At 41.5% G+C, this 72,089-nt stretch overlaps 1 protein-coding gene across 1 annotated transcript; it reads right to left on the bottom strand.

Moving 5' to 3' along the window:
* Positions 1 to 40,269: 40,269 nt before the first annotated feature.
* hspa9 (heat shock protein 9) lies at positions 40,270 to 55,053 on the bottom strand. The gene is made up of 17 exons (XM_028960246.1): positions 54,816 to 55,053; positions 54,468 to 54,523; positions 54,289 to 54,376; positions 54,020 to 54,201; positions 53,803 to 53,927; positions 53,643 to 53,716; positions 53,454 to 53,560; positions 53,085 to 53,247; positions 51,131 to 51,223; positions 50,815 to 51,024; positions 50,485 to 50,712; positions 49,443 to 49,547; positions 47,064 to 47,181; positions 46,883 to 46,977; positions 46,257 to 46,349; positions 42,196 to 42,336; positions 40,270 to 41,061 (listed from the first exon to the last, which is right to left on the bottom strand). The coding sequence occupies exons 1-17, from the start codon at positions 54,882 to 54,884 to the stop codon at positions 40,987 to 40,989; spliced, it is 2,022 nt and encodes a 673-aa protein (XP_028816079.1). The 5' UTR covers positions 54,885 to 55,053; the 3' UTR covers positions 40,270 to 40,986.
* Between the last annotated feature and the right edge of the window lie 17,036 nt (positions 55,054 to 72,089).

Below are 72,089 nucleotides of genomic sequence, written 5' to 3'. Positions count from 1 at the left end.
GCAGCAAACAATGGCATGGACAGGGCTGATTGCATTCAGGCATCTCCGGCATACTGACATCTTTTAGTCAACTGAAACTTGTATGTAAGTAAGTGATGTATGCATGTAAGTGACTAAGACTAATTAAAATTAAAATGACCGCTTGATGAAAAAAGACTATACTAAATTTAAAAGTAATACAGGCCACCAAAAACAACTATATGAGCAACGTAGTGCACCTCACGTTTTGGCGGGTGATAGTGATGGGTTAAATACAGAGAACAGATTTCTTTGTGTGCTGTGCTGTGTATCACAATGACACTATGTATGACAGAAACTTAACTGATAAGCTCAAAAAACAATTGTGTTGAGACATTCATTTCTGAAGCATATAAACAAGATAATAATCATAAAAGCTCTCAGAAATATTGACATATTGAATATTGATGTATTAAATTTGACTTCCCAAAATAAATGCCTTAAAAGCCACTAGTCAGGGGAATCAGATGGGACAGGTGAGCGAGCACTTGTTGGCGGTAACAAAAGCCAGCAAGGAGGCAGGTGAAACACAGGCAAGACAAGGGAGCTGCAAACAGGCAGGCAGGGAAAGCAACAAGGAGAAAAACAGGATCCGTCTTACTTTGAGTAGATGTTGAGGGACAGCCGAGTCTTTTTCAGGTGAAGGCAAAACATTATTGAGTGACCAGGTACTTCCATTTTGCTTATATATAGCATGTCACCCTGCTTCCGCATTGCTCCTGGTCATGTGAACTAAGTCCTTAAATCAATAGTTTAAAGGTTTAAAAATTACTGCAAACCCAAAGCTGTCAGTAATCTACCAGTCACTTTGTGTTGCGCACTTTCACATACAAAAAACTATATGTAACCAGGTGGGAAATTCCAATTTCTCCCTATTTAAATTATGTACGCATTTGGCCCATGGGTGGCGGAAGATCACTGGGTCACTGTGAAGTGAGGGCTCAGGTGGTATCTTCCGGGTTTCCACGAGTCGTTCCAGGGCGGTGCGGGCGCGCGAGCAGCAAAAGGGACACATGGCGAGATGTAATGAACTCGGCATTGTTGAGGAGTGAAAAATGTTCTTGTGTCCACGGAGCGCGATATTGCCGTGGTGTGTGGCATAAGCCATTTTGAGCCAACGTTGTAAGGGGAGTTTCTGAGGAACCTGAGACTCAGAGGCCACTGCCGTATTTTCTTTTGGGTACTGTTATTTTGGACATTGTTAACCTTTGTTTTGTTGGAATCACAAAACGAAAGGACATTGTATTTTATTTTATTTTTTTTATTTTTGTTATTTGTTCATTGTAATCAGGGGTAGATGTTCATTTATTTTCTGTTAGTGTGAGGAAACAAAAACCCAGCTGTTTCTCCATTCTGAACAGTCAGCAAATAAAAGAAACCCCACATTAAATTTACAGTTGTGTGGTGTCAATTGCTCGGCCCGCCACATATAGGTGAGAGAAAAAAAGAAAGGAAGAAACCTTGGGAAAGAGTGATACAGAGAGGCGATTGACACTGTGTCTGGGACTTTAACAGAAGTCCAGAGAAAACAGATGTGATTTCAGTTTAGATTTAAACACTGATACTGTGTCTGAATCCCGACCACTGACGGCAAGCCTTTCCACAGCTGCGGAGCTCTATATGAGAAGGATCTGCTCCCAGCTGTGACCTTTTGTACTTTGGGTACCAGTAGTGACCCCCGCAACCGTCAATTGCAGGGGGTGTGGCGGGTAAGGTGGAGCGAGACCATTTAGAGCTTTATAGGTCAAAAGTAGGATTTTGTAGTCAATCCTAAAGTTGATGGGTAGCCAGTGCAATGATTGTAAGACTGGGATGATGTGGTCAATTTTCTTAATTCTAGTTAGAACTCTGGCTGCAGCATTCTTAACTAGTTGGAGTTTACTCATGCACCTACTAGAGCATCCAGGTTGTAATGTGTTGCAGTAATCTAACTTTGATGTGATAATGGCATGGAGCAACGTGTCACGTCCGTACCAGCTCCGGCCCCCCAACACTCTCACCTTCCCCAGAATATTAGACTGTGTGTCCGTGTCTGCGTGTCATGTCGTGTAGCCGCGGGTGCCCTGGTAAGTCCCAATTCCCTTTTGTGCACTGGGCGGGTCTCGTATCACAGTCCTGGGTCGTGGGTTCCTCAACACGTTCCCTCTCCAGGCTCCTTCGGCAGGGCTAGTGATCCTCATGGGATAACGAGCGTCAGGTGCGGCTGGTTTAGTCTAATCCGCCTCATTATATAAAACCCGCGTGATCCAGAGTCTACAGAGCAATTCTCCAACGTGACTACCGGAATCTGATCCCCTTTGTGTCTGTGAATCGTGTTTGATTGTGTAATGCCCCAGACCCCTGTGGAGTGTCACAATCCTACCTGGCCATTTACGCAGGTGCGCTCGTGAGGAAGGACTCTGCCGACAAGCGCCGCACCAGCCCGAGGATCGAGTAGGAACCTGCCCCTTCCCTCGGTTCAGCGCAAGGCCAGGTGGTTTTGTTTATTGGACTTGAGTTTTTTTTTCCTGCCGTTTTTATTTTTCTCATGAATAAACTGTTTTCCCCCTGACACCTTGCCATCCGTCATTCTTCCCAAACAAGACCCCGGCGTGACAGAAGAATCTCTCTCTCTCTCTCTCATGATGGATGGCTTGTCAGTGCCGTTGCCCCCGGATCCCTCCCCCACCACCCTGGAGGAATTGGTGGCCGCGCATCACCACCAGTTGGGTAGGCTGACTCATTCCTTGGCAGAAGTGGTGGCACAGAGGGACCAGATTGCGGTGCTTACCACAGCAGTCCAGCAGCTACTGGCCCAGCCCCCCAGCGGAGTGGCTCCTCCCCTAGCTCCAGCTCCCCACCTTCCAGGAGAAGGCCCTCGGGTTCCAGAGCCTCCCCTGCGCCAGATCGCTAGTCTTCCTGAGCGATACTCCGGTGACCCTGCAGAGTGTAAGAACGTTTTACTGGGGTGTGAATTAAACTTTGCGGATGTCACCGGGCTCACAGACCAACAAAAGATTAGCACCATCCTGCAAAGACTATCCGGACTGGCTCTGGATTGGGGTGGGGCCCTCTGGAGAAAGGGGGGCCGTTTCTCATTCAAAATTACCGGCCCGGGAAGCTAAATGGGAGAGCGGACACACTCTCCCGGCAGTATTCTGCAGGCGAGGTCACAAAAGAACCTGCTCCTATTTCTGCCCCCTTCCATGATTGTTGCCCCGGTCATGTGGGATCTTGACGAGGAGATCATTCAGGAGACCCGGAACCACCCGGCTCCTCCTGGATGTCCTCCAGATTGAACATATGTACCAGAGCGCTTTCATGGGAGGGTGATAGAATGGGCCCATACGACACCAGCTACTGGGCAGCCGAGCATTCGCAGAACGGGAAAAGTGGTGGCCAGGAAGTATTGGTGGCCCTCGTTACTGAAAGATGTGCAGACCAGTGTCTCCTCCTGTACTGTTTGTGCCACCACAAAGAGTCATCGTAGCCTACCGGGAAATGAGTGCCTCTTCCCGTACCGGAAAGACCGTGGTCCCACATAGCAGTGGATTTCGTGACGGATCTGCCGGCTTCGAAAGGCTACACTAAAGTTCTGGTGGTCGTGGATCCATTCTCGAAGGGGTGTAAATTTATGCAATTTCGATCCCTCCTTTCTGCCCTCCAGGTGGCCGAGGCCCTTTTCCAACACCTCTTTTGGGTCTATGGCATCCCGGAGGACATCCTCTCTGACCGAGGCCCCCAATTCCCCTCCCGGGTGTGGAAGGCATTCTTTAGGAGGCTGGGGGTTGCGGTAAGCCTCACCTTGAGGTATCACCCACAGTCCAACAGGCAGGCAGAGAGGATGGTGCAGGAGTTAAGCATGTTTTTAAAGGCGTACTGCCAGTACAACCAACACGTGGGCAGAATACGCCCAGAACTCCCTGCGTCACTCCGCCACGGGCCTGACTCCTTTCCAGTGCCTGCTTGGGTGCCAGCCTCCTCTGTGTCCCTGGGATGGGGAACAGTCTGGGGTTGCTTGAGTGGATGAGTGGTTTCGGCGGGCTGAGCAGGTCTGGGAAGGAGCACATACTGCCTTGCGGTCAGCGGTTCATCGCTTCAAAGTCCAAGATGACCGTCGGCAGTGAACCGCACCTGTCAACAGAGAAGGTGACCGGCTCTGGCTCTCCACGAGGGACCTGTACCTCAAACTCTTCTGCACCAAACTCACCCCGCGATTTATCGGCCCCTTCCTTGTTGTGTCCCAAGTAAACCCAGTGACATTTAAAACGAAACTCCCCTCAGATCTTTGCATTCATCCGGTGTTCCGTTTCCCTACTTAGGCCAGTCACGAGGGGGCCCTTGCGCTTGGACGATGTGGACGTGACACCCCCAGCAGCAGTAGAGGTTTATGGTGCCCCTGCCTACAGGGTCCGGAGGCTCCTCAATTCTCGGGGGGGGAGTTTTGCAGTACTTGGTGGACTGGGAGGGTTACGGTCCGGAGGAACGGAGTTGGGTACCGGCCGGGGACGTGTTGGATCCGGGATTGGTGGAATCCCCCTTCCTCGGTTCAGCGCAAGGCGTGGTGGTTTTGTTTATTGGACTTTTGAGCTTTTTTCCCCTGCCGTTTTTTTTTTTTTTTCGTGAATAAACTGTTTTCCCCGACACTGTGCCATCCGCCATTCTTCCCAAACAAGACTCCGGCGTGACAGAATGTTTCTGCATTGTGCATTTAAATTATGTTTTTTATCTTTGCAATATTTCTAAAGTGAAAAAATGCTATCTTAGTGATATTATCTATATTTGAAGTGAATCAGAAACCTGCATCGATGAGGACACCTAGATCCTTTACTTCTGTACTTGGTGAAATATGAAGGTTATCCAGAGTTATGACAGCTTATGTCTGGCTGCTTGAGACCCAAGTACAAGAGCTTCTGTTTTATCAGGGTTTTACAGAAGAATGTTGGTGTCCACTGTCTAATATCCTTCATACAATCTCTATTCTGTTCAGCTGCAGCAGTCTTTGCTTTTGTTTCATGAGACTAAACTCAAACTGTTTGCACACATGAATATTGATTAAAAAGGGAGAGGCCTTCAGCCCTAGGACCCAGAGTTAAAATGGTGGTGGAAGCATCATGCAATGTGGCTGTTTTGCAACAACCAGAACTACTTTAAGAGATTGGTGTCAGTTGTGGCCCATAAAGGGTACACTTACTATTAATGGCCAAGGGTCTAATAATTTTGGATGTCTCATTTTTGCCAAATTTCAATTCTGTGTATCAATAAAATATCCTAATTAAACTTAGTACACATTGTTATTCAGAGAGTATTTGTTTCCAAAATAACACTTGTTTTAATGGTCATTTTCATGGTGAAATCAAGGGGTGTTGTCTAATTTCATAAGGCGGGCTAATCATTTTGGCCTCAGCTATACTTGGTACATGGCGTCACCTACCATGCTGTTTTGTGGCAGGGTGGTACAATTAATAACAAAAAGATTACTTCTTGTTTGTGTTTCATTCTGTAACATTTTTTTTTAATTCTATAAGCTAGTCATAGGCCTTAAGCTAGTCTATTAAATTCTATAAGCTAGTCATAGGCCTTAAGGTAAGGTGTTGTGCCAATAATGCAAACATGTAGTGGAATAATTTTATTTAAATATTTATGAAAGCAATTATTTCAGTTAACAAATCACAGAGAATGCTGGATATTTCATTACTCCCTTTATAAGGAAAATTTCATCAGCCAACATGCAATTCTCTCCACATTCAAAATACGCAAGCTATGTCCCAATTCAAGGGTTTATTTAGGCTCATATAAATGTGGTGAGTCCAATTTCAAAGGATCCACCTATTGTATCCTATCTGATTCTCAGTTCATGCTAATGACAGCTGGTCATGCAAGCCAGAACACCCCTTTTCTGTCACATGATTCCATCCATGTGACAGGGAGCAACACGGAAACGAGGTAACGTGAGTCCTATAAATTGGCAAGATGGCCACTGCCAGCTGCTCAGTCATTGATTGACACCTGTCAACTAGACTCGGCTCCTACCCTTCGTCTCAAAGTAAGACCATTCTTATCCTTCTCCTCTCAGCTCTTAACTAATTCCTCTCATCCTGCCCTGTCCTTAATTGGACTCGAAACGCAAACAACAACATCTGTGTGGTGTTGCGGCTCATGCTGGTTTGTGTTAGCATAGTAAATCGGAGGGAACTTACCTGCCTCCTTGCGTCACACCGCACCGGGGTTCCTCGTCTCCTCCTACATGGTTCCGTGGAACGTGACATCTTCGCAATGCTTCTGGGCATCAGGACATGACTCCTTCACTGGGCTCACAGCTCAAGTCAGCATTCTTATTTTACTCATCAGCAGGTCTTTCCCACAAAAGCAATGTGTGTCATAAAGGAGAAATGTATTCACTCATACCTACACACGCAAGCCCTTATCAACAAAGATAGAACAAACAGCACACTGATTTCCTTTATGAAGGGTTAGGATCATTTCACTCAGGTCTGCTGTGCTCAGGTGGCTGTTGCTGAAGCGCTTCTGTCTGCTGCTCCAAACCAGGACACGCTGCACCCCCAACTCCCAGAGCAGCATCTGATCAGCACAAAGCACTGTTAAACCATACAGGAAACCTTGTGCCAAATAAACCCTCATTGTGCACCTATTGCTAAATAAACTTGCCTTGCAAATCTCACAGCAAATATACAGCACAGCATTTATATATCACAGAGGAAACCTTGTACCAAATACACTCAAATTGTACACATTGAAACCTCACGCCAAATAAACTTTCTGTGCTTACCTTGTCACGTTAGAATTATGGAGCAGATTGAGAGAGCAGATGTAGCGATTTACAGGAACCCCAAATGCAGTAAGTCGCAAAAAGTGGGTGAGTATATCTGCATTTATTATATAACCATACCTCAGCTGAAGATGCACAACACCGGAGTATACATTCATGTGAGCACAATAGCGCATAGGAAAAACACAGGGGAAGGAGATGAAGCAAGATGAGAAGTGTAAAAATGGATTGGGCATAATTGCAAATTTATCAGCAGCTGAGTTGAGCATGTGTAACATGCTTCATTTCTTGAGCACCAGGCACCTGTTAAATGACAAGCATCATGCAATTTTGTGTTTGTACCCATCACGCGACTGGATTCACGTGACACACCTCACGCTAAATAAACTCATCATGCACACCTCACACCAAATATACTCTCCATGTAACCCTTGCACCAAATAAATTTGCCATGCACACCTCACGTCAAATACACTCTCCATGCAAACCTTTTTAAATAAGAGACTCCACAAGCACTGTATTAAACACATTCTGATGTTACCTGGCATGAAAGAGGCATGGGACAATAGAGGCTTAACCCTTGAGAAACAGGGAGAGAAAGGTCCTGAAAGCTTGGGGAGAAAAGCTATTCTGTACTGTTAATTATCCTGTTCATTCATCGGGGGCTTGTTTTCATTTTTTAATTAAACCTAAGACTAGACTCTATCTTAGTAAAAATGACCTTTTATTAATTAATGTAATAATTAATTCATTAATTAATGATGCCATACCATACTATAGTCACCACAGCCACCACCACCGTAACAACTAAAGCGTCAGGGATCTTCAAATAGATCAGTAGCATTATAATTGACATTAAAACCTACTTTGCACTGTCCAGTACCTCCAAACATGGACAGATGCTCTATACTACACTTTGGACTTTTCCACCACTACACCTGTTGGACTTTTTTTTTTTTCTTGGACAAATCAACCATTTTTTTTTCTCTCCTAGAGTTTTTATTGTGTGCAGAAGGGTCAGGTATGGCAGGTGTCAACTATAGGGCCTGTTAAAGCCCATTGAGACATACTAAATGTGATTGTGGGCTATATAAGAAATAAAAGCTGTATAATATTTTTTTTATAGATACATCAACATATAGCATAACCATATTCCAGCATATATTCCAACATATAGCATAACCATAAAACAATATCTGTGAAATTCTACTGAAACAGAAGTTTCTGTCACACCCATAAGCCAGTGAAATACCAGGTATTTGTATGATGAATGTGAACATATAGACAGATTGGATTACTGACAGATTGAAGACTTGTTTTGTTTTATTTATTGGGTTTGTAGGACCTTTAAACTCTTTTAAACTTTACTGTTCATTTTAATGATATATTTATTTATTTATTTTATTTTTTTGGAAACTTGAATTACGAACTTTTTAAGGACCTTGCTGTCCTGTGTGTACCTGTCATGGTTTTGCGAAGGTGATGCGATGTTGCATTTCCGGGAGGTGCTGGTATTTTCAGTATAATCTGGTATAATCAAAATCTTTAGCGCATATAATTTATATTCAAGATTCAAGAGAGGTTTATTGTCAGTACAACAGTATACACAGTATACCGTGTATTGAAATACTGTTTCACACAGACCCCCATAGTGCAATTGTAAAAATATGTATATACACACTAAACTAAAGTATACTGCTTAAATTCTGTACAGACTATAAAATAAAAGTAAAAGTTTTCTGTACACTGAACATAGAAAAAGAGGACAACATAATTTAAAATGCTTGTAAGTGCATATACCATTTTTACCACACTGTGTTTAGCAAAAAAGAATAAGCTTTACTGAAATAACTGATTCTGAAATCTGAATAATACCACAAAATAACATTATGAAAGTGACGTCATCTGTCTGACCAGACAACACAGGAAACAGCAATACTGCATAATGATAATAACACGATTAAACAAGAGGAAACATTTGGTCTTGTCTTGTTTCATCAACTAAAATGAAGGGACATTTTATTGTAGGTTTTATTAAAGGTAAACCATATTTAGCCTTGTTTTTATTAATCAACAATATTATATGATAATTTATATAGTTATCGTCACATGAATAGCATGTCATAAAGATTTGTTGGGGAAAATATTTTGTCAAAACATTTGTTGATTAAAAAACTATATTCTCAAGCAGACTAAAATTGTGAGCTAGCCCCACATTCTGGACTAGCCCCACAATGACAGTACAAATATAGGCTTTTTTTGTTGATATTTTCTATGTTGCTATGATCTTGACAGCAGAGATTTGCTGCTTAATCAAAGCTTCCCGCTGTTGTGCAGCTCATATTGCTCTGCCCTGCATACTGAAAAATCAAACACCAGATCATTTGCATACTAACAGTAATTGGATGTGTAGATGGGGGGAGGGAGTGGAGGATCTCTGCCAAGTGCTCTGTGAGCCTGTGCACAAACAGATCATGGAGTGCAAGAGAGAATAAGAGGCCAAACACATTTCTAGTCCATATTCAGTAATATTTTATTTCTCAAAGTCTTAAAGTTTGATTCAAGCAGGGTTTTTGTTAAAGGAGGCGTATTGCCAGCCCTGTACCAAGCACTGTGATATTCTGTATTTGTGTATTATCTATCACAGAAAGTGCTGGAATGAAGAGCTTGCGCTGCCCTCCTCCCCACTGAAATGTCACCTGGTCCAAGCACCCCATATGGGAGCAAAATACTCCTGCACTGATCAACACACCATGAAATGGGATTTGTAAATGCCTCGAAGAGAGCAATGACACTATTTTTTAGATGAGTAGAACCCCCTGAAGTCCTCACCAATGATTATCACCAAGTGCAGAACATTTGGGTACATATCTTGGCGTTAGTGGGGAGGCACCAGTCTTTCTCTCAATGTGTAATTAAATTCATCGGTTCTGCAGGTCCTTTTGCTAGTTGTGGATGGTGTTTGTAGAGTGGTGTTCAGGTCTTTGTGACACACAGAAAACTGGGAACTGTGTGGGCTTTTCCCCATCAATATGTGCTTTCGATCATGACCTGGAACCTGGCCAGGCACTCAGACACTCAGACAAGGCAGTGTGTGTGAGACAAAAGAAAAGAACCAATCAATTTCTGTGGGCTTCCTTGCAAATGTTTTATGAATAATGTTCTAATAATGAAATAAATTTAAAAAAAAGAAAGCTTTTGAAGCCCTGCCTACTCATTATATAAAAAAAGCTGGTGGGCTTTTAAAGCTGCACAAAATATTTCAGGTCACTATGTGGGTTTGTTTCTTATTTGGTTTGTAGTGTGGTTGGAAATGCTAATGGCTTTCAGCACAGAATGTGGGGTGGAAAGTGGGCGAACAGCAGGCTCTCTTTCTCAGAAATTCATCAGTCTAATCAGCAATACTTATTTCTGGCTCCAAAAATGTCATAGAACTCCCAACCCTCTAACCCATCATTTGTCAGTAAAGAAAAGGAAGGGGGAAAATTGTGACTGAACAGCAGAGAAAATTCTCTCCTGAGAGGAGTCGCTCGTTTGTGCAGAAAAAAAATATATTGAGGAGCTCATTAGGACGTGGAGGGGGCTTTAATCAAAGAGGGTTATTTATAGTGATATGCCTTCAATATTCTAATTCTTCCCAATTCTTACATGCCCGGGTACATGCCTGGCTATGCACAGAGTTGGTTAGGCCACCTCACCAGTCCCACAGAAACATGTCAGGTGCTGTTTTAAATGCCTCTGGCCAGCTATGCAGGGCTTGTTTTGCCCTCAGACACTAGTGGTTAGGGAGGTTCCTGTGAAACGAATGTTGAATTTGTTTTTCTGAATTGATGTGAATTTGGAATTAATTTTAATTCAAGTTTGCATATGGGCACAAATGTTTCTCATCCTGCAGCTTGTTGATGTTTGTAAGGTTGTAAATTGTGTTCACACGTTCAATCCCAAGTTCACAAGTTGATCCATCATAATATGCAAATATGATATATTTGCTGTTCAGGAATAACCTGCCAGTTGACTGAATGTTCCATGAGATCTAAGAGGTTTTGGGAAAAGATTTGAGAAGGAGGAAATGATTTACTACACTGGTTTATATAAAACCTTATCCAAATACATAATTCACTCATTTCATGTGGATAATGGCTCCTCATGCTGTGGTGACTACATCAGCCTCATGCTGCAGCATTTATCATTTATTAAAGTCATCACTCATTCTGACTGGATCCTGAATGACTCAAGGTTAAGTCATTCACACAGGGTTCGAGGCAATTCCCTGTACTGAGCAAAAGTATACTGCTCAAATAAATAAAGGGAACACTTAAACAACACAAGGTAACTTGAAGTCAATCACATTTCTGTGAAATCAAATGGAGTGGAAATGGAGTGCAGTTGGAAATTATAGGTTATTAGAAAGACATCCCTAATAAAGGAGTAGGTGACCACAGACCACTTCACAGTTCCTATGCTTTCTGGCTGATGTTTTGGTCCCTTTTGAATGCTGGCGGTGCTTTAAATGTAGTGTTAGCATGAGAGTCTATAACCCATACAAGTGGCTCAGGTAGTGCAGCTCATCCAGGATGGCACATCAATGCAAGCTCTGGCAAGAAAGTTTGCTGTGTCTGTCAGCAGAGTGCCCATAGCATGGAAACAGGCCAGTACATCAGGAGATGTGAAGGAGGCTGTACGAAGGAAATAACCCAGCAGCAAGACTGCTATCTACTGCTATAAACCAGAGGACCAGAAGTAGCCTGACTGCATTACGGACCAAGATGATATCCTCAGATACCTTTTGAGAATATAATCTGCTGCAGTTGGCCATGGGTGCTAGACCTCATGTGTCTAGACCTCATGTGGCTGGATATTGTCAACCGTTCCTGCAAGACAAAGGCATTGATGCTATAAACCGGTCTACTCATTCCCTGGACCTCAATCCAATTGAGCACATATCTCAATCCATCCACCAATGCCACATTGCACCACAGATTTTTAGGACTTGCCGGATGCTTTAGTCCAGGTCTGCAAGGAGATTCCTCAGGAGACCATCCATCACCTCATCAGGAGGATGCCCAAACGTTGTAGGGAAGTCATACAGGCACGTGAAGGCCACACACACTACTGAACTTCATTTTGACTTATATAACAGTTGGATCAGCCTGTAGTGTGTTTTTCCACTTTCATTTTGAGTGTGACTCCAAATCCAGACATTCATCGGTTGATACATTTGTTTTTCATCTATATTTTTTGTGTGGTTTTGTTGTCAGCACATTCAACTATGTAAAGAACAAAGTATTTAATACAAAGTTATTGATGTCTTATTTTTCTTCTGCCTTTATTTTTTGAGCAGTACAAATGGAGCATTTCCTGCAGCGTTCCTGGAGACCTAAGTTTCCCAAACCAGTTAACCACACGGATGATCTATTTTATTATTTGGTGAAACTCGCTAAACCTGTGTAATGGCTCAAACAGAGGTGATAGGTTTCAATTATTTTACACTTTGCCCAGCCAAGGGATTGTGCCAACAAGTGCAAGACATTAAAGAAGACATGACCTCCAGGCCAAGCATATGTTTATCTCTGCCCATTAAGGACTGCGCAGAAATATTCTACCATTCCAGATCCTGTGACCAAATGGGACAAGAGCATTCATTTTCAAAGGGAGATTTATTTCACGTAGAATTTATGAATCATAGATTCAGCTCAGAAAATACTTTTGCACTGTAAATAAGAATCTGCAGCAGTGCACATCTCTAAAGGGGACACTTTGGTTGGCTTATTAGTTTTATTATATGACACTTTAAAGCTTAAATTTTTATTGGATTTTACTGCATTGTATGCGTTCTCTGATAACACGTTCTCAAGATAATGTTTCCCTTGCTTGTAACTGCATGGCAATGTTACATTGGAATTTCCTCCCTTCTCCTCTCTACTCTAGCACTGCTTGCCTCTCTCTTGGGCTCCACTTGGCAATAAACAATTAAAATTTGATTAAACCACAAATGCCACATGCAACTTCCATCTCCTTTAGCAACTTGGCAATTTTTTATTTAACAGTTCTGGGAAGGAAGGAACTCCTGAACAACTCAGGTGCTCTGGGTTTTCACTAATCTGAACAAATCTGGCATCTGCCGGGTGCCTTGGGACAGCTCTGGGACTCAGATCAGCACAGTGCAGGGCCAGATAAAACACCATCCATTCCTGCTTTTAGCAGCAGCTCCCATATATGTGACAGACCACAAGGGAGCACATCCATGGGAGGAAAATGCAGGAAACATCACAAAACACCTCACACTATTACGATGTCTGTGGTTGGACTGACACTGACATTCTACCGTTGCTAAAAGAAAAACTGTAACTGTATCTGTGAGCATGCAAACTTATTTGGTAAGCAAGCAGATAATTGATGAACTATAGGATTGCATCCACACTCAATTGAAATGAAATCCACCATGTTTCTGGTGGCATGTACTAACGTCCTCAAAATTAACCAGTTGTTCTGTAAGTGATTTGCACTGGTATGGTGGTATAATTATCATGAGGTGTGCCTTTTTTTAGTTTTACTGTAAATATTAATTTTAAACAAATTATATGACAATAGCTATTCACATTTTAAGGCAACATGCATAATGTGTTAATGCACAGATTGTGCATTTAAATAAATCACAATCATATAATGTTTTTACTGAGCCATTCCCATATAGCCAATCTGTAATGCACAGATTATTTAATTCTTTTTCTTTCTTATGCTAAGAGCACTCGATTAAGAGGGGAAAAAGAGGGTTTAAAATATAATCGGCAGCTGCTTTCTGTCATTTCTGTCTCGATAATTAAAACGCATCACCTGATGACAGTGGCAGAATACTGCAATCAAATTAACATTTCATAAAAAACTATTTTCAACATGCAAAACACTTTTACCAATCACCAAAACAAAGGTGCAAGCAGTGAATCATGTGGAAAGGATAGGTAGTTGTCACGGATCCCATTCAGTTGCCAAGCCGAGAAAAGGCATGTTGGTGGACAACCATCCCATGACAGTGCTACTTGCTACTTCCATTGCTAAAACAATGAGCTACAACTTCGCTTTACTCACACTTTCTGGATCACCCTTCAGACGTTATTGACTGAGCTGCACATAGACCATTGCCTGTATAAAGTATGCTTTCTGCACGGCAATTTTGGCTGAGCTGCCCTTGCTGTTGCTGATATCCTTACTACAACAACAACAACATTTATTTCTTATATAGCTTGTTTCGGTGGTGGTGGCTGTGGTGACCCTCTGGTTCGTTTCATGCTATGTCCTCGTTTAGCAGTTGTCAGGAACCAGGATTTATTTGCTGGTCTCTTCACTGGAGTCTGCCAGTAGTCTGGGCGCTTGATTCCGTGTCTCAGAGAAAACAAACCAAAGCAGCGGCAGACGGTGACACTGTACGACCGATACTGATATATGTGGTAATAGTGGTATACTGGTGCTACAGTGGCCTGGTACCCTAACTAGGACAGCCTAACTAGGGTGAATTTAACTCTGCTGTGTCTAACAGGTGGACTGGACTTTATAATTGACACTGTGTCAAAGTGAAGTGAAATGAGTGTGGGGTGTTAGTAGCCTAGTGGGTAACACACTCGCCTATGAACCAGAAGACCCAGGTTCAAATCCCGCTTACTACCATTGTGTCCCTTGTCAGGATTGACTGCAGCTGTGCTCATCACTGGTGGCCAATCCTGACGGCGCATAGAAAACGAGATTTCCGCCCCTTTGGGAGGGACGACATTTTTGTGGACCTGAGCATGAACTTGAGTTTTTGGTTGGTGTTTTGAGTTCTGGCAATCGCCACACGCCTGTGGGTTTGTTTTAGTTGTTACCCATTATTTCCCGTTCTTGGCCACCGAGCCATTGTTTATTTATATTTATTGTTTATTTTATAATAAAACCCGTTCCCAGCATGTCCGGCTTCTGCACGTCATTCCCCCGTCAGCAAGCCACTTGCCCTCTTTGTGTTCACCAGATGGCAACCCAGCCGCGGAGCCGAACCCCAGGGAGCAGGTTCCTGACCCGAATGTGCTGGTCCAAGACAAGGTGGATGAGCCCCTAAGTCCAGCCGGGGAGGGTTCTCCCCCAAAAATTTTTTTTGGGGGGTGTAGTTTGGGTTGGGGGCTCCTCCTGAGGGGAGGGTAGGTGGGGAAGCGATGGAGCTGGGTCTAGAAGGGGCTAGCCGGATGGTCTGGCAATGCCCCCCCTTGGCACCAGGGGCGTGCATTGAGAGGGGCTGCACGTGCCGAGTAGGCACCAGCGTGGGGTGCCTGGAACAGTCGCCAGAGGCTCCGGGCTGTGCGGTGCAGGGAGGGAAGCTGGCTGCTCTGCCAGCAGGGACGTGCAGCGAGAGGGGCTGCACGATCCCAGAAGGCACCAGCCTAGGGTGCTGTATGTGGTTGATGAATGCTCCAGGACAATCTCCCTGCGTGGTGCAGACGTTTGGGAAGACGTATTTCTGAATATAAAGTATTTAACCTAATATGTTGTGAATCTGTAAATTTAATAGGTTATTAAAATGTGGTTCACATATCACAAGGTCATCCAAAGCCTGTTTTTGTGGTTAGTCACACTTTGTTTGACCTATTCAGCTACGATTATTTTAATGTTCAAGTGTTCATACTTTCCTCAAAACATATTTTAAGTTGTGATTTACCACCACTTGTGAGACCAAGGGAGACTCCGCAGCATGGGTTCATTCATGTGGGAAGACGGGTCTTCCTAGAACCATCCTAAAATCCTCTATTGCTGTTGTCTGAAGGTCCAGAGCTGTGATCCTGCGGACAGGGCCAGCTGAGCACACGGCCAATGGCAATGCTCTCTGCACAGTCCTCATAATATTAGCTCCATACACTTTATCACATTACATCACACATGACATTTTTGAAGAATATATGGTGTATGCGTGAGGTTTGTATGTAAATGTGTGAGGAAAGGTTGTGTATGTGCAAGCTTTTCTTGATATATGGCCTAAGCGGCACCTCATAGGCCAGGACACAAAATTACCCGCTCATCCGGAATGTATCAGAACAGGGAGAAAAAGAACAGTTAGACACACACATAGTAATACTGACCACAAACCAATTCAAGTTGATGTCCTTGTCCGCTTCAACTGTCGGAGGCACTCATTTCTTCAGTGCCCTTTCTGAACGCAATACTAACAGGTGCCTTCGCCTCTTTTCCTTCTGCTCATTGTGGGCTGAGGAAATCTCCATTTGGCTCTGGTGATGGCGGCCTCCAGACTAATCTCCCTGCTGTTCCGTGCGGGAACCTGAAGTTGCTGCTGGTAAGTGATGGGGAGGGTGCCAAAACCCCCTTGTGCTGTGCAACAGGCACGGTAGCTAAAAGAGGCATGATTAAATCAAGTGTCTGTCACAAACATACATAGTAAATGTTAGAGTTAAAAATTTGTAATGGCTATGGCATTATTTTTGGTCACAACTAAATGTATGTACAAATGTACTCCATTTGTACTCTTTTATTTTATTTAGGGTCACATTATTTAGAATAGTAAATTGATGAAGTGTATTTCTCTAGGTTCAGTGCTAGTAAAAAGAAATCTTGAAAATAAAGGGGCTGAAACACTTTTTTTGTAACCACATGTACCCAACACAGACATGTGACAGAGCCCAAGATAATTACGCAGTAGTTGTTCTCATGAGCTAAATCATTTGATGACAGGTGTTGTTGCTTAACATGGGGCTGGAAAAATAGAGAGAGGACATCCCTGGGAGGGTCGTACCACTGACATGGCAGCCGGGTTTAAAGTGACAGTAGCCTGAATACATTGAGAAGCTTCTGTGTAGTGCTGTCCCTAGTGCTCTCCTGGCAGCGCTTACCAAGACTGCATGTCACTTTGTGTAATAAATGGCTGACAGGAGTCTGGTTGGCACGATGGAGTCCTCTAGTCTCCTGTGTCGCTATCAGTTAGCTGCTTGGCCATGATAGGAAGTTTGTCTGAATTAAAGGTGGTGGAGATCAGAAATGTCATGTGGTTGAAGCCAAAAGGTACATTCGAGAATTTACTCTTTTGTAGCAAATTAAGCAAATAGCAAGAGAAAATATTTATTAATTACATTTGGCTATTTATTTATTATGCACAGCACACAGTGTATGCACAGCTTCTTTAAGACATTGATGTCTTAAAGAGGTTAAACTAACTACCATTATTATCAGTCCATGGTTATGACTAAACCTGCAAATCAGCATGTAACATGCACAAAGTAGTGCACAAGGATATCAAATTGTTTCAACCCACTATTGTCCAAAAATGCCCAAAACACATAAAATGCTGAAACTGCACTGAACCTCCATTCATCTAAAGTAATTGAATCAAGTTAATAATTTCCACTTAAACCAATGTAATTTATTTCATTTAAACAAGCATAAATATTTTCAGCTCAGGAAACATTTTTGTATATATTTATTTTTTCAAGATCTTGACTGTAATGCAGACTGTTATGCAGAGTGACATACAACTGTTTTTTTTTTTATCAATTTAACATCAATGAAGTAATCCCTTCTGGTTCACTAGAACTGAATTCTTTTAAAACTATTATTCATACATTTTACAAAATTATTGTCCTAAATTGCTTTCCTTTGATAACCCACAAAAGTTTGAAATAAGCAGTGGTGCTACTATGGTGTTGCAGCCCGTCTCATCTTCAATCAGCCAAAATACACCCATGTCACGCCTCTTCTCACCTCTCTCCACTGGCTCGCACTGAAGGTAGCTGCTCGCATTGAGTTCAAATCCTTGATGCTCGCCTACAGGGCTGTAAATGGAACTGCACCCTCCTATATCAATACACTACTAGCTAGCTACACTCCTGCATGCCCTCTCTGATCTGCAAATGAAATGAGACCGAAAATTCCCTCTTCAAGGGGTTTCCGATTCCAATCAACTCTGTTCTCCTTTGTTGTCCCTGGCTGGTGGAGCAACTTGCCCTGCTCCATTCGACTAGCCGAGACTACTACCACCTTTAAGAAGCAGTTGAAAACCCACTTATTCAAAAAGAATTTCAGACAAATCTAACACTTACACATGCACATGCACAAAATAAATAAAAAAAAATTAAAACATTTCTTCGTCTAGCACTTAACAATTTCCGAGCATGTTCTTTTTCTGACAAGTTAGGCCTTATCAGGGCTCTTAGTTTTTGTAAACTCAAAATTGATACAAATCGAACGAGAATTGCTGGTGTCTTCCTCCTGTAAGTAGCTTTGGATAAAAGTGTCTGCAAAATAAAGTAAAGTAAAATAAAGTGAAGTAAAGTAGTTCTCGAGACAGGCCTTTTTTGTGGTCTCGGTCTTGATGGGATATGGAAAAAAAAGAGAAAACAGCACATACTCACAGAACAGTATCATTATTTATTACGCATCTCAATTGCAACCAGTCAGATGCATTTATTTAAAAAAATATAATATTGTGTTTTTCTCAATGAACACTGTCAGCGCTTCACAGTCCACACATCATAAAAACAGCAACAAGCCGGCAAGGAAATGTCCAAAAATGTCCGCAAAGTCAGGATAATTAACTTTGCTTTACAGAGCACAAAGAGTATATTTGCAAAACATCCAAGAAAAAAGAAACATTCTGCTGTGTGCATATGGTGGTATCAAGGGCATCAGCAAAATTTTCGTGCACACTATTTTCTATTGGCCATTTGCTATGAAGGGACTGGCTGCAGATCTACTGTGGTACCGGATGTTTACTTTGACTTCAGTAGATTTCTTTATTTAATATAGTGGCAATGTTTGCTACTTAATTAATGATATTATTGTTTTTGTGTTACATTCTTGATTATTTGAGTTTCAATAAGCATGAATTTAAATTTGTCAACACTGAACATGATGTTACTGAAAATAAATCTAAATTTTTTTTTTTTTGCCAAACCTGTCGCTGCGTATATACATGCCACTTGCCTTTTTTTACAAACGAGTGAAACTGAAGGTAAAATGACTTGCTCATTGAAAGGGTGAGAAGGTGGAGTGGAGTGGAGTTGAGAAGGCTGGATGAACATTTATTATTATTATATAGCCCAAAATCACATAAAGTATGTCTCAATGGGAATGTCAGGATTGACGGCAGCTGTGCTCAATACCGGTGGCCAATCCTGACGGCGCATAAATGCCATATATTTCCGCCCCTTCCAGGTCCGTGGGGACCCACGTCACTTCCAGGGGGGTGAGAAGCGACAACGGCGGTGTCCCTCAAGCGAGGAGGTGGGCAGGCTCCAGCCCGAATGGCCAGAGTACTGCCCATGGGAGTTGATCGCACCCTGGGTCCAGGATGTCCGCAGGGTGGACGACCCTCGGAGTCACCGGTGGAAGGACACGGATGACGTGAGCGACAATGACGTGGATTTTCATTGGGCAGTCGGGGTCGGGATGGCTCCACCCAGCACGCGCGTCCGAGATTGTCGCAACATCCGTGAAGACCCACGTGACTTCCGAGGGTATGAGGTCGACACGGACTACGACGAGGATGACAGCGATTGGGCAGTCGTGCCGGGATGGCTCCGCCCATCGTGCCCGTCCGTCAGTCCCAGAGGTGCGACAACAGTGAGGAGGAGGACAGCGATGCAGGGGTAAGCTGGTGGAAGAGGGCGACAGGAGGTCGCCAGCCAGCAACTGCACTGCCGGAACTGCCTCACAGGGAAGATGCCCTCCCAGCTCCAGTCGCCAACCCGCCTTCCCTCTGCCCGGACGTTCCCCAGCTGAACGGCGTGGCGGCCCCGGTCCCCAGCCGGGGAGCCAGCCAGAGGGACCGGGGCCGCCACGCCTGACCACGCCGGGGAGCCAACCCGAGGGCCCAGTGGTTATCACCCTGTGGTTATCACCGTCCACCCTGCCACCTCCACTGATGGTACTGCTGGGGCTCCGAGGACGTAGCCCTTGGAGGGGGGGCTCTGTCAGGATTGACGGCAGCTGTGCTCAATACCGGTGACAGCGCATAAATGCCGGATATTTCCGCCCCTTCCAGGTCTCCGGCATTTTCGTGGACGTTAGTGCACGTATCGTATGTGAATGTGTATTTTCAGTTCTGGCAATCGCCACACGCCTACGGGTTAGTTTTAGTTTTTCCCCTTTTATTTCCCGTATTGGCCACCGCGCCATTGTTTATTTGTGTTTACTGTTTGTTTAATAATAAAAACCCTTCCCAGCATGTCAGACCTCTGCGCTTTCTTCCCCTGTAAGTCCGTAGTCGTGACAGGGGAAGAAGACAGAAAGGAAGAAGACTGGTGTGATACAGAGAGGGTAGAGTGAGCCTGCAAGTGGTGTCATTGCAGGGTTTGTGATTGTCCAATAAGAGAAAAAGGCCTAGTTGTGGAGGTGGAGAAGTCCAAAATGTAGTCCAGTGTCCTTCTGTACATGATGTGTCCATTATTATGTTACTGGTCCATTTAAAGATCCCTGAAGCTTTAGTTGTTACGGTGGTGGTGACCCTCTGGTTTGTTTCATGCTAAGTCCTCGTTTAGCAGTTGCCAGGAAGCAGGATTTATCTGCTGGTCTTTTCACTGGAGTCTGCCGTAGTCTGTGCGCTTGATTCAGTGTCTCAGAGAGATCAAAAAGAAGCAGCGGCAGATGGTGGCATTGTACGACTGATACTGAAAAATGTGGTTATATATAAATAATATTAAATAATTTTGGCCGCTTGTATCCGCTATCTGTTCTTTCGGTCATTACCCAAAGCTCATGACCATAGGTGAGGATTGGGACGTAGATCGACCGGTAAATCGAGATCCTTGCTTTCTGGCTCAGCTCCCTCCTCACCATGACAGATCGGTTCAACGTCTGCATTACTGCAAACACTGCCCCATCCGCTTGTCTATCTCCTGCTCCCTTCTTCCCTCACTTGTGAACAAGACCCAGAGAAACTTAAACTCCTCCACTTGGGGCAGGAGTTGGCAAGCTACCCTTTTCCGTCTGAGAAACATGGTCTCAGATTTGGAAGTGCTGATCCTCATCCCAGTGCTTAACACCCTGCTGCGAACCTACCCAGTAAGAGTGGAAGGTCAGAGCCTGATGAAGCTAGTAGGACCACATCATCCACAAAAAAGCAGAGACGAAATTCTCCTGCAACCAAACTCGACACCCTCCACCCTCCTGCGCCTAGAAATCCTGTCCACAAAGACCATGGACAGAACCAGTGACAAAGGTGGAAAAGGGCCATTCGGACTCAATGTCCCCAACTGCACTCTGAGAGACCTGCATCAATGATGACACCTAGATCCTTTACTTCTGTACTTGGTGATATAGAAAGGCTATCCAGAGTTATGATGTGGTCAGTCAGCTTATGTCTGGCTGCTTGAGACCCAATTACGAGAGCTTCCGTCTTATCAGGGTTTAACAGAAGAAATTTAGTGAGCATCCACTGTCTAATGTCCTTCAGACAATTCTCTATTCTGTTCAGCTGCTGCCTCTCATCTGGTATTGCTGACAGATACAACTGTGTGTCATCAGCGTAGCAATGAAAGCTAATACCGTGTCTGCGAATCACCATTGATGTCCACAAACCAATACTGATCGGTCAGATATGATCTGAACCATAAAAGAGCTATTCCCTTAATCCCAACAACATTCTCTAACCTGGCAAGGAGAATAGTGTGATCAATAGTGTCAAACGCTGCACTCAGGTCAAGCAGGACAAGCAGCAAGATGCGTCCCTGATCAGAGGCCAACAGCAGGTCATCAGCCACTTTAACCAGCACTGTCTCAGTGCTATGATGAGGTCTAAATCCCAATTGATATACTTCATGGATATTGTTACTGTCTAGGTATGCGCTCAGCTGCTGGACTACGATTTTTCGAATTTTTTTATATAAACGGAAGCTTTGATATCGGTCTATAATTTGAAAGATGACTGTGATCAAGATCAGTCTTTTTAATCAGGGGTCTGATGACTGCTACCTTGACCAAAATTGGTACATGGCCGGTGCTAAGTGACAAGTTAATAATTTTGAGGATAGGATTTATAACATCGGGTGCTAATTGTTTAAGGAACTTTGTAGGAGGCAGATCCAAAGCGCAAGTACATTGATTTGACCACAACATTAGTTTAATTAGTTCATGCTCTTTAAGAAGGTTGAAGCAATCTAATCGGTGGTCAGCTATTTGAAGATTTTTTTCCATAGAAATATCAACAGAGCTGTTTGTTGTGCTTCTGATATTATCTCTATTCGGAATTATTTTAGTATTAAAGAAATTCACAAAATCGTCACTACTATGATGATATTTAGTGGTAGTATATGTTTCTGTCTTATTCCTGGCTATATTGGCTATAGTGTTAAACAGGAATCTGGTTTTTTTTTTTTTTCTAGAGGAGAGATACGTCGATCAAGCCACATTAAGAGCCTTCCTATAGTAAAGGAGGCTCTCCTTCCATGCTATTCGGTATACGTTCAATTTTCCTTCAACGCCATTTACGTTCTAATTTACGTGCAGTCTTCTTAAGCGAGCGCATGTGATCATTATACCAAGGAATTAAGTTTCTTAATTCCTTACTATTTCCTTTTGAGGGGAGCGACATTATCTAACGTACTACGCAGTGCATTTTTATTTTGTGAGACTACATGAGTTATGTTGGTATAGAGAATCTCAAAAGAGTTAAATCCATGTCCGGATTTATGAGTAATACCAAGGTTATCATTATAAATTACTGCAACGCCTCTTCCAGTTAAGCGAGGTTGGTGTACGCAACTGTATCCAGGAGGACTAGACTCATTTAATGCTACAAATTCGTTTTGTTTTAACCAAGTTTCGGTCAGGCACAGTATATCAAACCCCTGATTTGTAATAATTTCATTAACAATAATAAGCGTTTTAGGTGTGAGAGATCTATAATTTAATAATCATATTCTTATTTCGGAGGTGCTAATGGTACGTTTCAATAAGAATGATGGTAACGGGTATAAATTGCTGAAACAGACACCCCGGAACATAAGATGTCAGCGTATTTATGAGTTTTATTATGAATGTTTCTTTTAGAATCTCTTGTTTTAATATAGCAATGTTAGCGCCGACGTGAATCGCTATACTAGAATATCTGCGGTTATTTGTTTTGCCAGCGTTTCTAATTTTGCGCGGATGTCGGGCGCTCTGGCTCCAGGAAAACACAGGGTTTTATTCGCTGGTGCCGGTATCCTCACGTTTCTAACTGTGGAGTCGCCAATGACTAGTGCAGTTGGTTTGTAGGACCCAGCGGATGCCTCGCCGAGGGGGGAGAAGCGGTTCTGATCGTGAACCGCTGAGTGGTGCCCAGGTGGTGGGGGAGCTCGGCGGGTCACCACGGAAGCTCGCTTGCGTGATTTACGGCAAGCCGTCACCCAACTGCTCTGCTGTCCGGAGGGCGCTACTGGTACCGCCGCCGGGGTAGACACACTTATCGGCTGACTGGGCTGGTGCGCGTCCGTGACTAGAAAAGAGTCGATTAAAACTTCTGTTTCCCTAATTAAATATACATTTTGGATGCGCTCTTCTAACTCGGCTATTTTTTCCGTCATTTTAGCTTTTTATCTACACTTTCCACATGTAAAATCCTCAATACTGACGGAGTTCGACCAACTGTACATTTCACACACTGCACAGAGAATTAGTGATTAATCCTGTGGGAAATTGCTTAGGAAATTTGCTTACATGGTTCATATGGTAATCTAGAAAATTCTTTCAAGTGAAAGAAAAAATGAAAGTGAAGTGATTGTCATTGTGTTATACTGAGTTGTGCACAAAATGAAATGTGTCCTCTGCATTTAACCCATTGCTCTAAGTGAACAGTGGGCAGCCATGAAAGGAGGGAAAGACAGTACCTTGCTCAGTGGCACCTTGACAGTTCAGGATTGGAACCCGCAACTTTTCACAACAAGGATGGGATACAGAACATTTATACAAATTACAACTGATTAAACCAATAAATGAAAACACAGAATCATGAGACAAAGCCGACATATTTATGTGGGACTCATCTGGAAGACATGAAACGACATGTCCAGGAAAATGAAGTATCTGTTAACACCAGATCTCATCTCCTTTCAAGGATTATTCCAGCACTCAATTCGACTTTTAGTTAAAATATGGTATGTATGTTGAGTGCATAGATCCTAAAATACCTGATTAAAATGATTACTTAATGAATGAAAAGCTGATGTGAGAATGATATTTGACCTATTTATCAATAGATAATTTCAGTTTTAATATTTAATACTTTATGTTGGACATATTGGATTGGTTAAATACTGGATGGTTTTGCTCATCCATTCATTTTGTAGTCACTGAACAATGTCAGAATATTTATATTTCATTTGCATAACCAACAGATGGTGCTTCAACAGCATAACAAACATATATTATGATAGGCAGTAACATCTGTTAAGTCTTGTATTTTTATGTATGTTTTGTTTTTCCCTACATTAATTATGTTTCCACCTTTTAATTTTCATGGTGCCAAAGTAAAGATAACTGCAGTATTTGCTCTTTAATAATAATGAAAAGTTAACCATCAGATTATGCATAGTTTAAATCCATATGCATGATATGCCACTGCCTTTCTAGGGGGAAAAAAACAGATGGATTATTTATGTGGGACTCTCAGGGAGTTACCCTGATTTATTTAGAATGGTAATCCTGTAAGTGAAAAGCTGACAAATGGAGCCAGTTGAGCTGGGAGGATAGCTGTGCAAGGATGCACCAAAGACGGGAGGGGGAATGAGGGCTGCTTTTTCATTTGTAAATTGCACTTAGACAAAGTGCAGTGTGTAGCACATTTCCATAAAACAACTGGTGTTCATTACTCAATTGAAAAAAAACAACCTGCATTCTGATACAAAACATGACAAAGCTGTGTTCAAATTCACAATCAACTGCAGTGTTGGGGAGTAACGGAATACATATACCGGCATTACGTATTTAGAATACAAAATATGATTAACTATATTTCGTTACAGTTACCGTTTAAATAAGTGATAATCAGAATACAGTTACTTTTTTTTAACTTTTAATTCCATGCTGCGTGGACCACCCATAACACAGGCGTTCTTTCGAAACATGCAGCCTATCGAGTTGTGTTACCTAGCGGATATACACATGCGCAGTAAGTTTGCGCTCTGGTTCAGCGCCCATAAATCCATGCTACCTCTGAAATTGTAAATAAATATGATTTAATTCACAATTACACCATGACCTTTATACTCTTACAATGCACATGAACTGAGTGTGTGTAAGGTGACACGCCATCACCCTGGGTGGTAGTAGCCTAGTGGGTAACACACTCGCCTATGAACCAGAAGACCAAGGTTCAAATCCCGCTTACTACCATTGTGTACCTAAGCAAGACACTTAACCCTAAGTTGCTCCAGGGGGACTGTCCCTGTAAATACTGATTGTAAGTCGCTCTGGATAAAGGCGTCTGATAAATGCCGTAAATGTAAATGGTTTAACCTCGCCGCTTGGAGGGTTTGAGGAGGGCTCTTTGAGGAGGAGCTCTTTCAGATTCTCTTTTCAACGGTGCTCCAGAAGGGTCAACACAATGGTAAATACCGCAACCTGGACTCAAATGTCACAATACAATTGCAAAGGTAACAACACGGAAACAGACCCATAAGAAAACTGACCCGTAATCAGAGGTTTCAATTCTGAACCGCCAAGGTGCCTCTGAGGTGCCACTGAGCAAAGTACACTGCTACCCAGGCTCCTTTCATGGCTGCCCACTGGGTTAGCAAGCAGAGGATGCAGTTTGTTGTGTGCACCATGTTCTTTGCTGTGTTGAAATGAAAAATAAAAATTATGTCTGAACGGTTACTTACGACGTATATACATTGTCCCTTTTAACTGGTCTACCTCTATGTAGCATCCGACCTCTACAACTATTACAAAATGCAGCAGCACGACTGATCTTCAACGTCCCCAAATTCTCCCACCCCACCCCTCTGCTACGTTCCCTCCACTGGCTCCCAGAAGCTCCACGTATCAGATTCAAAATACTGGCCTACAAAGCCAAACATGGAGTAGCACCATCCTACCTTACAGCCCTTATTATACCTCTCACTGCACCTCGTATACTCCAAGAATTGTTCACTTCATTGATGGTAACATGAATGCACGTTGTAAGTCGTTCTTGATAAGGGCGTCTGCTAAATGCCTTAAATGTAAATGAGAAGTGCTAGAAAACATTCATATATAAAATATCTTGGACGTATATTGCACATCCATGATGGTTTTCCCCTTTGTTTTTTACCAAAATGTCAATTTTCATCTTGTCCTGTGACTCATATGGGAGAAATATAAATTATTCTGAAACTGAAAACTCCAGAGCAGTATTTAGGAACTCCTTCACGATTTAGGAATCCAGAGTTCCTTGGAACTTTCAGCTCTCTATACATAATGAACCAATCTTGTGGTTTGTTTGAATATACTAGATTAGAGTCTCTGATATTTGTCCATGTTTTCAAGTCAAGTAAAAGTCAAAGTCAACTTTATTGTCAATTCTGCCATATGTACAGTACAGAGAATTTAAATTGCATTACTCTCAGACCCATGGTGCATACAAGTAACATTAAATACAAAGGTATAAAAATAAGCATAATATATAAAATTTAAAAACACAATATACAAGTAAGGGCACATGGTGGAGAGTTCAAACCACGTAAACAATGTAAACAATGTAAACAATGTAGTGCATTAGAGCTTGTAAAGTGTAAAAGTGTCAGACCAATCTTGTAACTGACTATGAGTAATGCACAGACTGGTGCAGGTCAGTTTGTGCGTGTGTGTGCGTGCGCGTGTGTGTGTGTGTTAGAATTCAAAAAGTTTGTGGGGCAGAAGAGGGGAGTGAGGGGAGTGGGGGCAGAGCCGGGAGAGAGTTAAGCTTCCTGACAGCCTGATGCGTGAAGCTGTCCTTCAGTCTGCTGGTCCTGGCCTGGAGACTCCACAGTCTCCTCCCTGATGGCAGCAGGCTGAAGAAGGTTTGCATTGGGTGGATGGGATCGGCTGCAGAGGGCTTTTTTGGTGAGACGTGTGCTGTAGATGTCTTGGAAGGAGGGGAGAGGGACACCGATGATTCTCTCAGCTGCTCTGACTATGTGTTGGAGAGTTTTATAGCAGGACGCATTGCGGGCTCCAAACCACACAGTGATGCAGCTAGACAGGATGCTCTCAATGGTTCCTCGGTAGAATGTGTACATGATGGGGGCTGGTGCTCTTGCTCTTCTTAGTTTGCGGAGGAAGTAGAGACGCTGCTCTGCTTTCTTGGCCAATGCAGTGGTGTTATTTGTCCAGGAGAGATCCTCAGTGATGTGCACACCCAGGAACTTGGTGCTGCTCACTCTCTCCACAGATGCACAGTTGATGGTCAGAGGAGCATGCTGAGTATTCACTCTCCTGAAGTCAACAACAATCTCTTTCGTCTTCTCCACATTCAGAGAGAGATTGTTGTCTCCACACCACGTGGCCAGGCGGCTCACCTCGCTTCTGTAGTTTGATTCATCCCTGTTTCTAATGAGACCCACCACAGTCGTGTCATCCGCAAACTTGATGAAGAGGTTGGAGCAGTGTGAGGTTGGAGCAGTGAGCAGTGAGACTCATATGTCCGCACAACCGATGATGCCATCTCCACTGCACTCCACTCAGCACTCACACATCTGGACAAAAAAAGACTCATATGTCCAAATTCTACGAGATATTCTCTGGAGTACTGTCTCTTAGCCTCTTGTCTCAAAAAAAGATCAATACGTGTGAAGGTATGGTGAACTTGAGGAAAAAAAGGAGTATTCACGTTTAGTAGGATTGAAGAAGCGCCAGGCATCAGAAACAGCATATTCTTTCATAAAAGATAAAATAGCCTTAGCCGACCTAGAAGGAGCACAAACTGCAGAAGAAGAGTGGTCCAAGTGGGGATTAAGCCAGCAAATGAAGTCAACCCCTAATATTAGATAATGTATAGACAAATCAGGAATCAATGAAAATAGACGTTTGAAGAAACCCTCATCGTCGTAATTGGGGGCATATATATTAATTAGAGCCACAGAAGTATTATGAATTTGGCCCGTAACAATCACGAATCTCCCATTAGGGTCAGATACTACACTTGTATGTACAAAAGGGACAGATTTATGCAGTAGTATGGCTACTCCTCTTGCTTTCCATGAGAATGAAGAGTGGTAGGTTTGATTGATCCAGCCCTTCTTAAGTCTGACATGGTCTGAGGGTTTGAGATGTGTTTCTTGTAAAAATATTACATGGGCACCTGCATAATGAAGATAATGAAAGATCTTACCACGTTTTATAGGAATGTTGGGCCCCATACAATTGAGACTAGTAAATAAAATGTTGCCCCCACCTGGGATCGATACAGAATTAGCCCTGGTCATAAATTAAAATAAAAGAGGAATGTTGTCTCAAAGTAGAACTCTGCAATAAAGTGGGAAGTGAAGTAAGCTGAATGTAAAATAAAATTAAGAAAGCATAATGAAACAAAAAGGAAAAATAAATAACTGAAATAAAAACCAAGACCCCACCCCTCCCAACCTAGCAGAAGCCTCTCCCAAAACTGGAGGCCCGCCACCCACCCCATAACACACCATCTTCTTGGCACGTCCGTGGATGGTGGAAGTAACCCACTGCCCATCACTGCAAGACGTTCCTAATGAAGAGTGACAAATTGGAAATCCAATAACCGTGCACAAAAATAAATATATTAATGTTAACCCTTAATAACAAATTACACTAACCCTCAGTAGGAAAAACAGGATTAGTAAGTGAAACATAAACCTACAACTTGAAAACACCGGCAATATTAATTCGCATTCACAATATCTAAAAGAAGGCACAGTATATCTTCAAAAAAAATAACTACACACACACACACAATCTAAATTTCATTATTTCTAAAGGTAGCACCAAGAAAGAAAGATCGACATCATAGCGCTATTAGAGTACATAATCAGATCTTCTTAAAAGAATATAAAGCTCACCTTGTGGGAAAGTTTTAGTACAACACCGGGAACATGAATGCCGCGATGTTACCAGCAACAATGGCACGTTAGTTAATTAGCTAGCTAGAGGGAGTCTGGAACCACCACCTTTTTCACTCTTCTCAATAAAGCAGGATACTCGAACCTGTGGGTCTGACCGTTGGCCAGTGTAATGCGCAGTGTGGCCGGATAGAGAAGTCCAAACTTAATGTGCGGGCAGCAGTGGAGCTCCTTCTTCACGTTAGCGAATGTCGCTCTTTTCTTCGCCACCGCCGCTGTGAAGTCCGGGAAATTAGAAATCTTCTTACCCATGTGGAGAAGAGGAGACATTTCTCCGGCTCTTCGCAGAATCTGGTTCCGAACCTGGAACAGGCTAACTCTAATAATAAGTGGACGCGGAGGTTCGCCATCTTTGGACCTGGGACGTAAGGTAAGGTGAGCACGATCCAAACTTGGTCGTGGGATCTCCAGACCCTCGGGAAGTCCCACCAAGCGAATATTATTCAATCTGGAGCGACTTTCCAGGTCTTCACATTTCCTGGACAGGTAATCTACCTGTGCTTTTAGTCTGCTAACGTTAGCTTGCAGCTCGGTTAGCCTACCATCGTGATCATTCGCCGAACGTTCAAGATTAGCGATTGTCTCTCCTTGTGCAGCCAACCTGCCATCAAAAACTTCCAGAGCCACTGTTATCTCCCTACGGACAGTTTCCAAAATAATAGAATCAAATTTATCAAGGATGTCGGTTTGCATCTCGTCCATCATTCGTCTCATACCCAGCAATAAACTCGTTAGTGTCCGACTGTGAAGTAGCTTCCAGCTCAGGAGAAGAAAAAACGTTTTCCACGGTTAGCCATTGTGCCATACACTAAAAAATTAAAGTTATAGGCGAGCAGCTTTGGCACTAAAGTTTTGTGCGAAAAAGAGGGCAAATCAAGTGCACGTAAAAAGTAAAAATTATATAAAAAGTCACCCTTCTGAGGAGCCACTGGAAAACACGTCTACATCCCCCTGTCTCCGCAGTGCCCCCCTTTGGCAGGTTTTATGGGAAATTCAGATCCACCCATGTTCCCCCTAGGGCTCGCTGATTTCAAATCATGACGTCCCTCGCTACTGCAACGTTAGACTGCTTCTCTTTATTTAGACATTTTCTCTGCCGTTTTAATATCTATTTTCAAAGCATCTTTGTTTTTTACAGATATCATTCAAGATGAAGTTGCTGGATAGACATATGAGTAGATATATGGTAGTCTATTTGTGAAACTATATTATGAGTGAGTTTTTCCTGTATTCATGTGTAATTATTTACACGAGTTTAGTGGGTGGAGAATAAGCCATCATTCCTATTGGACAATGTCTCCCACACCATGCAGGAGACCCTGACAGCACTGAGCAGCTCCTTCAGTGACAGGCTGCGACACCACATTGTGGGACGGAGAGATTCAGAAGGTCTTTCCTTCTGCCGTAAGACTAACAAACACAGACTAACACACACACACATCCAATACACTATTTCCATTTGCAATGCAATGTGTGTGTGTGTAGACCCAAAATAGATTTTATGTATATACAGATATTTTTAATACTCTCATCAACTGTTTTCTCAGACTATTAAACTTGTTTGATATTAATTAGGACTCTAGGTTAGTACATTTGTATTATTGTATGGTGCTAATAAATGAAAGATACAATTTTATTAACAAAATGACAGTGAACAAGATCAAAATCTGTCAAAATCCTTTGAGGTGTTCCAAAATGGTAAACCAAATTGACAATGTAACATGTGACCTCCGCTGCTGTTTTAGAAACTAATGGAAAGCCCTCTACCCACTTTGTGAAGACCCACTTTCCTTTCTCAGTCACCGTCAATTTTCCTATTAGGTCACAACTAACTCCCATGTTTATATGTATATGTGTGTGTGTATATATTAGAGGTGGGCATAGATTAATTTTCTTAATCTAGATTAATCTCACTGTAATCTTGGAATTAATCTAGATTAATCTATTACATTAATGTAGAATACTAATGTGAAGACCTGGAAAGTCGCTCCAGATTGAATAATATTCACTGTAATCTTGGAATTAATCTAGATTAATCTATTACATTAATGTATTCTACATTAATTCTCTTACAGTAAAAATGTACATAGGCTTCAAATCATTTGTATTTTTAAACAATATATCTATATACATCATCCGTCAGGCCTTACAATCAGTGCTAATAACCCTATTGTCACGCTAGCAGCCATGGACGATGTCTTTCCGACTTTGTCAGGGTATTTTTGGGGCAGTGGGTGGCCTGGCGGTTAAGGAAGTGCCCCTGTAATCAGAAGGATGCTGGAGCACGTCACCACACACTGCTCACTGTGCACCTGTCATGGCTGCCCACTGTTTACTAAGGGTGATGGGTTAAAAGCAGAAGACATTATTTTGTTGTGTGCACCGTGTGCTGTGCTGCAGTGTTTAACAAAGACAATCACTTCACTTTCACTTTAAAAAGTTGGGTCCATTTTGCAACCTATGCACTTTTCAGGTAACTTTTTAGGGAACCATATATTCTGGGCACCATGAAATAATGTTCTCCCTATTATTTAGGCTAAGATGTATGGCAAATGTCTGAAAATCACACTCGGGTACATAATTACATGTTGCTGATGTACAGTCCGTGACAAAGGTCTTGTCGCTTATCTATTTTGTTGAAACACTCGCTATTAACCTGACTTTTAATTAATCAATTGGTGTTAGAAATAGCTCATATGAAAAGCTAAAACCCTACTAAATGATGTATAATGCATTGAAATGAATTTCACAAATATTTATCATTTAATCAAGACAGAAAGGTCAAAAAGACAAAAGTTTTGTTGCCTATACAGAAATTGAACAGATTTACTGCAAATACAAAAATATGTCAGCAAATTAAGTAGTGGTGCTGTGAGATCCAAATGTAATATCTTGTATGACTTCCATGCTTCCTTTTTCATCCTACCCCACACATGCTCAATGTTGTTCATGTCTGGTGACTGGGCTGGCCAATCCTGGAACATCTTGATCTTCTTCCACCTTAAGGAACTTTGATATGGAGATGGAATGCGATGGAATGTATGTGATGGAGCACCATTCTGCTGCAGAATTTGGCCTCTTTAATGTTTGGGAAAATAAACGAGGTTACATGGAAACGAGGTAAATTGGCTAGATGGTCGCTGCCAGCCGCTCAGTCATTGAATGACATGTGTCGTCACAACTCGGCTCCTCTCTCCTCGCGACCTTGTAAGACCGTTCCTGCCCTAATCAAACCCTTTTCTCCTGAACTCTTCCCTCTCCTCTTGTCCCATCCTCTATTGTACCCTAAACGTGAACAACAACATCCGTGTGGTGTTGAGGCTGACGCCGGTTTGCGTTCACAGAGTGACTCGGAGGGAACTTACCTAACTCCTTGCGTTGCCTCGAACCGGCATCCTTCTGATTACAGGGCCACTTAACCGCTAGGCCACCACTGCCCTGGACATTCCACCACTGCCCCGGACAGTGGTCCAGACTTGCTGTATGCTTGTTTTAACAGAGGGGAACCATGTATTCTGGGTACCAGGACATTATGTTTCCCCTATTATTTAAGCTAAGAAGTATGGCAGATGTCTAAAAATCAGTCAGGTTCATAATTATGTGTTGCTGGTGTACTATTGGGGGAGGGGTGGTTATATCTTGCGTACCAGGCAAAAATGTTATCCCTTTATTTGTAGGTAGGGTGTCCAGACGTCCAAGATGGTAATTTATTAATACCAGAAGTTGGAAATTTACATTGTCATGGCAGAAAATGACCGTACAAGAGTAGCAAAACATAAATATCATAGAGAATATTAGAATATGTGTAACTGTTTAATTTTAGAAGTTCACTATGCAATAAATAGTCTGAGAAAATAGTGAATGAGAGTATTTTTAAATATCTGTATACATGAAACATATACACACACACATATTGCACATAAGAAAAATGTAAATAATGTATTGGATGTGTGTGTTTGTTAGCCTTACAGCGGTTGGAAGGAAAGACCTTCTGAATCTCTCCATTCCACATCGTGGTGTTGCAGCCTGTCACTGAAGGAGCTGCTCAGTGCTGTCAGGGTCTCCTGCATGGGTTGGGAAATGTTGTCCAACAGGAATGAGTGCTTAGCCACCACTCTCCAATCTCCACCCACTAAACTAGATATGTGACATGTCTGTAAATCACTTGGGTACATGTGAATACAGGAAACAGTCACTCATAATATAGTTTCACAACTATATCAACTCATATGTCTATCCAGCGTCTATCGGTAAAACACAAGGACGCTCCGAAAAAAACATTAAAACGGCAGAGAAAACGTCTAAATAAAGAGAAGCCATCTAACGTTGCAGAAGCGTGTAACGTCATGATTCGAAATCAGCGTGCGCCAGGGGGAACATCGAGGAATTGAATTTAGTGATCCCTGAACGACAAATAGTGAGTGAATCCACCGGTCAAATACACCTTAATCGTTCATTTGAGTGGAAGGGGAGATTCAGACCAGCCATAGAGCAAAGCACATGAGTTCCACAATCCACCAATCTTACAGCGTTGAAAGTGATTCATTCTCATCACAAGGCATTTTACTTTCTTTTAAAAAATGATTCAAACACTTCAGTTGACTCACAGCTTTCGACATGGCAATAATGACTCAAGTGACTCACACACAGTTTAGCGGGATCTGAGTAATACAGCTCCATACAAAATCATCAAAAACAGAACACCACACAACATGCTTCTTCATGGTCCTGCACACCTCAACCTGAAAATGCACAGCCATAGCAACAAGTCCTCCTTCCTAAAAAAAACAAGCGTCTCCATGCTGGGAGTGGCGATAAACAAATCCGTGAAAGACGGCACCATCCCAACTCCCCCAAACAAAAAAAGAAAAGAAACAAGGTTTCAGTGCTCCATCCTTCAGTCACATAAGGGGAACTGAAATCTACAGAGAAACAGAAAAATGGGCTACTGTAAATCGGTTTAATGAAATTAGAAATATAGAATAGAATGGACTACAGGGTAATTATTAATCTACAAAAACAAATACCATCACACTGCTCTCTTTCAGTGTTTTTTTCTTTTTGAAACATGATCAGGGGCGAGTGCTAGTGGACTATAGGGCGGCCATGAATCTGCTTGACGTCAATCTCCAAATTACCCGGTGTGATCTGCCACAAGCTGTCATGGGACTGGACGGAAGCCCGCTGGGCTTGGGTCACGTGCTTTTTCAAACAGAACCCGTACTCACCTGCCTCGAGCCTAACCATATAGAGGTCCTTCAGAGCCTCATGCCAAATTGCCAAAATACTACTTTTCATGGACCTGAAATGTACTTCCTGAGCTTTCACATCAGTCCCCAAGGAATTGCCATGGACCCCGCCAAAACAACAGCTGTCTCAGATTGGCCAATACCTCAGTCCGTCTCCTAAAACAATTCCTTGGATTTCTACTATTATTTCATCCATATCTTCAGAAAGGTGACACAATCCATGACTTCCCTCCTCAAGAATAAACCCACACAGCTCCGGTGGAACCCCCAGGTTCAGCAGGAGAATGTATAACAATTTTATTGCGTTTTGACTTTTGCAACATTATAAAAAGGGAAAAATAATAAGACTTGTGGTTTATTTATCAATGTGCTTTAACCCTTTAACCCATTAAACATGGTTCTCAGTGAAAAACCCAGAATCAGTGTGGAGAGTCCTGCAAGACATCACCAGCTACAGACGACCCCCACCTCCTGAGCGAGGTCTGCCAGGCTGCGGGACAGTATTTACCTCTATGTTATTAGGCTCCTGAACACTGAGCCCTCCTGGAATCTTCCACAACACCTCACCAACTACTACTACTTATACACCACCAAATATATACTCTCCTGATAGTGAGGAGACACCGCACTTAATGATTGCAATAGGAAGAATGTCTCTGTACTGTTCTGCAACAAGAGAGGCTGTTTACATGTATTTGACTGACAATAAATTTCACTACAGGAAAGAGTTAATGACTATGCATTTTACCATGCACCTTGCTAGCACTCAAAGCACAAGACATTTTCTTCCAATGCTTTTTGCTGAGCCATCAGCATTTGTGAAGATGCCCTTTCCCATGCATTCTACAAGTTTGAGGTGAGGACTTGTGCTTTGAGAGTTTTCTTCAGATATTACTACACACGTAGGCCAGTAGATGGTGCCAGATAGTAATGAGTATATTAGGTAAATTCATTTTATGTGTAAGTGGATTGTCATTATCATGCACAACATGCACAGCACACAGTGCACAAAGCGAAATGTGTCCACTGTATTTAACTCATCACCTTAGTGAGCAGTGGAAGGAACCTCAGGAGCAATGTGTGAGGATGGTATTTTGCTCAGTGCCACCCCAGTGCTGTTTGGTATTCGCTGTTTGGGATTCGTACTGCCAAACTTCCAATTATGGGGCCGTTTCTTTAACCACTAGGCCAACCACTGTCATTATATTATTATTATTATTATTATTATATTATTATTATCCCTTTGGTCGATGCAGTGCTTGACAGTGCAAGGCCACAGTTATCATGCTTTTAATCATGACAGTTTTAATTTGTGTTTATATATATATTTTTTTAGATTTTTGCCCCCTGAAATATTTTGGATTTAGATTTTTTAGAAACATTATAGACAATAGAATTATTTTACAGCACAGCACTTGCACTAAAATATACTGCTAAAAAATTACATGGGGAATCTCTGCCTCATGCCCAAAGACACATGCCCTCTGACACTAGTTGCTGACAGAAAGTGACAAAAACATTTTATTTTGACTTGTGCATTGAAACAATTTACATAATTTTTATTCAACTACTTCATATGGCTTTCATTCAACTACATATATGGCTTTTATCAATAAATACATAAATAATAATAATTTATACAGAGCATTCATCTACGCATGTGCATCTTTTGACAGGCATCTTTCAAGCGCTCGAGGAAACATGGTAGAGTAATGTCACTTTCACAGGTTGTCATTTTGCTCAAGATGGCTCTCCCCTGATAAAAACATGGAATTCTTGTTAGATAAAAAATTTGTATTGCCACCTCTTCTAAAAATGCATCTCAAACAACTTCAATAAAGCAGTTTCCCTTTCTAGAACCACAATGTACCAACAAGTAAATATGAAATTTGGTGCTTGCACTTGGCTGTGACATTAAACTGAAACTAACTGAGTCTAGTTTAACTGCTACTGTTTATTTTTCACAACTTGTGCTCATAAGAGTGGCAGAAGTATTACAACTTACAGAGGAGCATAAAATAAATTATGATGCACCTTTAAATAAAAAGCACATACCTGCTTCATTCTAAAGAGTATTTTTTGTGTTCCATTAACTGATAACATCTGGAGTCCCTGAATGAAGTACTCATCAGAACAAATCCCCTGAACAAAGAATGATTAGAAAAACTTAGAATTAAAGCAATGACAGGAAAAGAGGGTCTTGAGTTCATGTCTCTTTTTCTTACCTGAATGCTCTTCAGGTTGAGGGTGCGGCAGGCAGAATTCTGCTGCAGAAGGCAGACAAGCATTTATAGAAACATGACAAGGCATCTACGAAAACATTCAGTGCACAGCATCCCTTTGTTTTTAGGTGTTTTTATAGCTATATATATATATATATATATATATGCGCGCCTGTGCCCTGGGTCCTTGCAGCATTGGGTGTGCAAAAGGTTTTCGGAGGAAATGCTCAGTGCTGCTTGCTGAGATCAGCGTGGTTCATCAATGATGAGCAGATACAGAAACAATTCAGCCCCAGGCTTCAAAACAAGGTGCTTCTCATGGTGCATGAGTGAATGTACCTTTGAGTTAACGCAGCTGTCTGGACAGTCTGTCTGGAGAGGGAAAAAGAAGTTTTCACAACATGTAATAGGCATGTGCAATTGTAATGAACTGATGATTCAATACACTACTAACCAGTGCTTACCTTGCCCTTGAAGTTCAGCTTAATGAGTTTATAATCCATCAAACATTCATTTTCAGCCAAACAGTGTAGCACCAGTCCCAGGAAAAAGAAATAGATTAGCAGTTTGCACATGTTTGTTAGTTCAGAGGAAAGACTATTAGAATAATGACTTTTGACTGCTGCCTCACTGCTTTTAAAACTACATTATAAAGGAATGGGGAATTTCCTTACTGAAATCTTGACATTTTTCATTCTGTTCTCTCCCACACAGGCTTTTTTCCCATTATGTACGCAAATTTATACAGAGTGAAGACAAGCTAACCACATGTGATTAAAATCTCATTTCACCGTTTGAGAGATTTTGGGGTAAAAACAGAATCATCCTTTCAACATCATGTCCACGCCCCAATCTCAACCCCACCCAACCATAGTGACGAACCATGATCAGAAAGTTTAGTCACAGATATTCCATTATCACTTTCATAATGCTTAATTGGAAAATATGTTTGTCTCAACAATATGTTTTTTTTTACCCATTCTTAATGAAATGGCAGAAATATTCTTCAGTTATTTATTTTTATCTAACGCTTATGAAATAAACCAACAACTATGTTTTATTGGATATTAAATGCTTGCTCCAAAAAAATAAAAATAAGGGGCAGTAGTGGCCTAGCGGTTAAGGAAGAGGCCCATAATCAGAAGGTTGCTGGTTTGAATCCTGATCAGCCAAGGTGCCACTGAGCAAATTACCATCCCCACACACTGCTCCTTGGGTGCCTGACATGGCTGCCCACTGCTCCCTAAGGGTGATGGGTTAAATGCAGAGTACACATTTCACTGTGTGTACCGTGTGCTGTGCTGCTGTGTATCACAATGACAATCTCTTCACTTTAATGCTTAATATTATATTTTTGTATATAGATATAAATATATAGATATTTTTGTCATGCCCTGAATATAATTTAGTCTGTGTTCTTCCTATTTGTTCTGGACAGTGACCAGATACAAACTGAAATTTTTATTGTTTATTAAGTGTAAGGGAAGACATACAAGGAATTTGATTCCATTCAATGGTTTTTCCTTGTGTGCAGAAGGGTCAAGTGTGGGGTTGTCAACAGTACGGCCTGTCAAAGCCAAGAGAGACATATAAAAGAAAAAACATTATCATGTATAATAGTACACAATATAGTAAATTATCTTATATAAAGAAAAATACAAAGCTTACCAAAATAATACAAGTGTACATAAAGTGCAGTTGCAATCCTGTATCTGTTTAGCAGTGTGAGTGTTCAACTGTTTAGGAGGGCATTTGGCTGGTCCTTGTCTGCAGGCTTATATGTTGTCTGCCAGAGAGCAGCATGTCAAAAAGTCTGTGTCCAGGGTTTAAGGGATCTGTGATGATTTTCCCTGCCTTTTTTTCTGGTTCAGGATGGTTCATGGTTCATCCTGGATGGAGGGCAGGGGGGCACTGATGATCTTTTCTGTCATCTGTACAGTCCATTTCAATCTGTTCCTTCACTGTTTAGTTGCTGCTTTATACCAGACGGTGATGGAGGAGCACAGGACAGACTCAATGTAGACTGCAGTGTAAAAATGGATCAGCAGCTGCTGTGGAAGACTGGACTTCTTCAGTTGACTCACAAAGTACATCCAATGCTGGATCTTTTTTAGAGATGTTGTGTCTCCTACTTCAGGTCTTGGGAAATGGATCTGAAGGGATGTCTCCTGAAGTCCACTGTCATCTCTACAGTCTTGAGTTTGTTCAGCTCCAGGTTGTGCTGACTTCGCCAGAGCACTAACCACTAAATTCTCACAAGTAGCAGGTGACATGTTCAGCTGGAAGAGTTTAGAGGAGAGGCAAAAACATTTTTCATTCTTCCAATGGTGTTAAAAGCCAAGTCCATAAACAGGATGCTGGCATATGTTCCTGGACAGTTGTGGTGTTGCAGCCCAATGTTCACTGCATCATCCGGGTTTGCCTGGGAAGTAAGCAAAGTGTCCAGCTGGTGTCCTGTAATGTCCTTCAGATTGGCTAAAATGATCACAGACGTCAAGGCGACTGGTCGGTTTCTGGAACTCCAAAATGTTGGTCTATACCTTTGCTAAGCAAAACATACGTGAAACAGGCAATTTACGCTGATTTAGGAATGCCCTGCAGTAAAAAGATGAAAGTGCCAGTGCAAGTTGTACTATAGGTCACATATTTTGTTGAAGGTGTCCAAGGTATGTATCGTATGTAACCCTATTACAAACATAAATATCCAAAACGCTCTGCCTTTCATTGTCAATCACTGAAATATAAGGTCATTCTCCCAATGGCCTTTGCGTTTGAAGCGGAGCTACAGCTTAGAGCCCTACACTAGATGATAATGTTTTTTGGGCTGATGATTAGCCAGAGCAAGGGTACATAGTGTGATGCACAACAATGTCTAATTTGCAAGTAAAGTCTGCCCTGCAAATAGATCACCCAGTAACCTATAAGCATTGGAGATGTACCAAGCTTTGAAACCTCGTTCACGATAGCCCGGAGGAAAGTAAGGTGTACTCTTACAATTTAAGTGGACTAATGTTTATTAATCAGTTATAAGCGAGAGATTAAAATGGGGGCATTTGGACTGAGCTGACCAAACTGAGTTAGAAGTAATATCTCTAACAGTTTTCATTTACCTATGACAGGCTTAAATTTATCCAATATCCAGTTTTATTCAGTGTATATTTCAAACATTTAAATTTCATTTGTATATCAGTGTGTATTATATAAAAAAAAAATCCACTGCTCACCACTGAAACAAGTATTTTGTGAGAACTCTTCAGGACATGGCATCATTGGTAAATAAGTGCCTTGTGGTCTTTTGTTACGTTATGACAGGACAAAGATACAATCTGAGGAGCTTTTGCTCTGAGTTGACAGGTGACTTCCCATTTTAATATGGGTACAAACACCCTCTGCAAAATATACAGCTGCATGTCTTTTCCATACAGAAGCATGTGCACATACATATTACAGTGAAATATAGGCATCCGGAAGGCATGACTCACTTGCAACATGATGCCAGACTACTGATAAGGAGCTCTGATAATCATCAGTCACTTGTCACTCTTCCATTGTAGTGTCGGTTGGCCAGGTATGACAAGAGGTGACATTCATAGTGCCAGCACATGACATCAAAGGCAGGGGAAGCCCTATCCTACCAGTGGGCAGATTACAACCCATTGTCAGATTGCTCATGAACTGCCCTCATAAAAATGGACTTTACCTTCACAGCAGTGTCCACCATGGAAATCACACTACAGTATGATATCAACACAACATGACTCATTCCATGTAGCTGTTTCATAGTAAGTTTTTACCATGATTCCCCATCCACCCATTTGAGGTAAATGGGGAGAGCCTCTGCTGTTGCCTACAGTATTTGTTGACTCTCTTTACATTCTGGTCTATGGTATTACAGCTGATTACAGCAAACCTATGCCATGAAACCTTTCATCCAGGAAAAGAACATACAAAAATCCACATAGTAAAAAGCAAAACATCAACAAAACATTTTTATTATAAAAGTCTGCAATTTTACAGCATTATGCAATAAAGACAGTCATAGACCATGAACAGGAAACTCAACGTTCACACAGAGAGCAAAACTTGACTGTGGCGGTTGATAATCATGGAAATAAGATTTCAGATGTTGCACCCTTCTGCTCTCCTGTTCTTGATTAGATAAAAAGAGAACATGAAAAAGCTTAAACAAAACACAGAAATATGAAAAGCACTAGTACTCAGAATGAAAAAACCATTATCTACTCAGCCTTACGTTTTTACTCTTCCCTAGCAATTTAGTCAGGAAATCCTCAACTCAATTTTTGAAAGAAAAGGCTGGTTTTCAGTGCCATTTAAGCATGAACCCAAATCATATAACAGAAATCTAATGAAAGAACAGGGATTTTATGTCTGGAATCCACTCATACAACAGTTTTACTAGAAAGTCTGCATGAATACAGCCAGATGGCTGAAAGATGTGGGATTCAGCAGACTGCATTTGGAAGCAACCATCACATGGATTAAGTTGTTACCAACATTTCTTGTAATAATTTAATATCTGAAATGTACAAATGTATGTGGTCTGGCATCCATGATGTGAAAATTGTGACCAACTCTGTTGACTGGTCAAAATAATAGGTTTCACTCAACTCCCAGGGCTTTCATTGCCCTGCTCTCTCTAGCATTTAGTTCAAAATCCTCTACTGCTGCCCTTCCTTCTTCTCTTCGCCACTGCTGCTAGAACCACTGCTGCTGCCTTCTCTCTCTGATGCCATCTGTAGGAGGAGAAATAGCAAGACAAACTGAACTTACAAACATAGCTGTGGTCAACTTGACATTAACTAATCATGGACATGATTGTATCATTTTGGCTGTTTGGACCTAATGGGAACATTCACGAAAGCCCAAAACTAACAAACCACCACAAAATATACACGCAACTTAAAAATAACACTTTGTTGAATGGATATTTGACCACTCTTCTTTGTAGTATTGTTTTATCTAAGGATAAGTGGTTAAAACCCTGGGCCTTTCAGAGATAACTTTGATAATAACATTACAATTCAATAATGGAACAAAACAAATTGAGTACATCATAGTAACACAATTGGAAACAAACTACCATTTGAAAAACTGTTCAGTCCGCTACTCACATATGGAAAGAGATTTGTTCACACGAGCAACCGCACAATTAAGTATTTAAGTATTAATTAAAAATGCTAATTATGATGTTATCCATATGTAATGGCTAAAACAGCTATATATAAGCTATTAATTGCTGTTGCTGCTCTGTGTGTTCTTGAAGCCCATGTATATTACAGTTAAGAGTTCTGGGGAATGAAGCAGTCACTCAAATATCTGCTGGCCAACGAGGCAAAGACCTGCCTACAGGAGAGAATTGTGCCTAAAGTTCAACCGTTTTCTCAGAGAGCATAAACTTAAAACAGGGCGGAGCAACTGAAACTGAAGAGAAACTGTAAAAAAACAAAATTACACCCATTTGATTTTTTCAAAATGGACAAATCTGATTTTATATTTTTTTGGTGTTTGTAGTGTCAGGAGAGTGCGGACTGAAAAGAGAATTTTTCTGCTCATTGTAGCAAATCAAAGCAACACAGGTGTATAAGACCTTAACTCTTGTATTTGAAAACATTATGTGAATAGGTAAAAAATGTATGGGCTGCATCGTAATGCATCGATAATCATAATCGAATCTAGAGACCAGTAAATGTTCACACCTCTAGTAAACAAAGCATATTTTATTAATTTAAAAAAATGTTGAATGATATTGTATTGTTATGCATCTACACTGTTTTTGCTGCTTCAGAAAGTGTTTTATGTAAAATCCACAATTATACATACAAAGGAGAGGAGGGGAGAAAAAAAAAAAAAAAAAAAAAAAAACTAACCTTCTTGTAGGCCATCTCAAACAGCTTAAGAGAAGCTTGCTGTAGGCTGGATGCTGCCTGCTTGATGTTCTCGCCTGTCTCTGTGTCCTTCCGAGAAAGCAGATCTCTGACTTTGGCAATCTCATCCTTCAGCTTGCTGCACTGCAACACAAAATTCGATCAGCTTTTTAATATTCATCCAGATTTAAATGGAGAGCAATCGTGTAACCCTGTCTGCACAGGATGTGCTACTGAGCTATTCATGTGAAAAAATTTGGGATCCCCTATGCATAATTAGAACTCAAGAGACTGTCCCTGTAACTACTGATTGTAAGTCGCTCTGGATAAGGGCGTCTGATAAATGCTGTAAAACAAAGATAATCTGTATTGTTAATGAATTTGAAACAAAGATCCTTTTTGATTCACTACAAATTTGTCTTGAATGTACAACAAAAAGTTCACCATGCTAAATTAGCAAGCTTTTTTGATTATTCGAACTATGGTCAAATGGTAAGCAGACACATTTAAATGTAAAATTATGGGGATTTTTTTTTATTTATAAATAAATAAAATATTAACAGATTGCACTAAACACTGAGTAATCAAGATGAATGTTTGCATAAATATTCGGTCTCACCGACTTGGTATAGTGCCACCAGCTGGCGACAGAAAAATGACCACTTTGCGTTTTCTACTGTCATACTCGTACACAGTTCACCAGATTAATCTTGAGCCTGAACTTTTTCTGCCGGGAAGGTATATAGCAACACACTTAATATAACTGAACATCATCATCATCATCATCACACATAATAACTGAACATCATCATAGTCATGCGGGGTCCCATGTGTATGCTGCCCTGTGAGACCCTGTAGGAACAGGAACATTTAATAAAACAAATTTACATCATGCAAAAGGGACAGGTTTGCTATCAATACAGCACTATATATGGTGATATTTTAAGTGGTGTCACAGGGACATAACACCACTTAACCAGCCAGTATTGTCTTAGATAAAGGAAATTTGCAAGCAGTCAAGCTAAGGTGAAATATTCAGGCAACAATTAATTTACTAGTTTATTTCAGCAGAAACCCTCCACATCCAATACAGCAACAACCGAAGCATATACACACAAAACTAAAGGTACGCTGGACAATGAAAAACTCCCATCCACTTCACAGTCAGTGATTGAATCGTTTGGATATTTTATTAGGTCAGGTTTTGTGCCAATATAGAATGGTTAAAAACAGCAGGTTCAGGTACAGGGTGCTATGTGTCCCCAACTCAGATATAACTATCTTCTCTATGCAAAAAGTGTGGCGCTCACATGCGATAGCTGAACTTCGTGAGCCACTGAATTCTGCCGAGAGCCATACTTGCAGTAACATCGTAAAGCTGCAAAAAGGGGCATTGGAGGGATGGGACGTAAAGATACTGCCATAAATCACAGACAACGTGTCTAACATGGCCATTGCATTTAAAATATGCAGATATGGTGCATTTAAAATGCTTCACGAACACATTGAGTTTAGCGTCACAGAGCATGCTATCATCACTGGCCCAATTGCAGTACAGGGTTAGAAGGTAGCTTTTTTTTAATGCAGCAGTACAGCCAGCCAGGTATTGAAAAACAAAAGTTCATGAACTTGATATAGTGAACACATGCAAATAATATTTAACAGCATATGGACATTTTCTTTCATTTGTGTTCACAGTGTTCACTGGTGATAACGAGTATGTGTGTGCATTTGCACTTTATCTTTGACTGGGCACTTAAATATCTTATTTTTAATCTTATGCAGTTGATTTTAATGTGTTTGGTGTCCACTACTTCAATGATAAAATGCAAAGTAAAAATTTAGTTTTGAATTGTTTTTAGTAGTTTTGGCTGAACTAGTAATGTAATGTGAATTTACGATACCCAGCACAGATGTTTTATTTATATGATAAGAGTACTTTGAAATACTGATGATTCAATAAAATGAGAGAAGAAAAAGGTTGGATAAGGTAGTAAGGTGAGCTATGAGGCAGATGAAGAATGGAAAGGCTGTTGATACAGATTTCATACCCTTGGAAGGAGGTGTTTAGAAAGAAAAAAAAAAAAGAAGCAGTTTTCAAAAATAAGGGGGATGTTCAGAGCTGCAGTAGTCATCTGATTATATTTATTGTGGGTTAAAATTATCATTGTGTGAAAGGTTATGTGCAATATTTGTGCCTTTCTTAATTTTTTTTAGCTAATTGACACTTTGGTTGGTTGGTTCTGTGAAGCTGGTGATATTAAGATTTTCCCTTGCACAAACATGTTTGGTTTAGACAGTAAGACTTTTCTAAAGAAAAGCAGTGCTTCTATTACAAAAAAAAAAAAAAAAAAAAAGTCGCAATTAGATATTTTCTTAAAAATCCTTCAGACCTAGTTGGTGACCCCCAGGAGCGTTGGGAATGCAGGCAGAAGGCAGCGACAGCACTGTCAGCGGCTCATTGTGGTGGCAAAAGCACAGAACGGGGAGTGTGTGCAACCAAATGGGCAGTTCATGGACAGATAGAGACTCTCTGGTGTACATGGAAAAAGTAGGGGCATGCAGCAGAGTGGGGAAGAAGAAAAAAAAAAAAAAAAAAAAAAAAAGGCATGAGAATTTGGCCGAGTTGAAGTACCTGTGTGATATACAAATGTGTTCACCAATGTGTCCCATGTCAAAGCCCACTTAAACGCGATTAAGGATGTACGCTTTCAACTTGTGGTATGCAAGTTACAGCACAGTATAACAAACAGAGTTAATATTTCAATAAAGTTATGCTACGTTTTAATACACTGACTAGAAAGCAATTGCAATGTCAAATCGATTTTTTCTTAAAATCGTTCATAAATCAGGTCTACAGTTCTAAAAAAAAATGTTGAAAGATGCTCTGGAATGAAAGCCACAGTCCCCTGACTTGAATATCATCAAAAGTCCATGGGATTATTTGAAATTGGCTATACATTTTGGCTGAACTGGAGAGATTTTAAATGGAAGAATGGTCAAAACATACCGCCATCCAAAATAAAGATACAGGTGAAATGAATTAAACTGATTGATGTAGTTACACCTGGCACATGGCAGTGGGTGGAATGTATTACGCAGCATGTGAACATTTTGTGTTGGAAGCAAAAAAAAAAAGGGGGTAAGCATACGGTCCTGGGTTACTTTGACAAGGAATTCTAGTAGTCTACTGGACAAAGAGTTTGAGGTGTTGCTGATCTCAGCATCTGTAGGATGTGCTAGAAAAAGAAGTGTGATTCATGGAGGCACCGTGTCAATTTATAAGACAAAGTATCTGCTTCTTTGTGCCAGATTTCGCAACACATACCTTCAGAGGCCTAGGTTCACATGGTATATTCAGTTTCACTGATTGTAATCACAGAAAGCAGTGAAACTTACAAAAATTAGTTGACAAACTGTAAATGATTATGTATATTTAAAAACTGGGTAAAAATTGATGTGCAATGAAAAAATGTAGTTATTCATTAGAAGGCGATTTGATTTAATGTGATTAAAAATAATAATAATATGAATAACAAAAACTGAATATTTAAAAAGATCAGTCACAAGGATTTACAAGAAAATACATTAGTTGATGAAAATGTATGTGACTTGGAATGAGGTGATAATTAAGTACCATGGGCATTATATTTTAAATTGGTTATAACAATAATGTGTTATAAACAGTTATTGTTTTTCATTTACATTTACAGCATTTATCAGACGCCCTTATCCAGAGCGACTTACAATCAGTATTTACAGGGACAGTCTCCCTGGAGCAACTTAACCTTAAGTGTCTTGCTTAGGGACACAATGGTAGTAAGTGGGATTTGAACCCGGGTCTTCTGGTTCACAGGCGAGTGTCTTACCCACTAGGCTACTACCACCTTTCTCCATTTTAAAATAAATTTATTATGAGATATCACAGCAAAATTCTGTAGAACTGCCATTTGTACAAATCACACAGTCAACTTAGTCTAAAAAACTTTACATATACAATAACTGACTACAATTAATTTTGGTTATTGCTGTTATCTCAGTATTAGAGCACCAGCAAGGTTTACCTCATCAGCAGGAAGCTGGTCTTTAAATTCCTCCATCTTGGACTCAGTGTCATGGACAATGCCTTCTGCCATGTTTACTGCCTCCACACGATCCTGAGAAGATACAAAATTGTGTTCTAAGAGGAGGGTCAGAAAGCTGTAGTATGAGATGTGGAAACAGACCACACAGAAATAATTAAAAATATATTATTTCCATTTAATTAATATTATGCACATTCCCTGCTTAACAAATCAGTTCTGTTTTCACATGCAGCCAAGCTGTAAAATGTATTTGTTGCATCTTCCCAAAAAACAGGGAATATTACCTTTTTCAAAATGTGCGCAGTTTTCTGACTATAAAGCACTCCAAAATACAGTCATATCAGAAGCGACTATAGATTAAACCAATTGCTAAATCAATTTCAGCTGTAAACAGGGCCAGTTACTGACATAACAAACAAAGTTTGTACTCCCCCTAGTGGACCACATGAAGATAAAATTTGGTCCAATATTTAGCCACACTTATTTGAAGTGAGTGTTCGATAACAAAACAAAAAAAAAAAAAACTTTCCATGTATTTGCAAGAAAGTAAAGAAATACCCAAGTATGTGTGTGCTGTCATTATAAGCAGTGTAAAGTTGACAGACCTTTCTCCTGCGGTCCTCCTCTGCATACTTTTCAGCATTTTTAATCATGTTCTCAATGTCATCTTTATTGAGACCACCAGAAGACTGGATGACAACTATTGGCACAAGATTCATTTGATCATCAGTTACAATAAGTCATAAACAAATCTAAAACTATGCAGACACACCCACAGAAACTCACTCTGCTGCTCACGGCCCGTGCCCTTGTCTTTTGCAGAAACGTGAACAATGCCATTAGCATCAATGTCAAAAGTAACTTCAATCTGAGGTACTCCACGGGGAGCAGGAGGGATCCCAACCTGGAACACAAAGGGAACATAATCTAGTTTCAACAATCTAAAAGATGCATCGAATCTGCAGCACTCACTGACAGATCACATGGCTCTCAGCATGCAACTCATGCAGTGCATTCACTATGTTGACACTTTCAAGGGCTTACTGCAAGAACGGTAAGAAAACAAATAAGACAGTCCATAACAGGGGTAATCAACTCCTTACACTGAGTCTCTGTGTATTTTATTAAAAAAATATATATTTTTTGTAGTTCGAAAGATTACTTTAAAGTTTGAAGATTATTGCAACCTTGTTACATTAAAAAACTTTTTAAGTGTTTAATGATGTGCATATGTTGAGAAAGTTGTGTAGAGTTAACATGGCACCACAAAGTTTATAAAAAAATTGCATAAAACTCATATTAAAATGGTATGTGTTCACAAGACTTTGTACAAGAATTGTATGTGCGATCACAGTATGGGAAACACAACACATTCACAGGTGGAGCAACTGCTGGATCTGTATACAGGGAGTGCAGAATTATTAGGCAAATGAGTATTTTGTCCACATCATCCTCTTCATGCATGTTGTCTTACTCCAAGCTGTATAGGCTCGAAAGCCTACTACCAATTAAGCATATTAGGTGATGTGCACTCTGTAATGAGAAGGGGTGTGGTCTAATGACATCAACACCCTATATCAGGTGTGCATAATTATTAGACAACTTCCTTTCCTTTGGCAAAATGGGTCAAAAGAAGGACTTGACAGGCTCAGAAAAGTAAAAAATAGTGACATATCTTGCAGAGGGATGCAGCGCTCTTAAAATTGCAAAGCTTCTGAAGCGTGATCATCGAACAATCAAGCGTTTAATTCAAAATAGTCAACAGGGTCGCAAGAAGCGCAAAATAACTGCCCATGAACTGAGAAAAGTCATTTGTGCAGCTGCCAAGATGCCACTTGCCACCAGTTTGGCCATATTTCAGAGCTGCAACATCACTGGAGTGCCCAAAAGCACAAGGTGTGCAATACTCAGAGACATGGCCAATGTAAGAAAGGCTGAAAGACGACCACCACTGAACAAGACACACAAACTGAAACGTCAAGACTGGGCCAAGAAATATCTCAACCTTTTTCTAAGGTTTTATGGACTGATGAAATGAGAGTGAGTCTTGATGGGCCAGATGGATGGGCCCATGGCTGGATTGGTAAAGGGCAGAGAGCTCCAGTCCGACTCAGACGCCAGCAAGGTGGATGTGGAGTACTGGTTTGGGCTGGTATCATCAAAGATGAGCTTGTGGGGCCTTTTCGGGTTGAGGATGGAGTCAAGCTCAACTCCCAGTCCTACCGCCAGTTTCTGGAAGACACCTTCTTCAAGCAGTGTGAGATTTACAAGGAGGGAAAACAGTACACCTCTCTGAACAGTGTCTGGGAGGCTGTGGTTGCTGCTGCACGCAATGTTGATGGTGAACAGATCAAAACACTGACAGAATCCATGGATGGCAGGCTTTTGAGTGTCCTTGCAAAGAAAGGTGGCTATATTGGTCGCTGATTTGTTTTTGTTTTTGAATGTCAGAAATGTATATTTGTGAATGTAGAGATGCTATATTGGTTTCACTGGTAAAAATAAATAATTGAAATGGGTATATATTTGTTTTTTGTTAAGTTTCCTAATAATTATGCACAGTAATAGTCACCTGCACACAGATATCCCCCTAAAATAGCTAAAAATAAAAACAAACTAAAAACTACTTCCAAAAACATTCAGCTTTAATATTAATGAGTTATTTGGGTTCATTGAGAACATGGATGTTCAATACTAAAATTATTCCTCAAAAAAACAACTTGCCTAATAATTCTGCACTCCCTGTATGTTTGGCTAAATCAAAAGGGGAAAAGGGGTCCAGTGGGTTACTGACAGATTGAAGGCTTGTTTCGTTTAACTTAGAATTTAGCAGCCTAGCTCGAAGGCCCCTTTCCCATTTCTGATTGGCTTATTGGCTAGTGGGCTAATTGTTGATGTGATTGATAGTTAAAGATCAGATCTAGTGTAATATCTCTGGGAGAATCTGATATTTATTCATTGATTTTACTGTCATGTCAGTTCACTGGAGATCCTGCATGGCGCCTGAATGCCATAAGCCCTGAGCTCTACAGTTGTGGCTTGACCATTTGATTAGTCCAAAAGGACAGGCTATTTTATGTTTAACTATAAATAAATAAATAAATACATACATTAAAATAAATAGCTGAACAGAAGCAGCCTGATACGACTAATTAACAACATTACCAGAGTGAACTGGCCCAGGATCTTGTTGTCTGCTGCCATCTCTCGCTCACCCTGGCAAACTTTAATCTCCACCTGCGTCTGCCCGTCTGCTGCAGTGGAGAACACCTAGGCACAAGCATGGAGGGTGAAATGGTGGGATAAACTATGGGGCACATATACTATACACAGTACACTGTTACTCTGTGTAGCATCCAGTACAAGTTATCACTAGTGTTTTGTTACATAGTACATTTGACAACCCCACAAACCTCTAAATCCCATAATCCAGAACCATTATGATTGCATTTGCATAAGAGGTGATTAAAATAAAGAGGTACAAAATATCCCCAATTATCAAAATGTAACTTTTTAAAATTCATACTAGTTTCCCAAGCCTGTCTAATGTCCTGCAGTGCCTAGAAATTGTGATATTTATGAAGAGTGCTTTAGCCATTCTGCTTCACCAAGTGGCAGCTCAGACTGTCTGATCGTGAAATGCCTCCCGATATGTAATCATAAGGGAAAAGTTCACCTCCCATTTCTCACGCTTTGTCCGCCCAGAGAATTTCCCACCCCTCCCCTAAAAAAGAAACTCCACCGACAGTCATGGCTTGAAAACGGGCAATGATTGATGATTGGATGTAAAAATAAGCAGAAACATATTATTTCAGTCAAGCAAGACTCTGACGAACCAGTGGATTAATAAATGTTTTTTTTCTGGAAAAACACAGACACTACTTCTGGACAAACATTGTGGTTGGTGAGCGGTGTTCACCTCCCATTTCCGCAAATGCCCGCTAACATTTATAGGCTGCTCCCCTCCTTGTACCGCCTCTCTCCTCCTCATTTGCATTTAAAGCTACACACCAAAAGTGCGCGTCCTGGGGAAATCTCATTGTGTGACTGCCTAAAAGTGGCAGACCCTTAAAGTTTGACCGGTGTTTCTTCAAAAGTACAGGTAGAATCAAATTAAACACAATTTATCGTCCATTTCACCTTGCTACCTGCAGGAGAGTACTGTAGTAATCCAAACACTTAACAACTTTACTCATTTCAGCCCCACCTGGCTCTTCTTGGTAGGGATGGTGGTATTACGGTTGATTAGTTTAGTGAAGACGCCACCAAGAGTCTCAATACCCAGTGACAGGGGTGTGACATCAAGCAAGAGGACATCTGTGACATCACCGGCTAAAACACCACCCTGAATGGCCGCCCCGATAGCCACTGCTTCATCGGGGTTCACCGACTTGCTTGGAGCCCGGCCAAACAGATCCTGCACAGTCTGCTGGACCTGCAATAAGAGGAACAAGTCTGACAAAAAAGAAACTGGACTATGCTGCATACTAACCATATCCCACAACCAAAGGGAGCTTCCTAAGCCCTCACTCTTTACCTTGGGCATGCGGGTCATCCCACCAACCAGCAGCACCTCTCCAACGTCACTCTTGGACACCTCCGCATCCTGCATGGCCTTTTGACATGGTGCTACAGTGCGGCGGATCAGGTCTGCAACAATCCCCTCAAACTGAGCACGAGTTAGCTTCATGTTCAAATGCTTCGGCCCAGAGGAATCCATCGTCAGATAAGGTAGATTGATGTCTGTCTGCAGTGGAAAAGCAGTAGAAAGATTTTTCCTCCCCTCCCACTCAGCCTGATCAAGGGAGACAGAATACATAAGACAGAAAACCTCAGAATACATTGATCCTCACCTGCAAGGAAGAGGACAGCTCGCATTTGGCTTTCTCAGCTGCCTCCCGGACCCTCTGCAAGGCCATGTTGTCCTTGGTGAGATCAACACCAGACTGACAAAGAAAACAGGGAAATTAAGAACTGGACAATGTGGTTTACAACATTACCAGATAATACCTAATGATATGCCATATAATAATAATAATAATAATGTAAAATGCCTGGCTGTATGCCCAAAAACCGAATCAGAGCCAGTAGGCAAGGATGGATATAAAAGATTGCAATTGACCATGTTAATCTGATGTTACCTGGACATACAGAAATACAATAGAAGTTACAGGGATGAACAGCTCCTCATTTATTAAATTAGCTTAAATGAAATCGTTTCAGTGACATGGTTATGATTATGTGCAATTTCAAATGGAATGCAGGTAGCAAAAATGGATAACATATCTATGGGGGAAAAGCGGTGCAGAGAGTCTGTATTTTGAAGATTTAGACCCAATGTCTAGATCCAGGCAATTCATTTTAAAATTGATGAGTCATGTATACCAGTCAGTGGGCTACAATTTAGAAATTATTCCTCCTAAAATGTTACTGTCTTACATAGCTAAAAGATTTTCTACATGGACATTATTTACATTTAAGGCATTTGGCAGACGCCCTTATCCAAAGCTTATGTGTTACCATCAATGAAGTGATCAATTGTGGTTCACTAGGACCCCCAACTATGAATACAATCTTTTTATTCACTATGTTGTAGTTTCTATACATAAGTCAGACAATAGGAAGGTTACAAGTTAATCTAAAGTGTAGTGATTGTCACATGTGATACACAGCACACGGTGCACACAGTGAAATTTGTCCTCTGCATTTAACCAATCACCCTGAGTGAGCAGTGGGCAGCAGCCATGACAGGCGCCCAGGGAGCAGTGTGTGGGGACGGTGCTTTGCTCAGTGGCACCTCAGTGTCACCTTGGCGGATCAGGATTTGAACCGGCAACCTTCTGATTACGGGGCCGCTTCCTTAACATCTAACATACTTATGTGTGTGTGTGTGTGTGTGTTTTTTTCTCCATGTAATAAATGAGTACAGTGTATATGTAGTGTTATTCTTTGGTCTTTGACCAGGTGGGGTCATTTCAGAATTCAGATCCGCGCAAGCTGTCGATGGGAACTGGTCACACTGCATAAAACCAGCTATTTGTGTATAAACTAATCAAAGCAGGAGCATCGTTTCAGGAGGCACAGCCTCACTCAAAAATCCAAATTAGAGAAAAGGAGAATTGAGAGAAAATGCCAGCGAGGATTCTCTAGCGGGGGGAACCCTGAGTCCATAATCTACTGGAGAAAGATACCCCTTTGTGTTGTCCTGAGAGAACACCTGAGAGGAATAGAGTGGTTATCCACCTCAGGTCTTCTTAGCCACCTGATTGTCCTTTTTTGTGAGGGGAAAGCTTGAAGAAAGTCAGCCATGGAATCCCCCATTTGACAATAATAATAATAATAATAATAATAATTCAGTCACCAAAAATGGTTCCTGCTCTGGGAAGTAGGCACAGTTTCAGATTGAACAGATTGGCAAACACTGCACTCAGAAACCCAGTGCTTTATATGGCATATACAATTTTTTGTTTTTATGACAAGATATTTACATATCCATGTGATTTTGTATAATTCAGTGAAATCGATGTGTGGGCAAAGCAATGGTTTCTAATGAATAATAAAGGGGAATACATTAAACTCTGCTGAACCCAGAACTTTTAAGTTAACGTATTTCCCAAGTTATTTCAATCAATTTAATTGAAACATTTGAGCTCTTAAATGTACAAATATGCAGCTTAGAATATGAGTTACACGGCCATATTGCTCATGACTTGAGATATCTAAACAAACTAAAACAGCTAATCTAATTTGCTTACAAGGTGTACATGCACGCACTATAAACCATATACAACTCCAGATTGTACATACCTCTCTTCTGAATTCTTTCACTATGTGTTTGAGCAGGTGCTGGTCAAAGTCCTCCCCACCCAAAAAAGTGTCCCCATTGGTGGATTTCACCTCAAATACTCCCTTCTGGATCTCAAGCACAGAAACATCAAATGTACCACCGCCCAGGTCATACACAGCGATGCTGCAGCACAGAAAAAAAGGAGTAGTCATTAAAAACAAGCTATGCATCAGCACCAACCATTCTAGAAAAAGTGTATCCAAGGCAAGAGAAATTCCTGTTTACTACATTTTAGCAAAGACAAGGGATGCCTAATTATTAGTTACTGAATACTTTATAGTGAAATCTGTGGGATAGCTCATTAAAAACATAAATAATTCAGTATTTACACTTTATCTTGGGTCTTGTCCAGGCCATAGGCTAGGGCAGCAGCAGTTGGCTCATTGATGACACGAAGAACATTAAGACCAGCAATCTGACCAGCATCCTTAGTAGCCTTTGTTTAAAAAGCGTACATTAGAACATGTGAGGAACCCCAAACCACTGGAAACTGTTTCGTGCTGGTGTTTGAAGCATACCTGTCTCTGTGAGTCATTGAAGTAGGCTGGAACAGTGATGACAGCGTTTTTCACTGAATGCCCCAGGTAGTTTTCTGTAATGACAGCAGAACCGTGGATTATTGGTCTAAATCAAACAATCTACAGCAACATTGATTGTTGCAAGTACCCGCCTGCTCACCTGCAGTCTCCTTCATCTTAATCAGCACAAAGGCTCCCACCTGACTGGGTGAGTAAAGTTTCCCATGAGCCTCGACCCAAGCATCTCCATTGGAGGCACGCACAATCTTGTACGGGACATTCTTCCTATGAACAGAATTAATAAACTTTCAATCCATCACAACTGTTCACTATTGTGATTCAAAAAACCTATTTGCAACAAATTCCCAAAAACTCACAAGTCCTTCTGAACCTCCGCATCATCAAAACGGCGGCCGATGAGCCGCTTTGTGGCATATAGAGTGTTGTTGGGATTGGTGATGGCCTGTCGTTTGGCCGGCATGCCCACTAGCCGCTCTCCGTCACCACTAAATGCCACCACAGATGGGGTGGTTCGAGCACCTTCTGAATTTTCCAGCACCTGCACAACATGACAGTTACAATGATCTCAGCACCCAAAACCCACATTTAAATTTTTTTTTTTTTTTTTTACTAGCGGCTACCTCACCTTTGACTGTTTACCCTCCATGACAGCCACACATGAGTTTGTTGTGCCCAGGTCAATGCCGATAACTGAACCTTTGATGGCCTCTGACCTGTAAGAGACGCCGTTGTAATGGCAGGTTCCACTACATAACCAGCCATTTTAAGGTTTTTAATGTTCAAGGCGTTATAAAGCGAACTCACTTGTAACGCTTAGTCACTGATCTAAGCGCCTCCGGCCTCAACCCGCTCCAGCCAGCCTGAAAATGAAGGACAAATGCTCGCGCCTGTGATTTTAATTCAAATACAGAAAGTAACACTAGAATAATTGACCGTAAAAAGGGACACGGCGTGAAGGTCAAAGCTCAACATCAACAATACTTTAATACTCTAAAGACATTATACCTTACATTTTTCTAAAACATAATATCTGCAGAAAACACGTACTCGCCCCATCCCATAATCGAGCCTCACGCTGCAACTTATCGGCCAGCATTGCCATTATGAAAAATTTTAACAAAAATGTGGAGTAAGAGCATGAAGGACACTCACCATCCTGACCAGAGAGCAACCCTGAGACTGGGACAGGACTCTCGATGCTGTTCTGGCCGCGGTAAGCATCTTTATCTCGTGTTGTCAGAAAATGAAACAAAACGAACAAAATCCTGCAATTAGAACTACGGCCGACCACGTCGATCGCAAGAGTTTTCCACTGAGCGACTGTGGTGCTCTCTTCTCCTAATCAACCCGGATGGAACTACGCTCTTCTCGAACGATCCAACACGTGGGTCCGTTCTGCGCTGTAGAAAGGACCCATATTTAGAAACCACAAAATTGCCTGAAGAAAATGTTGGTCTAAAATCTAGATTTTAGTTTTTTAATCTAATATTCTCTCAAGTACAAATCTATTATCGTTTATTTAAAACGATCGGATTTTTGTTACTGTTTTATTAATGCTAACATATATGTAAAATAGGACTATATGAAAACAGGCATATTTACAGCGTCCACCATCCCCGGAATTGTGAAGGTCAGTTTAAAAGGGGTCAAATATTTCGCGTTGATTACATCAGTTTGGGGAGAAGGTGTATTAAACTAAACTGCCAGTAAGGATGGGCAGTTTAGTTTAAGGCCTCCGCGTTCTCCTGTCTAGAGGATTAGACTGTTATCAGTCGTTTAAAAAAAGTCATATTATTTGCACCCGAATTTATTATACATATTCATTTCATTTCAATACTTTATTACTATTCTATATACAGTGTATCTGGAAAGTATTCACAGTGCATCACATTTCCCACATTTTGTTATGTTACAGCTTTATTTGTTACAGCTTTATTTCATAATGACTGTGAAAAAAACTTTACTTGAGGTTTCAGAAAATTTATTAAAAATAAAAAAAAGTACAGGCTTTGCCATGAAGCTCAAAATTGAGCTCAGGTGCCTCCTTTTTCCCCTGATCATCCTAGATGTTTGGAGATGTTGTGGAAAAAAACAGTTGATTGGACATAATTTGGAAAGGCACACACCTGTCTTTATAAGGTCCCACAGTTGACAGTTCATATCAGAGTACAAACCAAGCATAAAGTCAAAGGAATTGACTTTAGACTGCCAAGGCACAAATCTGTTGATTTGCTGACAGTGGCCTCCAGCTCAAAACCAGTCAGGGGGGTGACCAAGAACCCAATAGTCACTCTGTGGTCCTCTGTGGACAGAGGAGAACCTTCTAGAAGGGAAACAACCTCTGCAGTATTCCACCAATCAGGCCGGTATGGTAGAGTGGCTGGATTGAAACCATTCCTTAGGGAATAAAAGGCCCATGGAGTTTGCCAAAAGGCAAACTCTCAGACCATGAGAAACAAAACTCTGGTCTGTGGTCTGATAAGACAAAGATTAAACGCTATGGTTTGAATGCTAAATGTCACATTTGGAGGAAACCAGGCCGGTATCATCCCTACAGTGAAACATGGTTGTGGTAGCATCATGCTGTGGGGATGTTTTTCAGCTGCAGAAACTGAGATACTAGTTAGAATAAAGTTGGCAGACGGCTGCACACCAATGCGTCCCATCCAACACGATGAAGCTTGAGGGGCTGCAAAGAGGAATGGGTGAAATTGGCCAAAGATAAGTGTGCCAAGCTTGTGGACTCAAAAATAGATGAGTGTCATTACATAGCTTTTATGTGATTTGACAGGGCTCATGTGAATGTCTTTGGAGTTTGTACATTCTAATGAAGAGAATGTCTATTAATGTTGACTTTTTTATTTGTGTCGCAGAAATTCTTTAGCAAAGACCTTGGCAATAAAGCTCTGGTACTCTACATAGGATTCTACATAGTGAGTTTGTCCATTTTTGATAACATTTTGCAAGTGCTGAAAAAGTGGCTGGATGATGATGGATGATACTGGAAGTCAATCCACCCTCTCGTGACATTATCCAGTTTCTTTCTTATATTTAAAAAAACAGAGTCAAGTAAATTTGCTCATTTTGTGGATGACCACCAGAAGACGGTTTTGGAACTGTTTTGAACCATGTCAATTTATTAAAAACAGAACCAAATTCTTACATTTTTCTTTGTGTTTGGAAAGTAGCTTGTTCTGATTTTTTGATACACATAGTGACCTGTCTTTTGTGCTGAACCTATTTATAGTTTATGGCAAGTTTTTATAAATGTAAATATACTTACAAAAAATTCATTCTGACAGATTTCATATTCTAACTTGGTACTATTACTGGTTCTTCCAACTGGAAGACTGTAAAACCCTTACACATTTAGAATAACACAATTTCTGGAAAACATTGTGCATGGTGAATGTATTATGAAAAGACCATGACTGACACCTCTGTCTGAGTCGTAGATTTATTCAAATTGCAAGTTCATTTAAAATTCGATAAACTATTCAGCCCTAGTGAAGAAAATTATACATTTTTTTAAAATTAATATTCATTAAAAGTAGCATGGTCTCCATTTAACCCCTTTTTGAGAACAATTTGTACCTGATCTGTATTTGTGCATTACCAAGTTATTATTTCTTATGTATGTCAATATTTCTGATACAATATGTGGTGTGCCTTAAAACGCAGCATTAAGTCAATTAGTGCACAGCAGAGAACGAAACGCGGAAATCCGGCTGCGCCGACCTGCGTATGGTCCGAGTGAACAAGATGGGATGGAAGAGATCGTCTTTTTGAGTTCTGGGAGCGACGCAAACTCGGATGTTAAGGTTACTGGAGTTTACTGAGATCTGAAAAAAACAGATGCCAAGTCGTTCGTCAAGACCGTTCTTGCCTGTGGCTTTATGATGGGAGTACGCATGCGAATGGGCTTTGCGATAGTAGTGCGCATGTGCATGACACAGTACATCCGGCTGACAGTCCCCGGTCAGCGCATATTTACAAACACTTTAGTTTACAATGCTAACAGGCTGTAACATATGTAAGCATACGTACACGTCTGGTACACTAGACCGATGAGCCATTTAAGGACAACAACAACATTTATTTCTTATATAGCCCAAAATCACATACAGTATGTCTCAATGGGCTTTGACAGGCCCTACCGTTGACACCCCCCACACTTGACCCTTCTGCACACAAGGAAAAACTCCACACAAAAAAAACTCTAGGAGAGAGAAAAAAAAAGAAAGGATGAAACCTTGGGAAGGAGTGATACAGAGATTCCAGGGTAGAGTGATCCTGCAAATGGTGTCAGTGTACTGTTGAAAATGTTTGGTACCTCTGTCCCCCTCTTGACATAGAAATAAATATAAATGACTATGTAAATACTGTAATACTAAGCAATAATGTAATATCCAAAAATAGTGTCTCCTTTTTTTATTTTCATAATGAAATAGATTATTTGACATCCTTATAGTTCCATTTATTACAAAGTGTTGCACGAAGGCCATATAACAAAATAACAGAATTTTCTGATTACAAGATTAAAATCTGATGATACAGTATATATGAGATTTACAATGCAAGGTGAAAAGGGAAATTTGCTTGTCAGTTGCAGAATTCTGCAAATGAATAACAACTCTAATTAGAGTCTTTCAAAACTACATCATTCCTTCAAAAACTATACCGGAAACAATATAATGTAGGATTTAAATAGGGATGAGAGATTACACTTTCTTGCATCATGACCTCAGAATAATTCACATGAAGCAAGGAAACCTTATGTGATAAAAAGTATTATCAAACTTATTCGAGGTTGTCCTGATCTGGTCCGTCATGGCCTTCTCCGGAGTTTGAACCTGTGTTTCATGTTGGTCTTGTGTAATGTTCCCTGATTGTTATCACCTGTGTATCATTTTATAAAACGATCCTGTTCGTGTCTGTTCGCTGTCGGGTCATTGTTTGGTGATGTTTCCCTTGCCGTGTGTATTATGTATTAAACCCCTGTCCTGTGACATCGTACGTATGTGTCCTCCTTCCTCGCCATGTCCAGTCAACGTGACAGAGTTATATTATAAGTGCTATTTTTTCTGTAGATTGTGATTGACTTCTCCAATATGGAATCAAAAGGTCTCTGCCATGGAAAAATAAATCAGGGCTCATACACATGACTGACAGCAGCTTCTCTGAGCCAGAAAGTTCTTCGCTGTCAATGTCAGATGAAAGTACAATGTCTGATGTCACTCTGGAACAATGACACATCAGACAGAAAATTTGGAACACTTTACTCAGGACTCACATTTACAATCCACAAATTTCCCACACAACAACCAGCATTCATTGAATAGAATTACAGAACTGGACAGAGGATTTACTGCACAAACCTCCAGCAAGAACTGTTGAATTGACACACCAAGAGCTCCAGTGTGTTTTCCTTGACACTGTGACAGAAAATCAGGGAAAAGAGGGAAAAGAGGGAGTTTCATGCATGACTGCACCTAACATTTTCCTGGAGAATGGTGTCTCAACTCTGCCCTCCTTTTTGCAAGAGAAACATTCAGAATCAGGGGCAGATAAGTCCATGTCTGTAAGCACCCCCTACCCCCTTACAGCCCCTATTACTGCCTGAGTGAGATCAACACATTTGTGTCAACATGACTGTCCTGACCAAGGATTCGATTCAAAGTGCCTTCAGACCCCCCCCAACCTTCACTGCCAATTTCCGTCCATGGTGGCCTAGCGGTTAAGGAAGTGGGCCCATAATCAGAAGGTTGTTGGTTCAAATCCCGATCTGCCAAGGTGTCACTGAGGTGCCACTGAGCAAAGCACTGTCCCCACGCACTGCTCCCTGGGTGCCTGTCATGGCTGCCCACTGCTCACTCAAGGAGATGGGTTAAATGCAGAGGACACTGTGTGCACTGTGTGCTGTGCTGCTGTGTACCACATGTGACAATCACTTCACTTATTTATTATCTTCTGGGAATATGTAACAGTAGTGGTCTAGATGGAAATGGAACTTCTGTTTCCTCCTCACAAATATCAACTCTGATTTCAGACACCACAAATCCACCATGTAGACCCACTAGCTCACTCTACATCAAGCTTCACAGTAGTCATACCAACTATGCTCCTAAAGACACTAGTTTGAGTGAGAAACACACCTCCCTGGACCCTGGTCAACAGTCTGAAAAAGGATCAGAGCAGGCAGCACATTTCTCAAGCATACTACAGAAGCCTGAAACAGCAGATAGGAGGACCAGTTCCTGAACTGGTGAGCTGGTTTAAACAAAATTATATGATAAATTACATTTGCATCTTTAGTTTTTTCCATGTTAACATTCTCCCCAACTTCTAAAATCTGTTGCACAGAGCAAAGAAGACAATGGATGAGCAGAGCCTTTGTGCTGGATGAGATCAACAACACTATTGAGGAGAACCATCCAGAAGGGACACTTCATCTTCTATCTGACTTCATGCACATTAGGTTCTACCCTCCTTCCAACATAATGTCCCACCTGCTTAGGGATATCTTGTTGAATCCATTTTGCTCCCGTGTTTTGGCCCTAGAGGCCCACAGCCTTCTGATCCGTATACAAAATTAAGTGAAAATTACATTTTCTTTTACCAGAACACAAATGAACATAAAGCTTTGTTATAGTGATCATGTCTTCAGGTGCAGGATCATTGTAAACACACATTTTTTGCTCATGATTAATAGGATAAAAGTTAAAATAAGTGTGGTTGTGTGATGGAAAGGTCAGGGGTAAAGCACATTACTGTCATCATGACCAACCTCAGATGAGCTTGAATCACTCCTCACACTCCTCACATTGGACAGGTACCCAACCATAGGTCTGGTTAAAAACTCCTGTGACATGAAAATTTCACTTTGTCAGATTATCTAACAATAATACGAGTTCCCCCTAGCCTGACTATTGTCTTTTTGGTGTTGAAGTCTATTAAATGACAGTGCTTACAATGAAGAAAATAATAGCCTAACTGATCCTTTTCAACAATGACGTCAGGTGGCAGCATACCTCTAAGAAAGAATAGCATACCACACAGAGCTAATTAGTAGGGTCTGGCAGGAGATCCACTGTGGTGCCGGATGTATACCTACAGTAGATTTCTTTCTGTTTATTTAATATGGTGGCAATGCTCGCTACTTCAAAACATTTTAATACCATTAACTGCGTTAAATTCGTGATTAATTATTTGAGTTTTAATAAGCGGATTTTTTTTGTCAACGCTGAACATAATGTCACTGAAAATAAATCTGATGTTTATTTGTGCCAAATGTGTCACGTTGGAGTAGCGCGAAATGGGGAATTAAATCTTTATTTTACAAACGCATGGAACTGAAGAAACTCCCCACCCCACGGTGCTCCCGTTCCAGCATGCATTCTGTCAGCCAAGTACAATGACTTGGCTGATCGGAGCGGTAAGAAGACAGCCTGCATGTGGAGCGGATAAAGGGGAGTGTCGGGGATAAAGGGGAGTACAGCTGGGTCAGCATTCTCAGATTTGGAGGTTAGTCAAAGGGACTTCTCTTAACATGAGGAACTCAACTAGTAACAGTAAGTAAGTAACAACCTGTTTCCATGTACAATAACGTTACCTGACCGGTCACATGACGCAATAATAAATCCTGTATTATTTATTATATTTTGTAACATGGATGATTATAGACATTACATACATTTCTTACCTACTTACCTTTATGCATTTACACAGCTTGGGTGTTCATAATCACATGGAAAAACACTTCAAAAGTGATCAGAGAACAGTCTGACCACTATATACACTTCTCGAAATAAGTTTGGGATATTGTGAGAGACTTAGTGGATGTCATACAAATGGTGTTTGTTTCACATTTTTGGGATATGGAGGCAATTGTATTGGGGTGATAGACACACCTGATTTCGTGTTTTCTATGTAATGGTTTCATTGTGTACAGATGTGCCTTAAAATGGTTTATAAATTAATGATTGTGCAATTCAAATGTTTTTTTAAAACAACTTCAAAAACATTTCACCCCCATTACAATTGATGTCAGAAGCAGGATCCCTCATATTACAATTAGGGAAAAGAGCATCTAAAATGTAGCTCGCTTTAATACAAATAATGCACATGCAGAGCAAACAAAAAAAACTTACAAGCAGGTAAGCGTCTGCTCCCCTTTGTGAAAAAAAACTGAAAAGTGGGGTGTGTAATTATTAAGCACCCTTTGGTCTGAGTGCAGTCAGTTGCCCACAGACATTGCATGATGAGTGCTAATGACCTGTGTGTAATCTAATGTCAGTACAAATACAGCTGCTCTGTGACTGCCTCAGAGGTTGTTTAAGAGAATATTGGGAGAAACAACACCATGAAGTCCAAAGAACACACCAGACAGGTCAGGGATAAAGTTATTGAGAAATTTAAAGCAGACTTAGGCTACAAAAAGATTTCCCAAGCCTTGAACATCCCACGGAGCACTGTTCAAGTGATCATTCAGAAATTGAAGGAGTATGGCACAACTGTAAACCTACCAAGACAAGGCCATCCACCTAAACTCACAGGCTGAATAAGAACAGTGCTGATCAGAGATGCCGCCAAGAGATCCACGGTGACTCTGAACGAGTTGCAGAGATCTACAGCTCAGGTGGGGGAATCTGTCTTTGTGCACTGCACAAAGTTGGCCTTTATGAAAGATTGTCAGGAAGAAAGCCATTGTTAAAACCATAAGAAGTCCAGTTTGCAGTTTACCACAAGCCATGTGGGGGACACAGCATGTGGAAGAAAGTGCTCTGGTCAGATGAGACCAAAATTGAACTTTTTGGCCAAAATACAAAACACTATGTGTGGCGGAAAAACTAACACTGCACATCACTCTGAACACACCATCCCCACTTTCAAAAATGGTGGTGGCAGCATCATGCTCTGGGGGTGCTTCTCTTCAGCAGGGACAGGGAAGCTGGTCAGAGTTGATGGGAAGATGGATGGAGCCAAATACAAGGCAATCTTGGAGGAAAACCTCTTGGAGTCTGCAAAAGACTTGAGACTGGAGCGGAGGTTCACCTTGCAGAAGGACAATGACCCTAAACATAAAGTCAGGGCAACCACGGAATGGTTTAAAACAAAACATATCCATGTGTTAGAATGACCCAGTCAAAGTCCAGATCTAAATCCAATTGAGAATCTGTGGTTCACAAATGCTGTCCATCTAATCTGACTGAGCTGGAGCTGTTTTGCAAAGAAGAATGGGCAAGAACTTCAGCCTCTAGATGTGCAAAGCTGGTAGAGACATAGAGTTATTTATTTGTAAAAAATGTTTGTATGATTTTTGTTCCACTTCTCAAGTGTACACCACTTTGTATTAGTCTTTCACATGGAATTCTAATAAATTAGATTCATGTTTATGGCTGTAATGTGGAAAAGGAGGCTGAATACTTTTGCAACCCACTGTATGAACTCTGTTCACTCTGTTCATTTGAAGAGCAGCATATTCATCTGAGTATGTATCTCTTTGAACAGTCCCTAATATGAGTCTTTTGGCTGCTGCCAGTTCTTCTTGGGTGTGAAGGCCACCGCAATGATGCCAGCCTTTGCACAAATGCTGTGGTGTGTTCATGGTGTCTGACTTGTGTGAACGCACCTGATGTATCAAGAAGGAAATAGCTCTCAGCAGGGACTTCCACAAGAAAAAACGTTGGAACCTCTCAGATGAAAAGAATTTCAAGGCAAAAAAAAATAAAGTGAAGTGATTGTCACTTGTGATACACAACAGCACACGGTGTTTAATTTGTCATCTGCATTTAACCCATCATCCTGAGTGAGCAGTGTGTGGGGATGGTGCTTTTGCTCAGTGACACCTCAGTGGCACCTTGGCGGATCGGGATTCAAACCGGCAACCTTCTGATTACGGGACCGCTTCCTTAACCGCTAGGCCACCACTGCCCACCACAAGCAGTTACTTGTGGCCTTATGTCCACATCCTTTTTGGGATCTATCAGCTCAATGTGCTCACATCTCTCCAGCTTTGCAGGCTTGTACAAAAAGTCAGGTTCTTTAAACCAGGTGGTGTCTCCAAATTGTGATGCTTCCACAGATCTGGTGGCTAGATCAGCTGGGTTCTTCTCAGAAGGAATGTAATGCCACTGGTCAGGGGATGTCGTCTGGCGAATACGATACGCACGATTATGTACACACAAAATTAAACACTTTGAGTCATTACAAATGTATCCACCTTGCTGTCACAGTAGAATTTAACAGCATCTGGTTTGTGGAACAGCTCATCTAAGATCAGCTCTGCCAACTCAACGGCCAGGACCGCACCACGGAGCTCCAGGCATGGGATTGTGGGTTCTGGCTTTGGTGACAGCTTAGCCTTCCCCAGCACAAATCCGATTTCACAATGGCCATCTTCTGTTACAGCTCTTAAGTAAGCCACTGCCACTATTGCCCAATTTGAGGCATCAGAGAAAAGGTAACGTTCTATATATGCAGCCTTTGTGAGTGAGCTTTTCCAGCGATATTTCCACTCCTCCCACTTGCTCATCTTTTCTTCAGGCAGAGATGAATCCCAGTCCTGGACTTCACAAGACAGCTCTCGTAACAGCAGCCTGCCTTTGATGGTCACTGGAGCCGCCAGACCCAGGGGGTCAAAGATGCTGTTGACGACTGACAGCACACTGCGATGGCTGTAAGGTTTGTCATCGACTGCCACCTTGAAAGTAGAAATCCTATAATTAGCAAATGGTGCAGTCTCTGCATTCAGTGCATGAATGTAAATGTAATAATACTGCTCCGGATACAGAATGTCCACCACAGAGCCTTGACCTCAACCCCACCTAACACTATGGAAATTAAGTGGAAGTCCAGACCTTCTCTTCCTACAGAAGTTCCTGAACTCAAATCCCCCCAGCCACCTATCTAGTTTTAAAGCACCAGTCACATTGTTTCTTTTGAATCCAGGTTCCACCCAGCCGATATTGCCAGTCTTCCTTGGGACTTCTATGACATCAAATTGTCCACTTAGGAAGCAACTGTCACGGGGCTGTGGTGTGATGTGATGAAAGAGTGGGGCAGTGGTGGCCTAGTGGTTAAAGGAGCTGCCCCGTTCGAAACCTGATACGCCAAGGTGCCACTGAGGTGCCACAATCAAAGTGAAAGTGAAACCATCAGTTCAATAAAGCATTTCACCAGATGATGTGAACTGTTGTTTCGGTTTCCACTAGGAATAATGGTGATAAATGAAATTGTAGCAAATTCACAAAATATACTGTAAGCAGTGAGTTTTCCTTTTTGTTTCAGGATGGTTCTGATCTTTCAAAAGATGCTGGTCTTAGCAATGGAGGTGGACAACTTCCCCACCTGCTGCTCAAACAAACTTTTTCAGCAGATGTTCCATATGCTCATTAGCAATGACACGTGCAGATACCACAGGCGTGTGTGAGAGAGAGAGATGAATGAATAGCCATTGTGTATATATAAAGTCCCTGACAAAAGTCTTGTCGCTTGTGTACAAATTTACCTCAAGCGCTGCTGAAATATATTTCTAATCAAGATTTTTTTTTCTAAGAAATTTACTCATTTTATTCCCAACAGCTTTTGTAATAATCTTCCAGTGCAAATCGAAACTGTCAATAAGTATTCTAATATTCAAAGATTGGTAAAGCCCATTGAGTCAATTTTTGTCATATGAGCTTCACCTATGACTAATAATGGATCAGTTAGGTCTCAGGTGTGTATAAAAAGAACATGCCTAAGATTCACCCTGAGACTAAAAAATGTATTAGCAAGAGGCTGAAGACCAGATCCACTGCTGGTGTGGCAGACATCAGGATAAAAAAAAGATTTGAAGACGTTTTTGACAAGCCCAGGTCAGGCAGACCCCGCAAGACAACTGCTTGAGAGGACCGTTTGATGGCTCAAAAAAAGGCCAACCCACTGCAGCAGAGCTCCACGAGACCCAGTCACCTGAAGTCCCTTTGTCAACCAGAGCAGTTTGTCGGATTCTGTCTCGAAATGGCTTCCATGGTTGAATCAGTGCCCACAAGTCAGCACTAAACAAAAGACAATTGAAAAACTGTGTGGCATTTGCCAAGGCCCACAGCCTGCTAAAAGGATGGATGCTGGAAAAGTGGCAGAAGGTGGATTTTTCAGATTAATCTTCTGTTGAATTAAACCACAGTCACCGCAAATATTGCAGGAAACCTACTGGAGCTCGCATGGATCCGAGATTCACCCAGAAAACAGTGAAGTTTGGTGGTGGAAAAATCATGGTCTGGGGTTACATCCAGTATGGGGTTGTCAATATCAATAGTCTGAAATACCAATAAATCTTTTATATTCCCAACCATAAAAGAGGCCACTGTGCAAAACATTCCTATTGCTCATTGATTGGATGTGAAAATTTGCACAAATGTTCCATAATGTGAGATGCTGAAGAACCAGTGTTTTTTTTGTTTTTTTTTGCCAAACAGGAATTGTTCATGATGTAATTTCATGGTGATGTTGACCTTCTTCCACTTACGGATGATGGAGGCCACTTTAATCCATTTTGGAATAAGACTGCAATATAACAAAATGTGGAAAAAGTGATGTGAACACTTTTCTGATGCACTCTATATGCATTTTGCCTGTGTATTCCATTCTGTGGGGCAGGACGCTTTATTTAATTTTAGTCAGTGTGCTTATTTGTCAGAAAGGACAACTGATATATAGAAAGAACAAAATAAGAAATTGTTAATAAGAAATTGTTGAACATTTTCAGAGTTTTGGATACTTTCATTTTGGCTTTATTTTACTCTTTTTTGTGGCCAACTGTGCTTAAAAATGTTTTATGGGGTGGTCTTTTAATTAATCAATTGGTGTTAGAAATAGCTCATATGAAAAGCTAAAACCCTATCAAATTATGTTTAATGCATTGAAATAAATATTTTTTCAGTGAAATTAATTCATAATTTAATCAAGACAGACAGGTCAAATTTTGGAAAGACAAAAGTTTTGTCGCCTATACTGAAAATGTCAGCAAATTAAGTAGTGGTGCTATGAGATCCAATTTAATATCTTGTATGACTTCCATTAGCTTGAAGGACTGCATCGATGCGGTTTGGCAAGGATTCCGACAATTAATTGATGATGTCATCAGGAAAGCAGCCTTGCATTCCTCCCAGACTTCATCAATGTTCTTTGCTTTCATCTTCCATGCTTTCTCTTTCATCCTACCCCACACAAGCTCAATGATGTTTATGTTTGGTTACTGGGCTGGCCAATCCTGGAGTATCTTGACCTTCTTCGCCTTGAGGAACTTTGATGTGGAGATGGAAGTATGTGATGGAGCACCATCCTGCTGCAGAATGACGCAGACTGGGGCATGTTCCAGAGTAGTTCCGGAAACATCAGTGAGTTTGCGGAAGCGGTTGTGAGTTTCATTGGTAAACTAACGGACAACACCGTTCAGAAAACGATCAGAATCCCAACGATCCCAATCAGAAGCCGTGGGTGGATAAAACCATCCGCGACGCTCTGAAATCTCGCACCGCGACCTATAACGTGGGGTTCGCTTCCAGGGACATGGAACAATACAAGGCTGCGTCAGGAAAGCGGTGAAGGAGGCGAAGCAGTGCTACGGGAAGAAACTGGAGTCGCAACTCGAACAGAGTGACTCTAGGAGCCTGTGGGACTAAGGACAATAACGGACAATAAAGCACCAACATCCGGAACGACGAACGCGGACGTGTCTCTGGCAGACGAGCTAAATACATTCTATGCTCGCTTCGAGGCTGCAGCTAAAGGCGCTAGCGATGCTACGGCTAGCGACTCTAACAGCTGCAGACAGGAGGACACTGCCAGCACCGAGAACGCGTTCGTCATCACCGAGCATGACGTGAGGAGAGCCTTCAAGAGAGTGAACACCAGGAAGGCAGCTGGACCAGACGGCATCTCGGGGAGAATCCTCAGAGCCTGCGCAGACCAGCTAGAACCTGTGTTTACAGAGATATTCAACCTCTCTCTATCTCAGTGTGTGATCCCCACATGCTTCAAGGAGTCCATCATTGTTCCTGTCCCCAAGAAAACCCATCCTGCCTCCCTCAACGACTACCGCCCTGTTGTCCTCACCTCAGTAGTGATGAAGATCTTTGAACGGCTGGTCAGAGACTTCATCATTTCTTCATTACCAGATACACTCGACCCACTACAGTTTGCGTACCGTCCCAACCGATCCACAGACGACGCCATCTCACATCTCCTCCATACAGCACTCACCCACTCGGAAAGGAAATTATGTTAAAATGCTTTTCATTGACTACAGTTCAGCATTTAACACAATAATCCCTTACACACTCACCACCAAGCTGGAGCACCTGGGACTCAGCTCATTTCTCTGTCAGTGGATCTCCAACCAAGCTACAAAGCAGGAGAGGACCTACCAGACCCCTGTTATCAACAGGAGCCCAGAGGAGAGAGTTGACAGCTTCTGTTACCTCGGTGTTAACATCACGCAGGACCTGTGATGGTCCTGTCACTTCAACACCATGGTGAAAAAGGCCAGGCAGCGTCTCTACCACCTCAGACACCTGAGAGACTTCAGACTGCCCTCCAAGGTGCTCAGGAACTTCTACTCCTGAACCATAGAGAGCATCCTGACGGGAAATATCTCAACCTGGTTCGGGAATGCACCATGAAGGACAGGCGAGCCCTACAGAGGGTGGTTTGAACAGCCAAATGAATCATCCGTACCAAGCTCCCTGACCTTCAATCTATCTACAGCAAACGGTGCTGTAACAGGGCCAGGAAGAGAGAGAAGGACCTCACCCACCCCAAAAATGGACTCTTCTCTCTGCTGCGATCAGGGAAGCGCTTTCACTCCCTTAAGTCCAACACAGAGAGAATAAGGAGGAGCTTCTTCCCGCAGGCCGTCCGAGCTCTCAACAACAACAGTACATAGAACTCCAGCACTTTCACCTCCAATCACTCCGGACTCTTTTGCACAAAATCACTTTGCACAAAATCACTTTGCACAAAATCACTCTGCGCTTTTTACTTTACTGCTCTTTTTTTTATGGCTCTTTTCTCTTTTCTTTAAACATTGTCTCTAACTAATTTGCACACCTTTACCCTACCAGTTACACATATTTTATGTTAAAGACGTAAAAGTGTAATATTTGGTTATGTTTGCAACATTTGCATATTGGTTCATTGTATACTTGCAACATTTGCAATACTGTGGTCTGTAGTAGTCGCAAAAAGCATTTTACTGCATATCATACCGTGTATAACTATGTATGTGACAAATAAAATTTGAATTTGAATTTGGCCTCTTTTATGGTTGGGAATATAAAAGGTAACTAAGATTTCTTGGTATTTCAGACTATTGATGTTGCCTTCCACCTTGCAGATCTCTCGCACAGCCCCATACTGGATTTAACCCCAGACCATGATTTTTCTGCCTCCAAACATCACTGTTTTCTGGGTGAATCTCGGGTCCATGCGGGCTCCAGTAGGTCTCCTGCAATATTTGCAGTCACTGTGGTTTAATTCAACAGAAGATTCATCTGAAAAATCCACCTTCTGCCACTTTTCCAGCGTCCATCCTTTTAACAGGCTGTGGGCCTTGGCAAATGCCACACAGTTTTTAAATTGTCTTTTGTTTAGTGCTGGCTTCTGGGCACTGATTCAACCATGGAAGCCATTTTGAGACAGAATCATACAGACTGTTCACACAAAAAAACTCTAGCAGAGAGAAAAAAAAGAAAGGAAGAAACCTTGCGAAGGAGTGATACAGAGAGGGACCCCCTTCCAGGGTAGAGTGAGCCTGCAAATGGTGTCAGTGCAGGGTTGGGGATGATATAATAATAAGTTCTACAGTTGTAGGGTTGGAGAAGTCCAGAATGTTGTCCAGTGTCATGGTGTACATTGCATGTCCAATATGGTGTTACTGGTCCACTTGAAGATCCCTGAAGTTGTAGTTGTAACAGTGGTGGTGGCTGTGGTGACCCTCTGGTTTGTTTCATGGTATATCCTCGTTTAGCAGTTGTCAGGAACCAGGATTTATTTGCTGGTCTTTTCACTGGGGTCTGCCAGTAGTCTGGGCGCTTGATTCCATGTCTTGGAGAAAACAAACAGAATCAGCGGCAGACGGTTGCACTGTACGACCAATACTGAAATGTGTGGTAATAGGGGTATATTGGTGCTACAGTGGCCCGGTACCCTAACTAGGACAGCCTAACTAGGGTGAATTTAATTTTGTCTGTGTCTGTGTCTAACGGGAACTCTGTGATAAACTGGACTTTATAATTGACACTGCGTCAAAGTGAAGTGAAATGAGTGGCTAGGACTTAAACAAAAAGCCAGAGAAAACAGATTTCAGATTGGAGTCCCGGACACTGACAGGCAAGCCGTTCCACAACTGCGGAGCTCTATAGGAGAAGGATCTGCTCCCAGCTGTGACCTTCTGTACTTTTGGTACCAGTAGTGACCCCGCACACATTGATCGAAGGGGGCGTGGCGGTTCGTAAAGAACTAAAAGTTCACTCAGGTATTGCGGGGCAAGACCATTTAGAGCTGTATAGGTCAAAAGTAGGATTTTGTAGTCAAACCTAAATTTGATGGGTAACCAGTGCAGTGATTGTAAGACTGGGGTGATGTGGTCAAATTTCCTAGTTATAGTTAAAACTCTGGCTGCAGCATTCTGTACAAGCTGGAGTTTACTCATGCACCTACTAGAGCATCCAGACAGTAATGCATTGCAGTAATCTAACCTTGATGTAATAAATGCATTGACCAACTTTTCTGCATCATGCATTGAAATGATATTTCTTATTTGTGCAATATTTCTAAGGTGAAAGAATGCTGTCCAGGGTTATGGTGTAGTCAGCCAGCTTATGTGTGGCTGCTTGAGGCCCAAGTACAAGAGCTTCTGTCTTGTCAGGGTTTAACAGGAAAAAGTTGGTGAGCATCCACTGTCTAATGTCCTTCAGACAATTCTCTATTTTGTTCAGCTGCTGCCTCTAATCTGGCATTGCTGACAGATACGTAGGAATGAAAGCTAATACCATGTTTGCGGATGACGTCGCCTAAAGGTAACATGTATAGGGAAAAAAGTACAGAACCTTGTGGAACACCAAACACCATCGGTTGGTCAAATACGATCTGAACCATTCAAGGGCTGTTCCCTTAATCCCAGTAACATTCTCTAACCTGGCAAGGAGAATAGCGTGCACTCAGATCAAGCAGGACAAGCAGCGAGATGCGTCCCTGATCATAGGCCAACAGCAGGTCATTAACCACCTTAACCAGCGCTGTCTCAGTGCTATGATGAGATCTAAATCCCGATTGATATACTTCATGGATATTGTTACAGTCTAGGTATGCGCTCAGCTGCTGGGCTATGACTTTTTCTAAGATTTTTGATATACATGGAAGGTTGGATATCGGACTATAATTTGAAAGCTGACTGCAATCAAGATCAGGCTTTTTAATCAGGGGTCTAATGATTGCTACCTTGAATGAACTTGGTACGTGGCTGATGCTAAGCGACGAGAGCCGCGCTAAGAGCCTTCTTATAGTTAAGCAGGCTCTCCTTCCAAGCTATTAAACGTATTAGAATATGTTTCATTTACTTTGACGCCATTTGCGTTCTAATTACTGGGCGGTCTTCTTAAGCGAGCGCATGTGATCATTAGCAATCAGCAATCAGCAATGGATCTAGTCTTCAGCCTCTTGTTAATCAACACACGTCCCCACTTATTGCTCCCCGGGCGCCTGTCATGGCTGCCCACTGCTCACTAAGGGTGATGGGTTAAATGCAGAGGACAAATTTCACTGTGTGCACCATGTGCTGTGCTGTTGTGTATCAAAGTGAACAGTTATTCTGTTCAAATGAACTGATGACGTTACAGTCTGTAAAATTACCGTGGGGAGAGAACAGAGTGTAAAAAACTTTTTCTCTACCCACACCAAAGCACTGTATTCAAACCACTCCAACTTGATGTTACCTGGCAGAAAGAGGCATGGCACAATAGAGGTTAAAAAATGAACAGTTTCTAATTTATTAACACCAGTAAATTATTATTGCAGTAACATGTGAATATTGTATGTAAAAAGGTACCAAGGTTACAGAGAAAACAAAAATGAGAAGAAAGAGTGAAGGGAGAGAGAGCCATGAGAAAAATGGGAGAAGAGAAAAGACTCGGAAGCCGGAAGGCTTCCGATGGAAAAACCCCTGAGCAAGAAAGCCCAGTCCCTTTTCCACATGTGAACAGATCTTTTATACACCTGGCCTACAGGAAGTTGTCACAGACCAATTAGAACCTGTTGTTTCTGACGTCATGCCCCCGGTGCCTCCCGTCAGGGCAAGACAAAGAGAGTGGGCGGTCCCGACGGCCAACACCTCACACATTTGGCTCAGGGGAGGCAAATGTTGCACTGCCGTCCCACAAAAAT

Source organism: Denticeps clupeoides, chromosome 18 (assembly GCF_900700375.1).
Source record: "Denticeps clupeoides chromosome 18, fDenClu1.1, whole genome shotgun sequence".
Classification (NCBI taxonomy): domain Eukaryota; kingdom Metazoa; phylum Chordata; class Actinopteri; order Clupeiformes; family Denticipitidae; genus Denticeps; species Denticeps clupeoides.
This window is presented reverse-complemented; position numbering and strand designations above follow the sequence as displayed.

Coding starts and splice junctions, on each gene's coding strand:
- hspa9 (XM_028960246.1), bottom strand. CDS start 54,884: ATGCTTACCGCGGCCAGAACAGCATCGAGAGTCCTGTCCCAGTCTCAG. Junction 46,350..46,882: donor AGGAGGACCGCAGGAGAAAG/GTCTGTCAACTT, acceptor GTATCTTCTCAG/GATCGTGTGGAGGCAGTAAA. Junction 41,062..42,195: donor TTGAGATGGCCTACAAGAAG/GTTAGTTTTTTT, acceptor CTCCTCCTACAG/ATGGCATCAGAGAGAGAAGG.